The 57,104-nt window shown below is 42.3% G+C and overlaps 1 protein-coding gene across 1 annotated transcript; it reads right to left on the reverse strand.

Moving 5' to 3' along the window:
- Positions 1–9,434: 9,434 nt before the first annotated feature.
- Positions 9,435–55,016, reverse strand: CNGA3 (cyclic nucleotide gated channel subunit alpha 3). The gene is made up of 9 exons (XM_048493942.1): positions 54,544–55,016; positions 38,884–39,007; positions 27,913–28,029; positions 25,437–25,601; positions 21,995–22,048; positions 18,425–18,574; positions 16,143–16,250; positions 12,486–12,592; positions 9,435–12,005 (listed from the first exon to the last, which is right to left on the reverse strand). The coding sequence occupies exons 2-9, from the start codon at positions 38,982–38,984 to the stop codon at positions 10,621–10,623; spliced, it is 2,187 nt and encodes a 728-aa protein (XP_048349899.1). The 5' UTR covers positions 38,985–39,007; positions 54,544–55,016; the 3' UTR covers positions 9,435–10,620.
- Positions 55,017–57,104: the final 2,088 nt, after the last annotated feature.

Genomic DNA, 57,104 nt, shown 5'->3' on the forward strand with positions numbered 1-57,104 from the left:
GGGCAGGTCCTAATAGATTGGCTGTGGGGGGTTTGTTTGTTTTAAACTAAATTCTTCAACACAGGCTTTTCTCAGTATTTTTTTTCTTTCAGAAAAAAAGTTAGTCGAGTTTTTGGACTGGGAGGGGAGAGGGTCCACCAGAGTTCTGCATTAGGTGCCATTTCCCATTCTTTGTGGCTCCATTATAGTTATGCAGACTTCCACAGCTTCCTTGACCTGGTAGATGGTCTAAACCAGTAATATGCATAAGTAGTCTAGGTGAGGTGCAGGGTTTTTGTAACAGCTAGAACAGGGGTCTGCAACTTGTGGCTCTCCAGCTGTTCATGGACTACAATTTCCATCAGCCCCTGCCAATTGGTCATTCTGGCAGGTGCTGATGGGAGTTGTAGTCCATGAACATCTGGAGAGCCACAGGTTGCAGACCCCTGAGTTAGAAGGAACTTGCTCTCCTTTCTTCCCGTATTCAACTGCAAGTGTGACATCCTACTTGCCAGAGGTTATCTTTTTGTGACACTGGCATGTTAGTGGTAACATTGGACACTCTTTGCCTCTCCTAACACCCCCCCCCCCCTGCCGCCGCCGCCGCCAATTCCTTATACCCACCAGCAAGTTTCGTTGCTTGCTATTTCCTGTTGACTCCACCTGCCAGGGATAGGATTACCCACTGTTCTTCTGTAATTCTTTTTCTCCTTTAAGCTTACCATCAGTCATAAATATTGTAAGAGAATACCAGTAAAGATATAAGTGTCCTTCTTGGGAAAAGTGGGGGGGTTTGTTTCTATCATGGTGGGACAATTCCTTGATAAAGTGATTTGTGGGATATAATCTATGAAATTTAGATATCCACTGGTCTAAATCATTCATCTCTACTCATTTTAATGCTTCAGCCAGAATTAAGAGATTTAAAATTTGGTATTCTCATAGTTCCTGAATAGTGCTAAATTTTAGTCGCAACAAATTACTAAAACGTGAAGCCAACATTTAGTAGAAATGTCTTTGCGTAGATTGGCGTAGAACAAACATATTTATTCTAAAAAGAGGGTTCATTATGATATAGTGTGGTACAATTTGAACGTTAACACTTTTTTTAAAAAACCCACTGAATTGTTAAGTCTTAGAATTATCTTGCAGTTGGGTGAGACATCACAATTGCCATGGTAGTGTAGCTTTGTGGCGAATTTCTGTAGAAGAAATTTGAGGAGGAGTATCACAGAGGGAAGTCTGCTACACACTGTGTCCAGAGAGAGACAGCGTGTAACAGAGTGTAACACTGTGTGTAACAGACTTCCCTCTGTGATACTCCTCTGAAGATGCCAGCCACAGATGCAGACAAAAAGTTAGGAACAAGATCCACCAGACCACGGCCACACAGCTCGGAAAACCCACCCCAACCTAAATTCAGTTGCTCTATATGCAAATTGTTGGGTTAAAAACTACATTCCAAGTGCTATGAGTTGCTGCCGAGTTTCAGCTCCTGCTTGCATGAGCAGAACTGAGCTAAGTACACTTTCCAAAGTACATTTCTAATGCTTACAGATTGCTGGAGCCAACCCAGTATTTCCCGAATGTTAGTTTTTAATTACTTGATAAGGGTTATTGTTCGGCCACTTTCTTTCTGTGAGATTCTCTTTAGTAACTATCTCATTGTAATATTCCCATGTCAGGATCTCGAAGGGGCTATCTTTTCTTATGAAATTTCTGTCCAGTTTCTTTATTGTAATGCTTCGGTGGTTGGCTTCTGAACCTACTGGATTCCATTTGCTTTGCTCTTCAGTGTATGATAGACAATCCTGATTTACCTGAAATTTCTTCCCTGACTTTTCCTGGAGTCGCTCGGAATAATAATCTTGCAAGGGACAGCTTTGTTCACGTTGTAGATCTGTAATTTTCTGGAGAAAGAGCTTGACTTTATTATTTAAAAGGCCGTCATTCTTTAGCATTGTGTAATCATTCATACTTGAGTGTCTTCTAAGTAGCGTGTTGTTCAGTCCCAAGAAAAGGTTCCTAGACTTTGGTCTCTGCTTATGGCTTTTTTTGTCTCTGCCATTCATACTATTCGGCTCCAGATCTTTGTCCTCAGGGAGGAACAAATTCACAGGCAGTGCAGCATCAAGTGCTTGATCCTGCAATCGTGATGGTTTTTTCACAAGCCTCTCTCGATATCTGTCATTCATATTGGACCGACTGTATTGTTTTCCGTAATTGGCGGTGTAAGGTCTTCTGTGTTCAAGAAAGAGGGCAGATTTACTAAAGTCAGTTTCTTCCTCACCAGTTAAAGCATTTTTAGCACCTGGGGTGTTCCTCCTTTGCTCCCTTATTTGTGTTCTCTGTTCTTCACCTTGCCCAAAGCATTCCTGTGCATCTTTAATCTCTGCTTCCTTACCTTGCGAGCTTTCACAAATGGACTTCTTGGCAACTGAGACTGAAGCCAGATGGCTTTGGATTCTAGACGGAGCGGAAAGAACTCTGGAGGTTTCTGCGTTCTGTAAAATAACCCTGACAGCTTTCTCGCTGCCATCCGTCACCACAGAATGCAGATCTGGAAACAAACTCTGAGAAAGCCGTTTCACAATGTCTTTATTGCCGAGCAGCCTGGCGTGAGCCAGTTCAGATCTCCTGAGCTTGATGGTGAACCTCTTATACACAATTCTTTGATCAAGGGTGAGCGCATTTTCTGCCTGCTTCCTCAGAGACTCCAGAATTTTAAGCTTCTTGTTCAACAGCATCTCCTCTTTTTCATTGCAAAACAAAGCAACCTGGGATTGCTCTCCATTTCTGAATTTGATTCTTTCACCCATCATTGAAACACCCGATTATAGCTGACACCAAGCAAGTGGTTTGATTTCATCTTGCTTGCGCTGCTGTATTTCCCCAGCGGATCATGTTTAGCATTCAGCAGTTTGCTGCTGGAGCGAGCGAAAGGTCTTTGGATTTGCTCCAGGGGTGGAAAGTCCGTAGAAGCCTTGAAACTGTACACCAGTCATCAAGGGTATGTTGGTGAGATCAAGTTCCTTGTCTGTGTCGTTAGGGAAACAAATCTAAAGCCTTCTGTTCAAAGTTGGGGCTAATGTCAGAGAGTGATAGCTTTATTGGTTTTCCTGCTTAAGCTGAATAAATATATTTTGCAAAAGAATGCCACAGTTTCTATAAACAGAAGAAGTAAATAGATCAAGGAAGGGAAATCAAATGTGCCATGTGGGCATGAACCATTTATTGGCCATCTGATTGATGTTTGCACTGTTAGCACAGGAGGCTCACAATGCACATGGTTGTAAGATGCTATGGTGTCACACACACACACACACACACACCCCGGTTGTTCCCCTTGGTGGCATTCTGTGCATACGACGGTGCTGCTGTCAGAAATGAGGACTGTTGTTAGCATCTCTACAGAGATTGCCAGAAACAGGAGCTGGCATCTTCCCAAGGCGCACAGGCTCCCGCTGTGTGAGGAAGTAATATATGATATGCAGTGTTCCAGCCTTCCAGTTACGGAGTCACAGGAGGTATGAATTAAGCTTCGAGAGAGCAGCTGAATGCTTATGCAACCATTGGGTAACTAACTATATTAAAGAAAGATATAACACTTTGTATGGAAGCAAAAATAATTACCCAACATTTTATAAAGTATGTATCAATCTGCATAATTTGCAACCAAAGCTCCTAATTATGATTATCATCAGGTGCTGCTGTGATGTTTAGTGCAAACAATGTGCAAGTCAGAGGTTGGCTGGGTACAGTGGGACAGGAGCAACTGGCAAGGTAAGAACATGCAGCCTTGGGAAAAGTTTTGTGAAGTTTTGTTTTCTTGGAGGAGTTGAAGAGCCCAGCCACCCATGGCAACCACATAATAGAATCATAATATTTCAAGTAAAAGCACTTTCAAAAAAGAGTGAAGTTGAAGATGTACGTAGCCTTTCCCTTATTTAAATTGCCTCCTGTACAATTGTTTACAACATCCAAAATTCAGTTTTAGAGGTGCACTAACTTGCCTGAAAGAAACTGGATCTTCCTGTTTTCAGTGAGGGGGGGGGGGTGCTATCTCTGTGGTTTCACATATCATGTAGCTAATTCCCAATCAGGCCCTATAATATGGATCCAAAAATCCATGCACGTGAGCCAGAAACAGGCAGGGGGAACTTCTAATCGGAAGGAAGCTCAAGATTTGCAGATGGAAATTTTGCATTTGAGGATTAAAATTCTCCAAAATAATAGCAAAAAAACCCCCCAAGCTGTAGCTCTAAGAAATTTACGCCCATTAAGCGATCATGAGACTATGTTCTGAAATCCCACTGGTCATTTTGAAGGTTGCTAGACAACTACATCAGTGTTCCTTGGACTTCTGACCATTGGTTTCTGTAAATCAAAAATGGGTAGAAGCAAGGGTGAGCTAGGAGGAGACGACAGTACCAGAAAATGCACACACACACCTAATCACAGCCACTGATGGAAGGAGGGTGTGCTAGCAGCAGGAATTGCAGCAACCATTGGGCAACTTGTTATCACGCAGCTTGCCTAACTGCTGGGCCTTTCAGCAGTGATTCGGCCAGATAACTCACTACTTTGCAACTCACCAAGTTTGTCCAGGCCCAGAAATCTGTCACAAGACTGACCCAGTCCAGCTGCAACCAGCAGATGAATTTCCTGTGCAACCTGGTTGGGCTAGGCAAAAGTCATGGTGTGATTCACCTGGGCGACTTGCAACTGTGCAGCTTGTACAACTTGGCCCAGTTTGGAAGCAACTGCTGCACAACGCAGGCTGCCAGGCAGGGCTGGGTCTTTTTCTTTTTGAAGGTGCAAAAAAAGTGCTAAATTATGCCCTTCACATATTGTACGTATATACTCAGCCTCTCTTAAATGATGGAATAAATTATGTTGATCTCTATGAACTGTTAATGAATAATTATGTTTTTACATTATTTCATTTATGATGTTTGAATAGTCCCTTAACCTTTCAGAACACATTTTTAGAAAACCTACCTAAGGATGAAGTTTTTCAATCTAGCCTTTTCCTAGACATTTTGTAAAATACCTCACACATAACTTTGACATGGGAAACACGTCACATTCCTTTACAGCCTGATAAAGTACAGCCCAAGACAAGTTTTCTCTGATAATTATGCTGCTGAAAGCTAAAATGACTGAACGGAAGCTACTGTGTTTCAGTCACTGGGAAAAAGTAACAGAAACGACAATAACACTAGGAAATATTGAAGACAGTAAAAAAAAAATCCACCATGAAATGAATTGGCTCATTATGGAAAGCCACGGCCCTCAGTTTGCACAGCCAGAGTAAGGCTGCTAACAAGAAGACGTTTCAGAGGTCATTGATTCATAAGTCATAAGTGGCTTTATGGCAAATAACTCTTGTGAACAGGCCTTCCATTCTTGTTCCCCTCCTTTTTCCCAAGGTGTAAAATCAGACTCTTTGGGGAAGGCCAAGTCTATCAGATGAGGGGGCTGTGGCCTTAGGCAAAGCCAAGCATAACACAACAGTCAGTTTTAAAACCATGCAGAGGGTGGGGTGGAGGGACTGTTCTCTTTCCCTCTGCTTGCAGTACCTCTGCAGAGCACAACGCAAGGGGGTGGGAAAGAGGGGCACCTCAGGCATTCTAAACTCTATCACCAGCCCCAAAATTCTTCTGCTGTCAGTGCTTAGAATGCACCCCAAACACACACACACACACACACACACACACACCCAAGACTGGTGTGCTCAAAGCCTACCTTGGCCACTGTCAATGTGCTGTTCTTGAAGGTAGGGGGAGCAGGAAGGCAAGGAATTGTGAGATCCTGAATATGGATCAGCAGAGCTGTGGGAAAGGGGAGATTCCTCCCCTCAGCTACGGGAAAGAGGGAGATTAATGAGTCCAAGTAAGGTTACTTGGGAGAGGGAGAGGTCTGTGTCTCCCACTGCATGGAAGTTGACATCTTTGAACATCTGAGAATCCTTTAGCTCCCCCTTACTGTTTGCTCGCCATAGTCTTGCCTGACTAACAGCTGCAGCTTCTGCCTTACCAAGGGCTGCTACTTCCCTCTGGGGCAGGGGTAGGGAACCTGCGGCTCTCCAGATGTTCAGGAACTACAATTCCCATCAGCCTCTGTCAGCATGGCCAATTGGCCATGCTGGTAGGGGCTGATGGGAATTGTAGTTCCTGAACATCTGGAGAGCCGCAGGTTCCCTACCCCTGCTCTGGGGTCTCCCTCTTCCCTGCCCCTGCTCCTAGCAGCAGCCTAATCTAGGGAGGGGGTGCATGCTGCAGAATGAGCCATCTCTGCTGGACAACTGAGCCTCCCCATCTCCTAGCAGCAGCCTAAATGGGCGAAAGAGATGAAGGTGCTGCAGAACAACTCATCTCTGCTGGGCGGTGGAGCCTCCCCCACCTCCTAGCAGCAGCCAAATTAGGGTACAAGGGCATGCACGCTGCAGAATAAGCCATCTCGGCTGCACATTTGAGCCTCCCCACCTGTTAGCAGCAATCAGGTGCTAATCAGGTGAGTGGGATGCTCACGCTGCAAAATGAGCTATCTCTTCCATGTAATTGAGCCTCCCCTACCTCCTTGCAATAGCCATCTCTGCTGTCCAATTAATCCTACACATCCTACCACCTCCCCTTCTGCTTGCCACCTGGACACATATCCCCCTCATGACCCTAGATCCAGCCCTGCTGCCAGAGGGAATGAAAGCTGAAAACTTGCAGTGGGGATATTAAAGTATGTTGGGTGCGAGGTCCATGGCCCTTCAGCATAGCCTTTGGTGGGAACCCCCTCCATCTTTTCTCTCTCTCTCTCTCTCTCTCTCTCTCTCTCTCTCTCTCTCTCTCTCTCTCACACACACACACACACACACACACACACACACACACACACACAAAAAGATGGTTCGGTCCATCCCAATAATTGCTGGTGCTTAGCAGCTCAGGAAAAAATATATCCTGTATTAGCATAGAAGATTGTGGTAAAAATGTTATTTTCTAAGTATCGTCAGAGGCGTTCATGGCCGGAATCACTGGGGTGCTGTGTGGTTTCCAGGCTGTATGACCATGTTCTAGTAGCATTCTCTCCTGATGTTTCACCTGCATCTGTGGCTGGCATCCTCTGAAGATGCCAGCCACAGATGCAGGCGAAACGTCAGGAAAGAATGCTACTAGAACATGGCCATACAGCCTGGAAACCACACAGCACCCCAGTTAATTTCGAAGTTGCATAAGTAGAACAAAAAGCAGGATTTATAGTGCATAGCTGAGCTACCTTGTAGCACAGGTAGCAGAGACTAATAAGGCAGGCATAAAAATGACATCAATCACATCAGCTGGCCTTTATTTGGAATGCTCAAGTTATGCAGAGGAGGCAAATGATAAGAACATGACAAGAGACTTGAAATTTCATGAGGGAGGTTTTAAAAAGCACGTAATCTGTATGTTGTTAAAGTGAATATTAGATTGAGGAGCAGTATATATCTCCACAGGCAGAGAACTAGCATCTGGACAAATGAACAAGAGCATGTTACAATGCTGATTTATTGTGCTAATTCCTAGGAAGTCCAAGAGGGGGTGGTAATTCAGATACACATCATCAGTTTCTGCAGAATGCCGCCATCTTCCCTCCAGCCCCAATGTCTATGCAATGTGGAACGGGATACCTGTGATATGGTCCCCTTTTGCAACATTTCAGAATGCCTCTCGGGCCATTTCCTCACATAAAGATCTCGTTTGGCATTCTTCCTGATACGTAAGTTTGCCTCAAGCAGAGAGATTTTGACATGCACTACATTAAGAGCTTGCACACTTAAATTTACTCTGGATGAGACCACAGGGCAAATTCCATTAGAGGTCTGGCATGAAATGCTAAGAACGTCTTGCTCTTTCTTTAATTTTCCTCTGGCTTGGATCCTAAAGTGCCATTCCATCATCTTTCCAACAAAACAACCTTCTAATTAGAGAGCAGAGGAGAGAGTTTTTTGGTGATTCTTTCCTCTTCAGAAGATTTACAGTCTGCTCCCACATGGTTCCTTTGGGTCCACTGAACCCCTGGAGGGGGGAGGGGAGTTTCTCTATAGCAATTCCGTTTGTGCTCCTTAGGATCCAAGCCTTTGTTTTTATGCAGAATCTTGCCATAGTGACACTGAAACTGAACCAAGATTGAGTTAATAATAGTTATGAATTACAGCTACACTTACTGTTAGCAAAATTCAAGCAGGTCTATAGCTGTAATGTGGGTTCCTTAAATTCACACTGATTTCCCCCTTCCCCCCCCTTTTTTTGCATAATGGGACCTTTTCCTTCCTGAACACTTTTGGCATCCTTCAAGTACCTCTAGCTCAGCTAGCTGAGCCAGCAGCTATTCTGTAATGGAGGCTGCTGTCTTTTGTTTTGACAAATGTGTCTTGGACATCTCCCTTCTTCTCCAACTTGACATAAACTCAGACATAAACTATAACAAGGGTCTTTTTCCTCAACAGTACAAAAAACAGAGGCGTATTGGGGGGAAATGGCACCCGGTATAAGATACAAATAGAAGAGTCCTTTGTCTACCTTTAAGCAGGATTTATCTTATCAGAACACATCATATGGCAGTGATGGTGAACCTTTTAGAGACCAAGTGCCCAAACTGCAACCCAAAACCCACTTATTTATCGTAAAGTGCCAACACAGCAATTTAACCTGAATACTGAGGTTTTATTTAGAAAAAACAACTCATACATTAAACGCTTTTGTCTTAAAAGGTAGGGCAGGGATTGGAGCGCGGCATTAGGGAGGAGGCATGTAGGTGGTGATTTTCTGCCTCCCCAATGACTGAACGGCAGCCACCAGGGACATTTGTTCCGATGTCCCCATGGCAGCTTCACCTTTGGCTGGAGTAATGGGGCGTGTGCCCACAGAGAGGGCTCTGAGTGCCGCCTCCGGCACCCGTGCCATAGGTTCACCACCACTGTCATATGGGCACATATAGTCCAATCCTAAGCATGTATACTCAGAAGTAACAATGATTAGTGATATTCACTCATGTGTAATGTGCTAGTTGTCCTCTGTGTTCTTCTTTCTTTCCAAGGATCTTGCCAGGATATCTTAAAATTAATTCTCTCCAGCAAATATATGCAAACATTGCAAAAATTGTATTTATGGGCTACAAGATGTGGATTCTAAGAGAGAGAGAGTCTTAATTGTCTAGTAAGATGATGTGGGAACAAACAGAGATTGCCAGTGTAGCATAAAGGTGAGAGTGTTGGATCTAAGAGACCAGACCCAGATTCCAGTCCCCACCTAGCCTGGATAGCTTGTTGGGTGACTTTGGGCCAGTTAATCTCCCTCAGCCTAACCATTTCACAGAACTGTGATTATGAGGATAAAATGGAGGAAGGAGGGAATAATGTATGCCACTCAGAGCTTCTTGGAGGAAGGATAGGATACAAATGTACCATATAAATACATTTCTACAAGTTAACACAGTTTACTCTTGTATGTTAAACAGAGAGTACAAACATATGTAGCTGATGATTTTTATTCACTAAAGTGAACCAACCTCTCCCCATCACCATCACTTTCACACTGCAAACAACAGACATACTTGCAAACAATATGAGCAATGATCCCTTCTCCCTCTTTCTCCATGCTTCAAGCATTTCATAGTTTAAGGTATCACACATATATTTGTGCAATTAAAAGTTTGTTCAGTGTTTTACTTTTTTAAAAATAGTCCACAATTCATTTTTTGAAAGTTGAAATCATGTTCCTGAGAGAAAAAGAAGCTGCATTCGTGATGTTATAGGTATTAACCAATCAACACTGTGCATAACCAGATCCTAGCATGGGTAGAACCCCTTTCCCATGAGGTCACTCCTAGAGATGTTTAAGAATGTGCCGACCTTCCCATAGAAGAGGGTCAGTAAAACCTTATTATGGGCTGGATTGTTGCCATGCTCTTTGTGCTATGAAACGAGTCCCTGAGAAAGGACTATACGAAATGTGGTGAGTGCACATCCGCTGCAGCCTGACTGTCAGTTATGCACATATCCTGAGAGTAAATCATCTGGACTTTCCAATGTCCATAGTACATCAAAACCAAAATACATGAACTTGAAATCTGTGGCACAGAAGTACAAGAACAGTTTGATCATAGTGTGAAGGACTACAAATATTATACCGGTCTTCACAAATCTATTATCTTTAAAGTAAACAGAATGAATTACTGTAAAAGCACACATACTGTATTTACTGAGAGGCAACTACGATTCCAAGGTAGAAAAATGTGAAACTAGATTGGTTATGTGCATGGATTTGTCTCATCAGACTATTAATTTACATAACAGTCAGCAGCAAATACAAAAGTGACAATATAATCTACGTAGTCAGACCCACAGAAATCATCTTCAAGGAAGTTTGATTGTGCCTCATGATTTTCCTAGTACAAAAGGAACAAAAACTGAATGTGAAGATCTTTTTTCTAAAAACGCCACAAAATGAATGAATTTCCTATTTACAACTGAATTACTTCTGTTAAAAACTCTAGCAGTACATTCTTGAGCCATATAAAAACAACCATGTTTACATATTTGCACGTGCATTCATCTCGCTCATGGGATGAATGAAGATTAAGGAGCACACAGTTCTTCATCTCCTCCTATGCCTTTTCAGCCTCATCTTCTGACAAGGTACCACTTCCATATTTCTTTACTTTGTTCTCTACTTTTACAAGTCTCTGCTTGACTTTCGTTTGATTAGCAGTGAACTCTCCTAGGAGCCGAGCAAACCTGGTCTGCAGACTGTCTAGAAGTCCTTCGAGTTTATTTATTTTCTCTTCCAAGTCTTTGGGGTCAGCTCCTGCTTTGGCTGCTTCTTCATCAATTAAGTTGTCTTTCATCAAAATTTGCCGTCCTTTCTCTTCCAGTGCCTGTTTAGCATCAGGGTACTCTGTGAGCGCTTCCATCAGGTCAACTTTAGACAAGCAAAACAGATCAGAATAGCCTATGCTCCTGATATTGGCTGTTCTCCTGTTACCAGATTTGCTGCCTTTGATGTTCAAGATGCTGATTTCCCCAAAATAGCTGCCATCACTTAGGACCACAAACTGTGTCACGCCATCATCAGCCACAACAGCTAGTTTCCCTTCTTTGATAATATACATTTCTCTCCCAATGTCCCCTTTCTTACAGATATAGTCTCCAGGACTGAAGACAGTAGGTCTTAGCTTCAACACCAGTTCAACCAGGAGCCCTGCTTCACAATCCTGGAAGATGCGTACTTTTCTTAGTGTATCCAAGTGGACATTTATAGCAATCTCAGCTTTCAGTTTGTCAGGAAGGTACTTAAGAACTTCCTTCTCTTCCACTGTTTTCTTGTTGGTCCACAGGTAATCAAACCATTTAATAACCCTGGCTTCCAAATCTTTACTGACCTTTCGGAAGTGCATGTACTGTTTGATTGCGTCAACTTTGGCCTGAAACTCTGCCCTAGAGGCATTCATGTTAGAAATCATAGAGCCTACATTACCAACAATGGTAGCAAAGATGAGCACACCAACTAGGAAGTCAATGACCACAAACAGAAACTCTTCATCTTTCACTGGAGGGGGAGTTTCCCCGATGGTTGTCAATGTCAGTGTTGACCAATACAAACTGTAAATATACTTTCTAGATAGACGTGCATATTCTGGAACAGATACATTGGGATAGACCCAAGTGTCTGACCCAAAGCCAATTTGCTTTGAGATGGCAAAGTATATACATGCATTCCAGTGGATAATGATTAGAATATACAAGACAAGATTCCCAATACGAAATATATTTGGGTAGTTTGTTCTTGTTTCTGTACGGTCAAAAAACTCAAATAGCCTGGAAAGTCTCAGAAGGCGGTTAAACCTCAGCTCAGGGTAGTTCAATCCAAATTTTAAATAAAATAGGTCTGTTGGTAAAAGGGACAAAATGTCCAATTTGAACTGTCTAGTTGATTGATAATTTTGCCTTAGCTTCTTTTCGTCTCGAACTAGAAGTCCTTGTTCAAGGAAACCTTTAAAAAAGATTAAGCAAAATGTTAACGTCAGAAAATGGATTGTATGCTTGTGAATATAAACATTACAGCCCCTGAAATGTGCATCTTAACCTCAGTGACATAATACTTTCTTCTGGTGACTAGCAAATCCTTCTCAAGTGTTCAAAAATTTCTCCCTCTGAAGGCAGTTTTTGAAGGTTTATACCCCTTGCACAATAACTGTGCAATTATTCATTTTGTTCTATTCCTATTGAAATCTACATAATTAGTAAAGCTTGCTGCCAGCCTTGGTTTTAAGCAGGCAGCAATGCTATGGTCTGAAAGTCTGAGTTGGGTCCATACAACACTTCTCTAGAAATATGTTTGTCTCAGCTAAGGGATTATTTCAATGAACTGAATCAAACTCAGTGATTCTTCTCTTTTGATCACATATGAGGGTTTATGAACAGCAGATTCATCAGCATAATTTGACAGAAGACACTTGTTCAATGAACCCACCTGTTCTAACCCTGACCAGAGTGTCCAAGAAGTAGACAAAATCGGAAGAATAGTCCAAGATTAACCAAAGCTTAATATTGTCCATTTGAAGTTCATCAAAACAGGCTCTGAAGAAGCACAAAAGAAAAGAAATTTGGATTTCACTCAAAATGCTAAAATTCACTCAAAATACACAAAATCCAAATGCGCAGGCGTCTGTAGTCTGGTTCCACAGTTTTTTAACAGTCATATTAACTGCACTACGTATGTCTCAACCAAGCTGATTTCACTGGGCTGTTGTAAGAATGAAGGTGGGACCATGTAAAGTACTCTAAGCTTTTTGGATGAAGGATCAGAAAATGTAGTAAGTGAAAATTTTATTTGAAACAATTGGCAGTGCAAACAAAATGAAATGATACAGATATGGCTGGCTTTGATATTATGACACTCCACATAGAAAGAAACTTAGAAAGTGTGACAGGTAACCAAATATCAGCCTAGTGTCCACAGCATGTTGTGCTGCTGCTTTGATTACTTAGAAGTTACTTTGGCTGTACAAGGGGGATTGGGATACAGGTCAACACATGACAACAAGGATGATCAGAATGTAGAAGCAGAGGCATAGCAAGAAGGGAAACTGCCCGGTGCACTGTGCATCCTCCCCCCACGCCATGCCATGCCCACGCCACGCCCCCACAGGGGTGTACTCCTGGTGCGTTGCACCCCCAACTGTCCCCTTGGAGCTACGCTTCTGTGTAGAGGGGCAGAAAAATCATCTGGAAAAAGGAGAATAGACTTGTTCAGGTAAGTATTAAATAGGAGGATCTTCACAAGGAGCTGCTTAAAGGATGTTCTTTGACTACTTCTGCAAGCAGAGAGCCTGCGTGGTATAGCGGTTATGTCAGTCTCAGATCTGGGAAATTCAGGTTCAAATCCGCATTCATGCCATGGAAGCCTGCTAGGTAATTTTGAGCCAGTCATACACTTTCAACCTAACCTACCTCACAGGGTTGTTGTGAGGATAAAATGAAAGAGAGGGGAATGTTGTAAACCACTTTGAAAGGCAGGATATAAATAATGTAAAACAAATAAATAAAATTAGGGAGTTTCAGAGGAAAAGACACTGGGAGGGTAAAGAAAGAAAGCAGGTTGCAAAAAAAAAAAAGCTTGTGCCTGACAGAGGGAGCAAGAAAGAGTATGGCAAGAAAGGAGAGACACCCATCTTTTTTTTCAACCTGTAAACAAGGTTGCCAACCTACAGGGGAGGCCTGGAGATCTTCCAAAATTACTACTGATCTCTGGATGGCAGAGGTAAATTTCCCTGGGGAAAATAGCTGCTTTGAGGTGTGAACTCTATTAATACTTCTCTGAAGTCCCTCCCTTCCCCAAACCCCACCTTACCTGCCTCCACCTCCAAATCTCCACAAATTTCTCAGTCTGAACTTGGCAACCTTACTGTGTAGGGGACTGCTTCTCTGTGAATCCCATTTCATTAATTCAGTTCTGGCCCCACTGACATGTGCTTAAGATATGTGAAATACTCTGTCCTCCATATCCTCTCTGTGCTGAGTGTTCAGCTTCTGCTTCCTAGAGAGACACGGCTTAACAATATTAAAAACCAAAGGTATCCTTTATTTGATGATATATTCAAGAGAAAAAAATACTTTAGTGATACTAGTGCACAATCTAATCAGTGTTAGGAATTTTGCACTCCAGTGTGAGGTGTTTAACCAGGATATACTCAGTCATTCACAGCCTGTGGGCTGCTGGTTTCTTGACGCCACCAGATGGCACTTACAGGCTGTTGTGTGCATGAAGCTTGTTGCAAATCAGAGCTGGAAATGCAATGCAACTTTCGCACAAATACATGGATTTAAGGGTTACGAGCATAAAGTTACAAGCTTGTGTTTAATTTGGATTGTTTCATTGAGGATGGAAATACTCAAGTTGGAGTCAAGAGAGCTGGCATTCTAAATTTCTGAGAATATATGACATCCAAAAGGGGGAGAAATCACAAATGCTGTTAAAGTAAAATAAAAATATGAGGTTTTGCCAGCCTCAGTGATATACTGCAGGGAAAGTCTGTGGTACTTTGCAAGGATTAGGAGTTCAAGATCTTGGAGACAAGTTATGTGAAAGAAAAGTAGAAGGAGCTAAACAGTAGAAGCTAAACAAAGGCTGATTCCGCATGGGCCAAAAAAAAGCAGTGTGAAAACGGTGTGAAAATGGTGTAAAAGGGTTTAAAACAGTGTAAAAGGGTTTATACTGTTTTCACACTGTTTTCACACCACTTTTTTTTTGCCCATGCGGAATCAGCCAAAGTTTTTAAAGGACACTTACCAGGTGCATGGAGGCCTAGTTCAGATTGGGATCAAAGCATGAAGGGGAAGTTAAGCCTCCACCCCATTTTCCCGATTTAATTGCTGCTAACTACAGTTTCCTAGGAACTACTGTTTGGCCTGTATGAAAAATTTCCATGTATTAAGTTAGGATTAAAACTGGAATTAGTGGCAGGAACATGCTGAAATCTGAAGAAAGACTCTGTTCCTACGTAGAATGGTAAGAACTAGTCTAACTGTGAATGTCAGTTTTAGGGCTAGAGTTGGTGTTAGGATTGATGTTAGTTTAGATATACTGGCAGTTAGTGCTATGGTTACATTTGCTCAGTGACTGGGTTAAGGTTTGGGATACAGTTGGAGGGATTATCTGCTGAGAGTGTTTGGTGATAGGGGTTAGTGATAGAGTTGCGGTTAGGATAAAAGTTAGTTTCAGTGTCTCAGATGATGGGCTTCCCCAACAGAGCCTCCTACAGCAGGACTAACAGCCCAGTCCAAAGGAGGAGTGGTAGAGCGGTAGTTGGGGACGGCTCTATGGTGTCACCTCCAAAAAGCCAGTTGGCATCACAGGCACTTGGGGGAGAAGGAGAAAATTCTTTTTTCTCCTGGGGAAGCCTATATGGCACCCTTTTTGATGGTGTAAGTCTGTGTCATAGAAAGGGGTTTTCCCAGGCTCCACCCCTGGGAACACCCCCTCCATGCTGGTGCAAGCCCCAATGGTGCAGAAGCAATGGTGTGGAGGCAAATCTCTAGACTCAGGCACCATGGAGCTAGGCAGAGCCCCACCACTGAGGTAAGTGCCTCTGCACCAGCATCCAGGCTACTTTGAGCGGCACTAGTGGCAATGGCACCTGTACATGGGTCACATTGCTTCCAACGCAGCTTCAACCTTCCTCCATTTGGACCACACAGTAAGAAAGATCTCTAGCTAAAACTCTGGACAGCAGTTCCAGTTGGGGAAGGGACAATAATGGGCTAGATCAGGGGTCTTCAAACTATGGCCCTCCAGATGTTCATAGACTACAATTCCCATGAGTCCTACCACTTGGCCATACTGGCAGGGCTGATGGGAATTGTAGTCTGTGAACATCTGGAGGGTCATAGCTTGAAGACCCCTGAATTATACAATAGTGAACATCTATCTTTACCTAAAATTTAAAAGACAGTGCAAACAAAAAAAAAATCAAATTATAAACCATAATGAAAAATTACCCCAAGGTGATTTAGAATATTAGAACTATTGCATTTTTGTGCATATCCAATTGTTTTGGGTTAAAGAGATAAAAGTGAGCAACTGAAACCAATAGTTATAGCAAGAGTACAATTAAGAAATAATCCTTACCTACATACTAACAAACACCAGTTATAGAATACTGGTACTGCAATGATGGACAGCCACCTGTAATAGAGGTTACTTGCAGGATCCATCACAAAGATATCTTTTGGCTTCCTGAAAAGGAAAGACATAAAAGTGAATACGCGTGAAAGATCACCGAACATAGAAAATCTCCATCTTCCAAAATGTCTACACTTCCTTCAGCAAATTACAGTGTGTACAGTTAATTAGGGAACACCTTCTGGGAGGTGCAGTGTCTAGTCTGGTCCAACATAGCACTCAGTGGCATATTCTCAAGCTGAAGCTGGCAAGCTGGCGTCCTCATCAGTCAGCAAGGCAACAACTGTTTTAATCATGTGCTGAACTCTAGAGTACTCCACACTGAAACCGGAACTGATCAATGCATCACAATAGATAACACTCTGATCAGGCAATATTGATATTGCAGCCTCTTTTTAACAGATCATCCATCCACACAAAGCCACATTTAGAATGTGCTCTATAAATCTATGCCAGTATTAATTATCACAGGCCTAAGAAAACCAGAGTAAATACGTGGGGCCAAAACAAGAAGGGTTCCACGTGAATAGCATGTTTTCCCCCTAACTACAAAGAACACAACAGTATGCCTTGAGCTGCTTTTTAAAACCCTGCAAGTAAATTCAAGCATATTCAGACATTCTTTTAAACCACATCTATAGTAGTACTATGGCAGAACTACTGTTACTACAAGCGTATTACCAGTTCACAAAGTATATCACTACTTCTATTGCTTAACCCTTGTTTGGCATTCACAGGCCAAAGCACACACTTGGAATGTAATCTTTGCAACAAACTCCTTGGAATCAATGTTCAGTTGCCTTTTGAGTACTTTTGGCATCCTGTTCATGATAGATAGGCACTATAATCTGCGGCCTCCTACAACCCTTCTTCCCTCACCCACACACCCAATGGCTCAGAACAGTGTACATGGTTTTCCCTCTTTCACAGAATCCTCAAAACAATCCTATAAGATAGGTTAGGTTACAGACTGCCTAAGGTCAGAATAAATTTTTATAACTGAATGGAGAAACAACAGCCATCAGCCCTGGCGACTGTTGAAGTTGGCTGGCGCAGAACTGGTGGCGCACTATGCAAATTCTCCAGCCACTGTGGTCAATTAGGTCAGCAAAGGATGGGGCTAGCTTTTCCCCAAACATACACATCAAAATCTTCTCTTCCTAGATTCTGTAACTCTCAGGGGCTTGGGTAGGCCCATTTCCCCCTCTCCATTCTTTGCTTTTTTTAAATTAACTCTTAGGCCCCTTCCACCTATGCAGAATAACACACTTTCAATCCACTTTCACAATTGTTTGCAAGTGGATTTTGCTATTCCGCACAGTAAAATCCAGCTGCAAAGTGTATTGAAAGTAGATTGAAAGTGCATCATTCTGCATGCACGGAAGGGGCCTAAGCTTCTCTCAGCATTCCATGCCTCTGGAGCATGATGAGGCCTCAGTGTGATGTTGTGAGGTTTTTGCTTTTGGATAATTTGCAAAGCGATATGGTACTGCATACATGGAGAATCCCCTGAGCATATAGAAACCCCTGTCTTGCCTACAAATCATCTGTTCTGGTCTGTTTGTGATTGTCATTAAGTAAAAGGTAAAGGTAGTCCCCATGGGTGACGTCACATCACAACATTTACTAGGCAGACTGTGTTTATGGGGTGGTTTGCCAATGCCATCCCCAGTCACCTAATTTTACCCCCAGTAAACTGGGTACTCATTTCACCAACCAACTTGGAAGGATGGGATGCTGAGTCAACCATCAGCCAACTACCTAAAACTGACTTCTGTTGGGATTGAACTCGGGTCTTGAGCAAAACTTTGACTGCAGTACTGCAGTTTACCATTGACTACCACAGGACTCCTAAATGGCATTGAGCCACCCATATGGTAACACGCTTGGAGGCCCATGCAAAATCTTGTGGAAGGCAGATGAACTATTTTGAAATGGTCACACCTTGAACCTATCTGTCTGCCCTCCAAGATCTTATAAGTTCTTACAGGCTTGTGAAGGGGGATTTCCTCACCTTTGATTTAACTAAAACTCAGAAGATCTCAAATTTCAAAAGAAATGAACGTGTTCAGTCTGCAAGAGGCCATTGAAGGTGAGGGCTCTTTATTTCTAACTTACAGAAACTCTGGCTTTGCTGGTGGGTGGGTCCCTTTCTCTGCTTCTGCAATAGGCATTCTGATGAAAAGGAAGTGTGTTGCAAAGATAAAATAATTCCAGTTTATACTTACTCAGGTTCTTTTTTCTTATCATCTTTTTTCTCTTCTTTCTTTTCCTCTTTCTTTTCATCCTTTTTTTCCTCTTTCTTTTCCTCTTTTTTATCCTCTTTCTTTTCTTCCTCCTTTTTTTCCTCTTTAACATCTTTCTTTTCCTCCTTCTTTCTGTGCAATAAACTCAGCATTGTTATTGGCTTGCTGGTGGCTGGGTGTACAACACCAGGCTCAAGTACCGGAAGACTAAAGGAGGCTAGTCATGTGCTAAAGGAGGCTAGTCATGAACACAAAGGACTTTACACTACTGGGCTCAGCAATATCAGGCAGACAGTTCTCACATAGCCAGCAGCAATTCTATGTTAAGTTAGTCCTGGAAAATCCAGGAATTGATTATTGCTTTCCGCCAATGTACTTGAAAAAGAACCCCGAACAATTCAAGAATGGGATGCTTCTGGTTGCGCCCTCCTGGCTAGTTGTGGGGAGACAGCTTTCAAAAGCTGCATCCTTTACATACGTGTTACCTGAATCACTCCTAGCACACATAGAGATAGGGGCAAACAGGGACCACTGCCAAGTGGGAGACATGGGAAAAAAGCCTGAAGCCCATCCTTCAAGAGGTGGGCAAAAAAATATACTGGTATTTTTCAGGTTCCTTGTTAATAGGCACAGAAATTTTCACCCCTGCAAAAAAAAACACCTGCCCCTGAGACCCAAGGAGGCAGCCAGAGTTGAATGCTGAATTCAGGCTTTAACTGCAGGCTCAGCCTGGCTGGGCCCAGCTTTATAGTGCTGGCTCCACCCACGAAGCTCCACCTGACTTTGGGAGAAACAAGGCCCAGTGCCATGTTCAATGCTGGGCTCACCCTTGCCAAGTCCAGCTTTAAACTCCACACTCAAATCCTACAGTTTAAAGCTGGACCCAACCAGGGACTTGCCAACCCAGTGTTGAACTGCATCCCTGCCCAAGCAATTGACAATGGCAGGGAGAAGGGAGGGGAGGATACTTTTAAAAAAAAAGGGCATGAACAGAAGTGGGCTGAAAAATAACAAAACAATTCAGCGTAATTTAGGATCTGCTTATTTGGCACCCTTTTATTGCTGCCTTTTGGGGGGGGGGGGAGAAGAAAACCCTGAATAATATGACAAGGTAAAGTTGTTTACCTTGTTTACCTGTTTATTGCTATATGTTTAAATTTTTTAAGCTCTCCAGAAAGCTGATTACCTGTGGTTGAAAGCAATGAGTAGACACAGTTTCTGGAGGCCATGTCTACCAGTTCTTCTAAACAGTGGCTATGTTACCAGACTGCCCTGGCAGGGCAGGGGGGAGGCGCTTACTCACAAGTAACCCTGCCCACATGCCAGCCTGAAAGGTGATGCTGGCATGGCAGAGATGGGAGCCCATTCTCTGGCAATAGACAGGTGTGCCTATAAGAAGCTTCCAGGAATTGTTTTTCTGTTCTCATGCTCTCAGCATATTTGTCATATCAGCACATTTTCAGCTGCACAGCCAAGGAAGAAAGTGTTCTCAACACGATACAGTAGCCCTGCTGAATGGATACTCATTTCCAGCCACAAGAAGACTCCTGATGTCATTGCCTCCCCTGGTTATCTTAACCCAGAAACTCCCTTTTGTAACTAACTTCTTCTGAACAGTGCACTCTATTGTTTCTCAAACAATCCATCTGGAACACCTCCCAGAGGTTGTCCTAACATCCCCCAAAGGTTGTCCTGACACCGCCAGAGATAGTTCTTCACCCTATAAATATCTTACCCTCTAATGGACCAATTGTGTAGTGCCATTGACACCTTTCCATCTTTGTTACTGTGCCCAACACATTGCACCCCCCTGGAACCAAACACTGGTGGTTTGGCTCTGAACCCTGGATCTTCTTCACATTGTGATCAGGGCGTATTACCCATATATCCCATACCCCTTTCTATTCCAAATCTATTTTCCAACCTATCTATATCTTAGGAATTCTGTGTGTGCATGTTTGCTGCATTGATTAAATGATTGTGAACCCTTCATCCCTGTATTAAAGAGTGTCAGATTTGTGTTATATTCCCCTCTGTGAATTTTCTTCTGAGAGCTGATCTTTGTATACGCTGGTACTAAAGATTCCTTACCCAGCCCCTTGCAACATTAATAAGCAGTCTCCTCTAAGCTAATATTCCCCACTATATTAAAAGACTAGGGCCGTTTCCGCACGAATGCGGAAGCGGCCGGGTCGGCATACTGGACGACGACCCGACGACACTAGGACCATCCGCATGGATAGTCCTAGAAAGAGCCGGGCAGCCGGCACTGCGGGCTGCCGGCCCGGCGCCTACCGGGTCAGTATCCTCTCGGGTTTGTGTGTCAGCTGGAGGCTCGGGGACACGCCCCTGGCTCAGTGGTCCCCAGAGCCTGTCAGCGACGCGTCGGAGGCCTGGGGACAAGGTAAATACAGGGAGCGAGGAGGGGGGGGAAGCGCCGGGAAGCCGCTGCCATTCGCACGGCAGCAGCTTCCAGCCAGCGTTTCCCCAACAAGTGCGCTTCCGAGCACACTGGGGAAACGCTGGCGTGGGCGATGCAGCTGCGCCCCCTGTGCGAACGGCGGCCTGGGGACGGTGTTTTTGCCGTCCCTAAGCTGCCGTTTATGGCCCGTGCAGAAAGGGCCTGTGTCTCTACCTTGGGTAACAGGTAGACCAGCTCTCTAGAAAGATGGTCTGCCCATGGTTGAAGCAATGGGTGGACCTGGCCCCCAGAGAGCTGGCTGCCAAAGAGCTGTTCAGAAGGTTAAGATGACCTGTTGGATTTTGGGAGTATACAGTTACAGTGCTTGCCCTGAGCATCATTTTCTGTTGATATACCCAGTGGCCACCGCTACCTACAGCCCACTCAGCTTCCGTGTCAGAGCAACAGAGCACTTTTGAGGAAAATTTTCCAGCTCATACATGTGACTGTGAGTTTCAATCCATTTTCACAATTGTTTGCAAGTGGATTTTGCTATTTCGCACAGTGAAATCCAACTGCAAAGTGCATTGAAAGTAGATTGAAAGTGCATTATTCTGCATGTGCGGAAGGGGCCGTGGAGCAGTAGTTCATACTCAGAAGAGGCAGAACAAATTGTACCACAATGACAATCCACTGAAGCTAATATGGGAGTCAATGACTGCTGTTTGAAAAGGCAGGTGGTAAATGTATCCTTGAGTGGGTATCTTTGCAAGATATTAAAACATGAGAGATAGTCTGACAGGCTTCAAAATGTATAGGAATTTTATCTGTAAACTTCCATATGCTCCAATTTGGAATAAACTCCACAAATTTAGCCACCTTAGCTATAAAATGGGTTAACAGTAAGCAATTAAGTGCACACAATAGCAGGGAAATTCTAAATCAGCATTACTTGTAGCCTGCTAAGCAGAAAAAGGACCGCTCGTTGTCTATAAGAAAGAGCTTTTGCTTTTGAAAAAGATCATAATGCTGCAAGGAAGTTTCAAAAGACAGAAGCAGGGACAATGACTCAAAGAGATCAGCAGAGTGTTTTGCAAAGAGGAGGTAAAAAGGAGACTAGGCTAGATGTAGGTGGTCAGTGGTATACTTACTCTTCACTGGTGTTGTTGGAGTAGTTGACATTAAATCTGGCCAATGCCCAATGACTAGATAATATGGATTAAATGAAGGAACAAATCAATATAGTGACAACACAAAAACTCTGGACACAAATAAACAAAAAAACTGGGCCTTGCATGTGTAAATCTTGGCTTTCACCCTGCCATAAATTGCGTCATTAGTCCTTTCTATATGCTGAAAAGATTACAGAGGTAATCTTTGGCCACAACACTAAGTCTCTTTTGTAACTATTGAGGGCAGCTGTTGCCCTTTGTTCACGGTGTGGATCATACACGTTTGTAACCAAGCCTAGGCGTCTGCAGCATGCCTGATGCCAGGCACATTAATGCTGGAACGAGGATCTGGCTATTTATAACCATGTAGCCACTTGGCTGCTATACTAGATGTTAATCACAACGTCCCAGTCCATCTTTACAGAAAGACAGCCAAGACTGCTGGAGAATAAACAGATATTGACAGTTGCTGCCAAATGCACTTATTCCCAATGTAGGTAAGAGACATGATGAAAATTCAGCAGATTTTTAATGTTAGCAAAGAGGGAAGTTAGGTATTTGAGGGTCAATTTGGACAGCAGGTATACGCACAAGCACAAGTAACAGCCATTTCTGCTTCTAGTTTAACTCTTGCAGTGAAAACTCACAGGTCCTTATCACCATACCTCCTTCAAATGTATGTTTGTGTAAGAAAACAGAGTTGATGAATGTTCACAAATTACCCTCTCAAATCTATTTATCTGTAGTGGATAGATTACTAGTGCAGTGCACCTTAACCTCTTTTAGTCATATATACGCTCTCAATTCAAAATTGACCAAGACAACTAGAATGAGTAAAATGTTGTCATTAAGACAAATGCAGATCATCTAAATTCAAAGGTAAATTTAGAGGGCTTCCCAATCGCCCGGGCCAAGTGAAGAATTTCTTGCACCCCGCTACAACAATTTAAGGGGAAGAAGAAAAATATAGCTCCCATTGTGACACTCTAGGAATTTTCCCTAGTCTCTATGATTTGGAATTGATGTCACATCCTCTCTAGACTCCATCCTCCCCGATCACTGCCCTACTGATCTCCCAGGATTCGCCAAGGCAGTGTTGGAAACCCTAAGTAAAGTGTAGCTTTTTCCTCTAAAAGAATGGATGGCACAGTAGATCATGGGAAAGTAAAAGGTAAGGACAGACTCAGCTTCCTGCCTCTATTGATACTTTACTTCTTTCTGCATAGCCCAGGGTTTTGGGTTCTGGTCAAGCAACAGTGCAACAGAGCTTTGGCAACTGATTTGTCTACATAAAGATCTCAAGAAGATAATTATATATTTCTGAGAGAATAAACATTGTTTCAACATTCTACAAGGCCAAATAACAAAAGCAGCACAACCTGAGAGTATTCTGCACAAGTCGAAGTCTGATGTATGTGACAATTCAGTAATATGAACTTCTGCTTTTTTAATGTATTACAGACAAAACTTGGAATAAATGGAGCCATGTATTGGAAAAATTCAAGAGACCTGAAAGATCTGGGCAAATTTCTAGAGTAAGCAGATGGGCATTTAGAACCCTGCCCTGTTCTGTCTTCACAAGGTTATCACCTCCTGCCCCTCAATTCTGCCATCCATACAACCTCAACTTCCTTTCCCTAAAATTGCTTCACATATTTGAATATTGAAAGTAGAACAAATTTTGCAAAAAAAAAATAATGGCATGCCTTATATTTCCTTTATTTTTAGTATTATTCTATAGCAGAACACAGTTCTTCTTTGGTGAGATATATGGAAGATTGTCTTTCCCCATTAGAAATTACATAGGTCTCATTGTCTTATATCAGTGATGGCGAGCCTTTTCAAGACCAAGAGCCCAAACTGCAACCCAAAACCCGCTTATTTATCGCAAAGTGCCAACACGGCAATTTAACCTGAATACTGAGGTTTTAGTTTAGAAAGAATTGTTGGCTCCGAAGTGCGCGTTACTCGGGAGTAAGCTTGGTGGTAGTCAGTGACTTTGCTTTGAAGCAACTGTGCAATGCTTCGAATGGGTGAATCACGATCCTAGGAGGGTTTACTCAGAAGCAAGCCCCATTGCCGGCAACTGTGCTTACTCCCAGGTAAAGGATCACGCTTTAGTTCTTCCCATGAAAATCAGTGGGGTTTAACAGCACTTAACAGGGTTACCTACACTGCTTCCCCAAAACTAGATCTTAGGTTTAATACTAATAATCTCCCTAAAACATTTATACTATTATCACACTGGGAGCCTGGTGGGGGAAGGAGGAGGGGTGTGTGTGTGGGGGGGGGGGAAGTAAAACTTTCACTTTCCAAAGCCCAATAAACCCCTCACCACAAAACAGAAGTAAAAAGGCTGTCAAGGAAGGCAATCCTAAGCAAGAATGCTGTGTGAGGGGTGGGATAAGTTCAGGAAAGCTAAATTGGTGGAGCAGCCATCTGATCTGCGGTTTTTCGTTCACATGTCATCACAGCACTTGACTTCCCACAAAAATGCAACAGGAACAGAAAAATAAAAGCAGTTCTAGCAAAGCCCTCGGTGTGCTTTTTAAAAATCCTAAATGCATCTCAGTTCCTCTTCCCTAGGCTTGATCTGCCCAGGCAATTGGCAAAAAATTTGGGTCTGAGAGTTTCCCAGGTGTTTGGAAAGGCACACGTTTTGTTTGTTCAACCCCTCAAGCAGCAGCCAGCCTGCTCCAGCCTCCAGCAGGTCCTGCATGCACCTGCAGCTCTACCCTGGGCTGCTCCAGCACCTCCGCCCCACCCCTCTGCCTCTGCCCCACCCCCTCGAGCAGGGGCCAGCCCGCTCTAGCCTCCAGTAAGTCCCATGCGTGCCACACTGTGCCTCTCTAGCATCTCAGCCTCTTCTGCCTCGCCCCCCCCCCCCCTGGCAGCAGCCACCTGCAGCACATGTGCCAGCACAGGTCCGCCAACCGAGCCCTCCCTGCTCACTGCAGTGCATGCACGTCGTGTCCAGCGACCCAGGCTGGCCTAAATGTGGGGGGGCGATTTCCCACACACACACATATGACGAACTCTGTGCACACGTGCCCACAGAGAGGGCTCTGAGTGCCCCCTCTGGCACGTGTGCCATAGGTTCGCCACCATTGCCTTATATTATAGGTCATCTGGGCTGCCTGCCAGCCCTGGAGTTGGAAAAAGAACCAAGTTCACCACTTGTTCAAGAGCACCAAATAGCTATGACTGAATGGACAAACTCACTGAAGACTATTCACGCGCACTTGAGAACCCAGTACCTCACATCTGCAACTTCATTGAAAGCAACAGACAATTTTTTTAACATTATGTCTCTGAATTGTACAGTATCTGTGCAGCACCCTGCTTGTAAACCATGCTATTCTTCTTCCTTTAGCATGATATCCAGAACAAGTTTTCTGTCAGTGTAGTTGCCTCTTCTTACTTTTTCAGCTGTCCTGGCTCTTCAGAGTTGGCATTGCCGTCTCTACTGAGAACATCTTGGAGCTCTGGTCCTCGGATGCGCTCAAGGAAAGAATCAGGCCTTTCATTTTCATGATGCAAGTGTCTTCTGGCCCAGGAGGTCAGTGACAAGACGAAGCGTGATAATCTGCAAAAAAGATGGCAGGCGGGCTAATTTATCTTTTATCACTTTAACATAATCTAATGAATAGTTTAGCTATCAGCTTTCCTGTTAAAGAATCATGCCTTTGCCAAGACACTCCTTCAATTTTTTCATGCATATTTTGGCAACTCCTAATTGTCCCCTCCCTACTCCACTCTTCTAAAGATGCAAGTAGCCACAAAGAATCTTTGACCGTTCTTATTTATGCTTTCTTTAGAAGATGTCCTGGGCCTCACATGGGCTACTTCCATGTCAAAGTGATTTCCTATGGTAGTATAATTGCTGAGGTAATTGTGCATGAAATAACCATTGCAATAGATTCCAGACAGCCCAGGGTAATCTGTTTTCTCTCCATTTTTAGCAGTGATATTCATTTCATATTGATGTGCATTTAAGCTTCATCTGCTGTGTTATCACATGACCCTCCATTCATCCTGTTTTGTTTTGTTTAAATTTTGAGGAGCATGGGTCACAGAAATAAAGCAGTTATTTTTTAAAAAAAATTAATAAACCCAAAAATATTTGCAGACCCCCTACAATGATTTCCTTTCCCCTCCCTAAAAGGCAAGTTGAGCTTTGGCTAATTCTTTTGTTTAAAAAAAAAAAGCATGAGTAACATTGGATAGGAACAGCACAATACCTTTAACAACCTTTTAAAACTATTTGTATATGCAGAGCCTTCAGTGATCACCCATCTTCTCTATTTAAAAGCAGGTGATTGTCTTCTGTTAATGCCAATTGTTGCCAGGAATAGTCCCTTAGGGTTATCAATCAATGAAACGAATAACTGACTAGTACTTTACTGAAGCCATGCAATTATCCCGTTTCCTCTTCAGACACAAGAAATGGCTCATGTCAATAGCATTGGTCTTCGCAGGTTTAAAATGAAACATGTTTTTGTGGTAAGAACAGACTGTTCACAGTATGGGCACATATAGAGAGTGATATCTGAAAACATGGAGTGGAAGCACCAGTCAGGTGGCTGAAATGTGGCAAAGTTGTGTAAAACAGCCATGGATGAAAGGAAATAATGTTAGACTACATAATCAATAAAATTATTGTGATGGACATTTGGAATGATGTTTCCTTCATCCTGTTTCTGTACGGTCCTAGAAATTCATAATGAAAGGAGGAAATGTACAATTGGCAATCTCCTTATAACTCCTTACAACAGAAAGAACTTTTGACCAGGACAAACTTAACCAACATCAGAATGTGTCCAAAGTTAGCACTGACTATGCCAACAGTTGTGGCAATAGCAGCATCATTGTACAATTATTCACAATTTCAGCAGACTATGTAAATGAACGTACACTTGGTTCTAGACTCACCTCATTCCTCCCATCACTGGACAATCTTTACTATTTTGAAAAAATCTGATAAAGATCTGTGTGTATGTTTAGAGAAGCATATTTGCCACATCCAAGTATTATGTTGCACAAAGGAAGAGAGACAGGACTAGTGAAACAAAATGGTCCCTTTTCTACACTGTGCTAAAGGTGTGAAGAAGCCTTGTATGTTCAAAGGCAATACAAGAAGATTTTAAAATCTCTGCTCTCTACTGCTAATTCAGTGACAAAACCATTTTCTGAGAAAAGTTCTTCATTCCTCTACCAATCATCACCTTTTAAAAGGATGACATCTTTTCTTTGTAAAAGAGAAGTAGTGACTGTTGTTGCTTTCAGCCAAATGATAATACTGTGTTAAAAAAGGGAACCGATACAGTAGTTTTCAGAAGGAATTATTACATGCCAGTGTTTACAAAATAGAATCCTACACAGGATAGATCTCCACAATAAATATAAAATATTGAGGAAAACTGATTATTCAGTGGAGGCTCAGTGGGGATTCACAAGTCTTGTTTTAGATGAAGATGTGGTGAACTCCAAGGAGTCTTTTGATACCTTTCGTGTTCATGGCTTACTACATCTCAGGAAGCTTTTGAAATGTGCGTGGGACTATGCTGACCAGCAAAAATAAAATAGGACCTCATAGAATTCTTGCTAATGAAGTCAGGATTTCATCATCACCTTTTCATTCTCTTGCTGAGCTAAAAGAAATGTGCTTTAATTTCTCAATCAGCTTACCCACCATATCACACTTAGAAACTGGGCAGCGCTAAAGGTTCAGAAGCAAGGTCAACCTGCCCTTTACATGATTTCATTGCTTTATATTAACCAAATTCCTTTCACTGTCAAAATTATTGGCTATTTCATCCCATTCATTTGCTTCCAGAACAAGATCCCAGTAAACTTATCTAAGGTCACTGCCCTGACATATTGTAAACGAAGCTTACCTAGCTATTGCTCCACTGCCTGTGAATGAGCTCCTTCGGGATTCAGACAGGCCGCCTGTCTCCATGGAAATGACTCCCTGCAGTTCGGAAGATGTGTCCTCACCCGGTGAGTCGATCCTTCGAAAGCAAATAATAAAAAAGAGCAACAAATTTAGTCCCTTCCAATATTCATTTGCTATTCCTTGAGTCCTCTCCAATTAGGGAACCGTGGAAGAACATGCATCCCTTCCTCAATCATAAATGCTATTACTGTCAAAGTGACGTTATGAAAAACGCAGTACATTAATCATTTTCTGCCTGTGCACTGCTTCCCTTGAGGTCAATGGGGGTTTTGCTGGGCAGAATGTACTAATAGAGGCATTATCTATGTATTTATGTATTAAATTTTCTGCCATGGTCATTCCAGATGGCAGAGAAAATAGTTGAAAAATCTCAAATATCCACTTGCAATCAGAACCAAATACCTTAGAAACACTGCTGATACTACAACCTGTTCTAGATCTGGGAGAAATTATACATTTTACTTGGCTAATAAATACATTAGTGGGTCAAATATAGGTCTTGACAAAAAACTCTTTAAAGGAGTTTAGCGATTAAAAAACAAGATGTAAGAGTTTATAAAAATATCAAAATAATGATATCATCTAGTCACATTACATCTGGAGGAATAGTAATGTTTTTCAGCAATTTATTTCTTAGGCACTTTAGCAACTAAAACTGACATGTAGATAATGCCTAGATCAGCCAAGAAATCAGGCTTCTGGGCCTCTGTGGAATCCGGTAGCTGACAGTGCAAACCTACGCAGAGTTACTTCAGTCTAGCCTATTGAAATCAATTTGTTTAGACTGGAGTATCTCTGTACATATATATAAGGCAGTAAAAAGATAAATCTACCAAATGATCCATCAGACCACAAATTTAATGTACGAAGGCTTCACATTTTCTTTGCATTGTTTGTTCGCCAAATAAGCTACTGATAATGAGATAAATTTGCAAATATTGCCATTTTACAGGAAGCTGAAAGGATGAAAGAAGTAAACTGCACAGATAAGTCTCAGACAAATTTTTTCTTTTTTATTGCCTTCAACAAAAACATAAAAAAATCAAAGGGAAAAAACTTTATATACACACACAAAGACAAAAGAAGACATATCTACACAGACAAAAATAAAGACAAAAATAAACAGTGGTGGTGGACCTGCATATAAGTTTCTATAAATGTTTCCAATGTCAGCAATTAGACACTTTACAACAACAACATCAACACCTTTTACTGGCATGTAGATAAGTTAAATTAGGCATAAAACTACCCGCATAATCAATGTATGTAGGAAGAAGAAAATAAAAAACTTTATAACTGATTGTCCATATAATTAATCAGAAGTGACTTTGAGATTTCAAAGCTTCACCAGCCATATTTAAAAAGCAGCAACATCTATGGTTATCTGGGAGTTTTTGTCACGGAGTAAGTATTAAACTTTTCCTTTGTCAGAAGTCAGTAGAGCTTCATTCAAATGTGGTTTTATGAACATGTCTCTAAAGCATGCCAGACATTTACAGTGTATGAATACATGTTCAATGGTCTCTACATGTCCCTGCGAACAAGGGCAGATCTGCTCGCTGTACGAGATGTTTGTGAATCTTCCCTTGTAAGAAGCCAGTGGGGGAATATTAAGTCTGGCTTGCATAAAAACATGCTGAGAGCACGGGGAAGTAAGAGTTGAAAAATATGCTGGAAGGAGCCCCAGTCCTGAGGGAATGGAGAACAATGGAGAACTCAGTGCATGAGCAAGTATTAATTGTTTCTCCATATTGACAAGTCTTTGCTTTATTGTTGCAAATATGTATTGTTCATTTGAATTACCTAATAAGTCCAAAGAGATTCCAAGTGTTCTTTTTTTTTATTACTTGCTTATACCATGATGACTGAAAGGAGTCTGACAACATATAGTGTATGAGGCTCCTGGGTTTAGCCCTATGATGGAGACGGAGCCAGAATCTAAAGGTAAACAGTCATGCTTTTGTCTCAATCAGTGTTAGACCAAGTTCATAACAGAGAACAAAATAAGCAACACATTTTGGAATGCCAAGTAGATGACAAATAAAATGGGATTGAATGATTTCAATCGTAGCTCTAAGGTCACAAATCCATAGAGGTGCTCCATAAAGAGGTTTAGGAAGTAATTGGGTCTCTAATAATTTGATGGCAGCTAGAAAGTATTGCCCACCATGAGTATGAAAGAATTTAGCTATTGCCGATGTTTTCTGTTTGGATGATTTAATAATTTGCATTATCTGAGGGCACCATCTGAGGTTGTATTGACAACACACACCTAAGTAATGGAATTCCTTCACTTGTTCTATCTGATTTTTGTCTAGTTTCCATGTATGAAGTTTCCAGTACTTAGAAAATACTAAGGTTTTAGTCTTTTCATAGTTGATGGTGAGAGAATTCTGTTGACAATATTGTGCAAAAGTTTTGAGGAGACATTTGAGGCCATTTTGCATGCAGGATAGTAACACAGCATCATCAGCATAAAGAAGAAGTGGAACCTCAAATAGATCTATTTTAGGAGGATGCCCATCAGTGCGATGAAGTGTAGGTGCTAGATAGTTCAGAAAAAGACTAAAAACAAACATGGGGCTAAAACGCAGCCCTGCTTTACTCCTATGTTTGAGGGAATTTCAGGTGTTAAGTGACCATGCATGTTACAGCGAACTTGACAATGCGTAATATGGGTTATGGTTATGGTTTATGGTTTATTAGATTTGTATACCGCCCTCCCCCGGAAGGCTCAGGGTGGTGAACAACCGCTGCAAAATAACAATATCATAACATAACATAACATAGTTGATAACAACAACATTCCTAGCAATAAAGTATTGTGATGCAGCATCTGTATGAGATAAAAGAGGCAAGGATTTATGTCCATACATAAGAGTTTTTGCCATAATAATTTGCATGAGACAGAGTCAAATGCATTTTTGAGATCCAAGAAAACAGCGAATAACTTGGAACCCTTCTTGCAGGTGTACTTGTCCGTGAGATGGTAGAGTACGGCACAATGATCTAGGGTAGATTGTTCCCTGGTAAAACCGATCTGTTTGGGGCCGATTCAAGATCGCACCCAATCTGTCAATTTTTCTAAGAGATAACTCACATCAAGTTTTCCTGGTCGTGACAGCATACTGATGGGCCTGTTGTTTGTTGGAATGTTAGAATCACCTTTTAAAAAAATTGGAATGATTATCGCTGATTACCACCTTTGGGGAATTCAGCCTCTTGAATTGATGTTGGTAAACAGAGCGCCAAGCATAGGGATCCATCGATCTGAGTATTTTAATAAAGACTTCTGGCAATAAACCATCAGGTCCATGGGCTTTCCCTTTTTAAAGCATGCTATCAAACAAATTATATCATCGAAAGTAACAGTCATCCACTCTGCAGGTTTACTCAGGATGCGATCAACATCGCAGGAGTGGGAGACATTTGGGTCATAAAAGATTTCTTGGAAATGATCAGTCCAAACTTCTGCAGTAATGCTCGAGTTTAAGGAGCCTGACCTATTTGTGGTTCCATGGGAAACTAGTTTCCAGAAAAGTTTGGAATTTTTAGTTTGTAAAGCTTCTGTCAAAAGATCCCATTTCCTCTGGTAGAATTGATTTTTTTAAAAAAAAATGCATCGTCTGAAGTAAATCATTTCTCATTGAAGAATACAGACACTTTACTTAGTCCTTTGCTAAAGAATCACTGCGGTGTCCAATATATCCTGACCACAATTTTTTGCTCAATAAGTCTCTACTTCAGATCCATGGAAGCAGGAGGTATATCCTTTAAGGTCATAACTGATTGCTTTGGCAAAACAGGGAGAACTAGCTCCTTATTCCATTCATTCCTGAAACTCATAGTCAAATTTATTAATCCACATCAAATATGTATAAACAAATATAGTAAGGTTTGTTTTCTGCCTTGATTCAATTAGAATTTCAGGAGCAAATAAGACTCTGAGACACTTAATGTCTCAGGGCTGTATTTAGATACCACCAAATGTTGCAACTAAGTACTGTCATTCTTCATAAGGTGGCAAGTCATATCTAGACTTCAGCTCAGACAATTACAAAAACTAATTACAATTACCTGTTAATTGCTCCAGTGTAAAAATCCCCCTATTAGTCCAAGCCTTCCATAAAAAAAGATTTCTTCCCAATGTTTAGATATGGATTGGCCCATTAATTCTAATTTAGCATGTGAAAATGGATCAAATTGATGTTGTCATGCCATTCTAATCCTTTGTTCTCTGTCTGCAGAAATTGCAAGAGGAATGGGATCCACTCTAGCCTAAATAGAGAGGGGCACCAGTCCCCCCAAAAGAGACTAAGATGGATAGTCTGACTGCAAGGAGCAATCCCAATATATAGTATAAGTAAACAAGTATGTCTGATTATATAAATAAGACCAAGGAAACCAAGTCCTTGTTCATTGAATGGAAGTTGTATCCTCTTTTTAAAAAATTAAAGGCAGTGAGGAACTCCACAAAAATTTCAGAAATTAAGTATTAATGTTATGGATATATCTGTGAGGCATATAGAAAAAAAATCTGTGAAAAACATAAATAATTCTGGGTATAATATTCAATTTGAGTATATTTACTTTGCCCCATGGAGATAAGTTTACGGTTGCCAATTTGTATAAATCCAAAGATCTATCAGCAATTAGTTTGCTAAAATTTCACATAATCATATGCATAATATCTCTAGAAATAAGTATTCCATGCTAAGTAATGGCATCTGGGCATCACCAAAAATGTCCTTAGGCAAATATACTCTGTGGTATATTTTTTCCCAGTGGTATCAACTTAGACTTTGCACAATTAATTGAATATCTGGACAAGTCTCCAGAGGTGTTAATCATATTCATTAATGCAGGAATGGAAGGCCAAAGTTCCACAATAAATAATAAAAGATCATTGCATAAAGAATAATTTTAATTTCCAAAGGATTATGTACAAAACTATGAATATCATTATTTTGTCTAATGGCACAAGCCAGAGGTTCCAAGCATAAATCAAAAGTAAGAGGAGAAAGAGGGCAACCCTATCTAATACCCCTCTCAAGAGGGAATGGTGGGAAAATATGCCATTAATCAGTACCCTGGACCTGGGAGATGAATAAAGAATTCTAATCCACTTCAAAGATTCATGAGGAAAACCAAAATGTAGCAAAGATAAATTTCTAATACATTTTGTCAAAAGCTTTTTCAGCATCAAGTGAGAGAATGGCAACTTGATCAGATCTCCTGCTATTTAAAATGATTAGATCAGAGCATTGCCTATCGCATATTAATCCAACCTTGTCTACCTGTACTATAGTTGTAACAACCATTTGGAGTCTATTAGCAACTATAGTTAATATCTTAATAATATTATCTTAATAATATCTTAGCATTCATATTCATCAAAGAAATAGGCTGAAAACTTGAACGCTGAGTATGGTTTTTACCAGGTCTAGGGATCACAGTAATATAGGTATATTAATTCATTCATCAACCTATTAGTGACATAGTTAAAAGATAAAAAGTAATAAAAATAAAAATAAATGTTTACAAAATTAGGTTCATAAAAAAGAACAGAATTGCATAGCTTGTAATAACATTTTTCTACATCCACTGTTCTTTGGGCTGGCAGTCTTGTAAGAGAAAATGAACTTTCCCACTGTAAGTTAATGAGTAGACATTCTTAAGGTGTGCTTCGAGACACAAATTCCTCAGAAGAGCATATAGTTCACAATGTAGCAGAACATGACTGGTGGTTTCAGTCTGCCTCTGGAAACATGGGCAGAGCCTTTCATGGGGTGGTATGGACATAAAGCAGCCATTTAAGTTTGATATTGAAAGGCTGTTAAACCATGCTTTCATAAACTTCCTTCGCAGTTGCAGTGCGGTAAGTAGGTAAAATTATGAGGGAAGACACCCATACGTAGGGTAAGCCAATAGCCTAGAGGCAAACAAATTATGAAGGTCGAGAAGAATAGAGTCTGTTTCTCAATGTCTTGTAATCTGTTCTTGAGAACTAGAAAGGCATGATGTTCATCAGAATTTTGGAAATACCAGTGGACCGGATCTTATCTACAATTTGTCTGTCCCACTTTGAATGAAAAGTAGTAGAGAGCATTTGCCAGATGAAATTACCAGGGTTGGCTTTGAAATGAAGACACAACCAGTATTTGAAAGTGGATTGCCATATCTTTGTCTCCAAGAGACTAGAGCCTGTTTCCACACACAACGAGTGAAAGGCAACACGATTAGGCACCCCAAGCATGCGTCAAAGAAACAATGATTCGATATACTCAAGGCACTTGGATGCCATGCCCATCCAGATTGGAGCTCCATAAAGGGCTTGTGAAAGTAGTTTGTGTTTGAAAACTTTGATAGTAGAGGGAACATATTGTCCTCCCTTTGAGAAGTAACGATTTAGTGCTGTTATATTACTCTTGGCCATATTTATAGTGTGCTTCAGTTGATAGGACCAACTCAGGTTTTGTTGGAAATAAATTCCCAGATAGCAGAACTGATTCACTTGTTCAATTGGATTTCCTTTAATTTTCTAGGTATAGTGCTTCCAAGATTTTGAGAAAACCATCACTTTGGTTTTCATGAAGTTGATTTTAAGTAGATTTTGTTCACAGTAAGTAACAAATCCTTGGAGGACATGGTTAAGTCCAATATTAGTACGGGTTGTCAGCATAGAGAAGTATTGGAACTGTTTCGAATTTAAGGTTGGGCTATGACTGTTTATAAGTGAAAGGGATGCTGCAAGATCATTTACGTCACTAGTTCTCAACCTTCCTAATGCTTCCTCAACCCCTTTATACAGTTCCTCATGTTGTGGTGGCCCCCAACCCTAACATTTATCCATTTTACAGATGGAGAACACTGACGCAGAGAGTCTTAGGCGACCCCTGTGAAAGGGTCGTTTGACCCCCAAAGGGGTCACAACTCTCAGGTTGAGAACCGCTGATTTAAGTAAAGATTGAAAAGGTAAGGGGCCAATAGACATCCCTGTTTGACTCCCTTATTAGATGGTATTTCCTCCATCAATTTGCCAAATGAATTGTAACGAATCTGACAGGAAGTAGTAGTGTGAAATACATGTAGAAGGAAAAGCAAACAAGGGTCGATTTCCATTTCTGATAACTTGCTCCATAGATGATCTCTGGAAATTGTATCAAAGGCACTGCTGAGATCTCACAAAGCCATATATAATTTGTTTCCCTTCGGCTGGCTGTACTTCTCAGCAAGATGATTTAAAACAGTATAGTGGTCGTATGTCGAAAACCCTTTTATGAAACCTATTTATTCAGGTGCCAAGTATAGCAACACCCATTCTGAGAGCTTTTTAAGTAGATGTGAGGCGTAAAGTTTGCCCATGACAGACAATAAACTGATTGGCCTGTAGTTAGATGGTAAGAGTGGGTCTCCTTTCTTATATATCAGGGCTATTGTTGCTAAGGTCCAGTTTTTAGGTATTTGTCCGCTGCTATCAATTGCTGTGAAGAGAGTAGCTAAAGTAGGAGACTATTTCTCCAGTTGATTTATAAAGACTTCGGAGAATAACCCGTCTGGGCCAAAGTATGTATGTATGTATGTATGTATGTATGTATGTATGTATGTATGTATGTATGTATGTATGTATGTATGTATGTATGTATGTATTTATTTATTTATTTATTTATTTATTTATTTATTGTTGCATTTTTATACCGCCCTCCCCCGGTATAATGATAATGGCAACAAGCCAGACTCAAAAATCTCATTAAACAATTAATAAGGTTTTGAAATTAAGAAATCTGGAAAGAGTTTATACCATCCAATTGATAACCTATCTGATCCTGGAGGTTTGCCATTATTCATATAATTATCATGGCCTTTAGTTTGTCCATGCATAAAATTCTCAGCAAAAATCTATTGCAGAGTAATATCTAAACTTGGAAGATCAAGGTGAAAGAAAAATATTTCCAAGTCTTGTTCTATAAATCATTCATCTTTACCAATTCAGAATAATATTTATAGATTTGTAAATTTATTTCACTAGAAACAGTATATATTATATTCTTCTCATCTTTGATCGAAGGAATGTAGCTCTTATTCATTTGCTGCCTTAAACAATATGCTAAACTTTTACCTGGTCTCTCACCACTTTCCCAAAATGACTGGCATGCCATAAACAAGTTAGAGCATAGTCTGCTGTCACTAATAGTATATTATTGAATTCATGTTTAATCTTTTTGCAGTTCCTGCTAAAAAATCTGGTGTGGGAGACATAACAAACTGGCTTAGAAGAGATTTCAGTCTCTCTTTCAATGTTATTTCTTTCATTTATATGCTATTTTTATGAGAAACATATATGATGATTTTCTCTCTATTAAATGCTTTACGAGTATCCCATTCAATAGTACGAGTACTAGAGTCTATGAGTGAACATATACCTGATCTCCAAATGCCTCAGACTATTCCTTTCTCTAATGATTTATATTTTTAACTTGGCCTTCTGTCCATCCCATTAGTCCATTTATTATCCATTGTCTGAAAAATTTCATTGATTCTATTAATCCTATTTATTACCGGTTCACATTCCTAACAGTCTTATTCAGATTACATGTTAATAAGAAAAGAGGGAACAGAAGGGTTGCAGGCTTTGTAGGGGTGGGGGTGGGAGAGAGGGCAAGGATATTGAACTTTATCATGTTGATGATGTAATATATGTCCTAGGTGAACTTGGAAGTAATGTCACATTGTCAGTGGAACACTGTAGGATTCATGCTACATCATCACATCAACAGGATCGCATGACTTCTAAGTTTGCCCTGGAAATATTGTCACACCATTACGGCATTTTTTGCTTCCCCCCTCCCCCCAAAAAAATCCCAAGGTGACAGCAGGAATTGAAGGCTGCTGCTGGGATGTCCCGTGCTGTAGCAGAAAACCTGGTAGCCCTAGAGGAGGGATGTAAAAGATTTTTCCACACAGTGGAAAAATCCAAACTCTCCAGTTGTAGTAGTCTTAAGACTGGAGTATGGCCAAAGGTGTCCCTTACATACTCAAGTAAATGAGAGAGATTTCATATTATACTAAGGACTCCTGCAACACAGGAAAGGCAATAACTATTTCCCTTTGTAAATCTAGGGTTTGCTTCATTTTACTTGTCAATGTATATGCACTATAATTTGTTTTTCAAAAAGCAGGAAAAGTGGGGAAAACATACTGGCTCAGAATATGTCACGAGGGAAGAAGTTACAAACAATGGGTCAGATCCAACAAGTGCTTTCACACACCTGATTTCTCTCCTTTATGCAGTTCATATTCTGTGCAGATTTTGTCCATAATACACAGTGTAGCCTTTTTTAGTTCTTGATGATAATCAAAGGAAATCTCTTCTTCCATTTTTCAGTAATGGAAAACTTGTTGGATCTAACCCAATCACAAATCATAGTCTCTACAAAGCTTGGTAATATTGGTTGAACCAGAATGTGGTAAAATGAAGTCTAAATAAACAATGGACCTTCATTCTTCATCCATTTTTAACCGTGCACCCCAGGGCACACAGTGGTAAGCTGCAGCATTGCCCTCAAAACTCTGCTCACAAACTGTGTTCAGTCCTGATGGAAATTGGCTTCAGGTAGCCGGCTGAAGGTTGACTCAGCCTTCCATCCTTCTGAAGTCGACAAAATGAGCACCCAGCTTGCTGGAGGTGAAGTGTAGACGACTGGGGAAGGCAATGGCAAACCACCCTGTAAAGCGGTATCATTGCATTTGAACAAAAAAAATGACCCTAAGCCTCAGAGAAGAATTAATCATAGCTGAATCTACACTTGTTTAAGATCTAATTTTAATCCCCTGAATTCTGCAAAAGAAGCCTTAACAGTTAAAGTTGTTCAAGTCAATATAAATTCATTGTGTAGATTAGGTCCTTACGTTTGATCAACAGAGTATATACATAAGGAAGTAAAGATTGCCTGCAGGAACAAAACAGTACTGTGTGAGAACACCAGAAGTATAGTGTGTGTTGAGAAAAGTGCATTAAAAATCAGCAAAGTTTGCTGCTCCCAATGAAGTTATTATTCTACTGATTTCATGACTGCTATTCTAAGGACATGCTTTATGATTAAGAGTTGGAGGAAAGTATCCTTTCCCCATCCCCTTTCCACCCTAACCAAATCTGACTGAATGTTCTGGTATTTTGTTTTTGCTGTACTGTGCTGAAGAATCACAAGTATCACTTCATTTTTAGCTGGCTTCATGCTGCAGTATGTTTGTCAGCCCTGCATCATGAACATGAGTCATTGGGGGGAGGGGCAAGCCCAGAGAAAGGGAGAGCACTGTGGAAACTTTGACATCATTTCCAGGCTATCACCTAAAATAATATTACAGTATTTGTGAAACTCTAGGATTTCCCCCTATCTCTATTTTAAAGACCATAGAGATTAGGGTAAATCCCTAGAATGTCACAAATGCTGTCATATCTGATGTTAACTTTGTATGTTTTAATGGGGTTTCATTCAGCCGTCCTGAGACTATGGTCTAGGGCGTGGTATAAATCTCAAAAATAAATAAATATCATTTACTAGGAAGTGACATTACAGCATCCTGGTTGTCATCCCACTCCCCATTTTTCTCTCACAGTTCAATTGATCAGACATGAACAATTAAGGGTGAAGGTGGAAGTTCACCTGCCACAGGTAGGCACATTGTAAAACTAATCTAGAGTTGTCTAGTGGTTAGAGTGTCAGGCTAGGACTGGGGAGACCCAGGTTCAAATCCTCTCTCTGCCATGAAACTCACTAGGTAAACTTGTGCTGGTCACCACCACCCCCCAAACCTATTTCAAAGGGCTGTTGTGAAGCTGAAATAGAGGAACAGAAATAGAATTACTTCTGAGCCAGGACAAAAAAATGTAATAGGCAGAATCACTTACCTACTGACTCCATTGTCAAGTTTATCTGTCTCATCATCAGTAGTCTTCATGGACAGCCTATGCCCCGCTGAATAGGAGTGGTGAGTATCAACTTTAGCCATTTTATTTTACATCCAAATGATACCTGCAACACAGGGAGAATTTACATTAAACCCTGCATACCGGAAATGAATAGTCAAAAAGAATAATTGTTTAAATTTAAAAAGTAACTCTCTGGGCTCTTTAGTTGCAGATACAGAGATATAAGGGTAAGGGGCAGGGGCAGGCAATTTTTTTGCCATTGAAATGATTACAGGTTTTTTTTATGTAAGCTTGAAATTCAAAGGAATCAGTAGCCCATGGCAAAAAAATTATTATAACTTCAGAATTCTAAACAGTTCAATAGCAGTTGCCATTTTTAAAAAAAACAGAGCCATGGAAGGTCCTCCAGTGTTGCAGGGAAAATGGCAACTGCTAGAGACTGACAGGAGAAAAATGATGCTAGTCCAGGTGGAATCTTTGAAAATGTTCACCTTCCTGAATCTTAACAAAAAATGCCCAAGTTTCACCACCCTCCATTTATGAGTTCTTAGTTTTGAAGTTAAATCATGACGTTAAGGAGACACCCTATGCCATATGGCTAGTGATCTGACTCTGTGTTAAGTCAACTCAGGATAATTAAAAAAATGGAACAAATTGCCTGGGAATGTTTTGGAAGCTTCTTCATTCAGGGACTATAAAACTGCTGATGAACATGGAAGGGAGATTTTACATCAGGAACAGGAAACCCTTCAGACCTCATCCAGTCTAATGATGGTGGCTCTTACTCTCGCATCCCAAAACAGCCAGCTTGCAAGTGGGCTGACTAAATTAGTCAAAGGCATCTGGATTTGGACTGTACCTTAGATTGCAGATTCTTACCCTTATGACTAAATTAAGCTAGCCTTTAAATCCACTTCCATTCACTCTAAGGTGGGCATGTATAAATCAGTAGATGAATCAATTGTACAACATATGTAGTCCTACACATTTTGTTGTCATCTAAAGTATCACCAATCATAGACAATGTGGTAAACTGAACAGAATTCAACAATGGGCCAGTGTTGTGTATTGGTTAGAGTATCTAACGCAGGGGTAGGGAACCTGCGGCTCTCCAGATGTTCAGGAACTACAATTCCCATCAGCCTCTGTCAGCATGGCCAATTGGCCATGCTGGTAGGGGCTGATGGGAATTGTAGTTCCTGAACATCTGGAGAGCCGCAGGTTCCCTACCCCTGATCTAACTAGTATGTGGAAAGACCTGGGCTGGAATCCCCACTCTGCCATGGGAATTTGCTGGGTGATTCTGGGCCCGTCACTCACTCTTCAGCTACCTCCAGGGGCGTAACGAGGCAGCCCTGGGCAAACTGTAGCCCTGGGCAAAACCTGAGTTGGGTGCCCCCCCCCCCATGGGCGGCCACTCCACCATGACCAAAAATGTTTTGCACCAGGACATTGGTTCCTGCAGGGGGTTCATTTTTAGACATATCAGCACCAAATTTCAGCATATCATCAGGAGACTGTCCTTATGCTACTCCCCAAGTTTGGTGAGGTTTGGTTCAAGGAGTCCAAAGTTATGGACTCCCAAAGGGGGTGCCCCATCCCCCATGGTTTCCAATGGGAGCTAATAGGAGATGGGGGCTACAGTTTTGAGGGTCCATAACTTTGGACCCCCTGAACCAAACTGCACCAAACTTGGGGGGTGCCATCATCTCCAGATGATACCCTGAAATTTTGGTGCCGATACATCCAAAAATGCACCGCCTGCAGGAACATCCTAGAAATTTGCCCAAGAATCTTTGTTCTGCAATGAGTTTTCTGTATTGCTGTCAATGGGGGTTGCAGGCTGTGGGGGGGGGGGGGGCACATTTCTGAAGGCACAGTCTCAAAACGTTCAGGGTCTCATCAGGAGACTGCCCTAATGATACCCCCCAAGTTTGGTGCAGTTTGGTTCAGGGGGGGCAAAGTTATGGACCCTCAAAACTGTAGCCCCCATCTCCTATTAGCTCCCATTGGAAACAATGGGGGATAGGGGCACCCCCTCTGGGAGTCCATCACTTTGGACTCCCTGAACCAAACCTCACCAAACTTGGGGGGTAGCATAAGGGCAGTCTCCTCATGATATGCTGAAATTTTGGTGCCACTAGCCTAACAACTGTGCCCCCTGCAGGCCAAAAATTGAAAACCACTAAAATACCCAAAAACGAACCCAGCATTGTGATGCCCCCCACAAGGTGATGCCCTGGGCAGCTGCCCACCTTGCCCAATGGGCATTATGCCAGTGCCTACCTCACAGAGCTGTTGTAAGAATAAAATGGAGACGAGAATTGTGTAAGCCACTCTGGGTCCCTACGGGGGAGAAGGCCAGATATAAATGAAGTAAATAAATAATATTTGATAGAATATATTTTAAATACATAACATTTAAATAAATACATAGAATTTAATTCTTGTGAGTTCTTTGCCCCTCCCCCAGTCCTGCAGAGTACAAAAATTAAAAGTATGTGGAGATCTATGTGTGCTCTAAGGTACATATGGTACACCAGCACAGGGGCCTCTCCTTCCTTTCAAATGTACAGCAGTCAAATGTACAGCAGCAAGCTTCTTTGGAATTAACTGACTAGCTGCTGTTGGTTGGGAAGTGTCATAACTTCACTGAAACTCGCACTTAGCTTAAATGTTTAGAATTGCACTGGAAATTCTTGATACAGACTAATCTTACAAGCCTATTAGTAATACCAAGTTTTGTGAGGTACATCAGAGAGAGAAAATGCTTTTTAGAGTCATGCTGTACTTCTGGGTTTTGATTCTGGAGAAAATCAAATGCAGAATAGAGATCTTCTGACTTAGAAAACGCAAAAACTGAAGACTGAGAACAGTATGAGTGCATAAGGATAATTCAGTGAGCTCAGTGATCCTGCTGTTTCCTTGAAAGGAATCGAATTGTGCAGAAACAGTACTGGGCAGATTGTGAGCATATACTTGAATAAAAGTAGTCTTAACAAAAATTAGTAGCCATGATTTCTTTAGTAGTTGGTCTTTAAAGTTATTAGACTCCACAAGTTAAGGGCAGCTTTCCAAATTCATGTAAAAAATACACTGTCATGTCAAACAATGGGTTGCATCCTGGCTAAGATTTCTGCCTATGCAGAGGAAGCAATTTCCACTTTCCCTCTCATGGCAGACTTCCAATACACCCAAACTATTCCCAGGGACAGCATTTTGGGTAGTGAGTAGTTTTAAATCCTGCAGGAGGAAGGAGGCAAGGAAGTCATACTTCCATGGACAGAAATCCTTCAGCATGTGGAAACTGAAGGCAGGATACAAGCCAATCCCTATGAAATAGCATCACAACAAATGCATGCAACAGAAGCCCCGCAGAAGTTCTTACTAAATTAACAGGTCAAACTGAAAAGAGACCCTCACTGAACTAAAGTTTTGAAGGTGTTTTCAAAGAGAACTATTCCAGAGAAGAGCAGGCATTGACAAGGACCTTTCCCACACACTTGACTTCTGATTTTCTTGGCAGTTGATGAACAAGAATTGCAATTGATTTTGATGTGGTTGTTCCACAAGTCTGCCCTCCCTGTGTATTTTCATAGTTATGAAGTCAGTTTATTTTTTTCTTCATGTGCCTTTGATCGTAAGGATTTTCAACAGATGGTGCTGTCGTCATTAGTATTGTCATTGGTGGCATCATAACACCCCTCATTTTTTAAAAAAGAACAGCCCAAAATTGATATATCAGTGCTGACTTGTAATAATGATTTAAGCAGGTTCTCTGCATTCTGTGCTTAATTTTTTTTTCAAGAAGTAAGTCTCTAGCTTCTTCCTTCAAATATTTTCCCATATATATCAGCAACCACAGGTACTAGAGACTGGCTTTTTTAAAAAAAAATGAAAGCTTGAAATTCAGAGAACCTGCTTAAACTATCATTACAACACTATATTGATATAATGATATGTTGGGGCCTTAAAAAAGAAGAACTAAGGCTACTTGACTTCAGGGCAGTGGGAAGGAGATGGAGTGATTTGGCAATGACAATAGTCCAATAATTGAAAAGTGGACTTGGAGGTGAGTGGAACAAAGAAAGTTAACAGAAACATTATGCACAAGGAAAAAAGCTGACTCAAATTCAGCTTCCAGGAAAAGATCAAAGTAGTTTTTCAAAAGAAACAGAAAAAAAACTGGGGGATAACAACAACAACATGAAAACCAAAGATACAAAAATGTGTGCAGAAATCAGGGGATAAACCAAAGTAGTATGGGGCCAGAGCCAATGTAAAAAACATGTGGAAAGGTCCATGGCCTAGGAACCTGTATGGGAGCAGACACAATGAGGGAATTCTGCTAGTTCAAACTAAGATGTTTTCTATTGTCAAGTTATACAAGAGCCAATTGGCTAAGAGTCATTTTCAAGTGGATGAAACAGTTAAAATTATCTAACCAGAATAACACAATCCTGAGTAAGCATGAAGTCAAATGCAGGAAAGCAATTCAATGAAAGCCAACTAAGGTGCAAGGACTAAGTAGAGCCAGTGCCTATGGGCAGCCATTTTATGAAAACTTAATTTGGGCTGCTGGGAAACAAGAGCCAAATCCTCTTCCCAGAGGACTGGTTCTACTGGAAGGGATGCAAGTGAATGCTGAAACCTATTATATGTGGTCAGTAAGGCTAAGAAACATGACTATTGAGACAATTGAACTCAGACATCATACTTCCACATTTATATGGTGATCTGCTACACACAAAAATGTGTTATGTGACTCCTGGGTCAAATCTAAGTTGTAATAGACCAACCAGTTGTTTTGTTAGGTACAGCCCATCACAACCAAGCTATGGCTTCTGTTGTAGTGCTTACTATGTGGCTAGGAATCCAACTATTCAGACACCCACTAGCTATTTGATGTATATGCTGCCATTATGAAGGCATTTACCATTAAAATGCAGATATTTTTCAAATTCAAATTCAGTCTCTGAAATGGGAATTGTCTGAATATCAGACCATCGTATTAATTTCTCACATGAGTAAAATGATGCTCAAAATCTTACTATATATGGAACAAGAAATGCCAGATGTTCAAGCTGGACTGAGAAAAGAAAGAGGCAGTAGATATGATATTGCGAATTTAAGTCTGTTACTGGAACATGCAACAGAATTTCAGAAGAACAGCTTGTGTTTCATAGGCTGTTTCCTCATGGGCAGAAAACAGCGCCCTAGGGATGATAAAAACACCGTCCCTGGGGCGCTGTTTGCACAGCTGGTGCTGCTGTACTGCAGCAGTGCCGTGCTTGCCCCCCCAAGCAGCGCGAAGATGCCGCTTTTAAACCTCGCTCCCTGAATGAGGTTTTTCAAAAACAGCATCTTCCTACCAGTGCAGTGCAAAGTGCACCAGCATGAGGGCACCACTTTTGGCCCCTCCAGTTTCCCATTTATTTACCTCTCCTCCCTGCACAACTCTGGACAGCTGGAGGGACACACCCACATAGCTCTCTGACCCCAAGGGGTCGGAGGGCAGTGTGGGCATGTCCCTCCAGCTGTCCAGAGCTGTGCAGGGAGGAGAGGTAAGTAAACGGGATGACCTGCGCGTCACAGTAGCTTCGGGGCTGCCTGCACGTTACCATGCAAGAGGTCCCGAAGCTCCACCAGCATGAATTATGCCGGCAGAGAGCCATTTCCTGCCGCTGGGCAGAAATGGCCATAGATTAGAGCAAAGCTTTTGACTGTGTGGATTTAAAAGAAATGGGTGTTCCACAACATCTGATTGTTTTGATGTGGAGGGACAAAAGGCTACTGATAGGACAAAATACGGAGAAACAGAATGGTTTCCAATTGGTAAAGGTGTCAGACAAAGATGTACTAATCTGTATGCAGAACATGTCATGGGAAAAACTGGATTAGATTTAGATGATGATGGAGTAAAAATTAATGTGGAAAAGTAATGTGGAAAAAGTAATGTGGAAGGCACATTACCAATTTGACATATGCATATGACACCACATTACTGGCAGAAAATAGTAAAGACTTGAAATTATTACTGCTGAAGGTTAAAGCAGACAGTGCTAGAGTAAGAAAAATGAAAACAAGAAAATCAAGAAAATCAAGAAAACAAAAATAATGACTAATAAGAAGGTACACAAGTTTAAAGTTTACATTGAAAAAATTGAAATTGTTCAAGATTTTCTATTCTTTAGGTAAAACATCAACCAAAAGGAAGATTGTGATTGAGAAATTGAGACTAGGAAGGGCAGCTATGAAGGAGCTAGAAAAGATCCTTAAGCATAAGGATGTGTCACTGGGGACCAAGATCAAGATAACTCATAGATTCCATATTATAATGTATGGGTGTGAAAGCTGGACCATGAAGACAGTTGACAGGAAGAAGGTTAGTTTATTAGAAGTTTAGTGTTGGAGGAGAGTTAAAACAAATACAATGGACTGCCAAAAAGACAAATAAGAGGGTTCTATATAAAATTAAGCCTGAACTCTGCCTAGAAGCTAAAATGACTAAACCCAGGCTAACATACTTTAGATCCACTATGGAAAGACTCACTGGAAAAGATATAATGCCAGGAAAAGATGAAGCAGCAGAAAAAGGGAAAGAGCCAATATGAGATGGATTGACAGTCAAGGAAGCCACAACTCTCAGTTCCCAACACCTGAGCAAGATTGCTAACAAAAGATGTTGTGGAACTCATTAATTCATAGGGCCACCGTAAGCTGGAAGCAACTTGACAGCTCATAACACACTCAAGCAGCTTCTGGACCCCCGGAATTTAGCTTGGCTCTTTTGCAATTCTTCTGTCATGAACTTGAAGAAGTCAGAGGATGAGTTCAATGGGACAGGGAGGGAGGGAAATCATATGTTTGTACTAATGACTGCGGCAAAGCCTAGAGCAGTGATGGCGAACCTTTTCGAGACCGAGTGCCCAAACTGCAACCCAAAACTCACTTATTTATCACGAAGTGCCAACACGACAATTTAACCTGAATACTGAGCTTTTAGTTTAGAAAAAACTGTTGGCTCCAAGGTGCGCGTTACTCGGGAGTAAGCTTAGTGGTAGTCGGTGACTTTGCTTTTAAGCAACCGTGCAACGCTTAGAATGGGTGAATCACGACCCTAGGAGGATTTACTCAGGAGCAAGCCCTATTGCCAGCAACCAAGCTTACTACCAAGTAAAGGGTCATGCTTTAGTTCTTCCCATGAAAATCAGTGGGGTTTAACAGCGCTTAACAGGGTTATCTACACTGCTTCCCCAAAACTAGGTCTTGGGTTTAATGCTAATAATCTCCCTGAAATAATTACACTATTATCACACTGGGGGCTTGGTGGGGGAAGGGGGAGGGGTGTGGGGGTAGAGGGAAGTAAAACTTTCACTTTCCAAAACCCAATAACCCCCACACACACACTACAAAATAGAAGTAAAAAGGCAGTCAAGGAAGGCAATCCTAAGCAAGAATGCTGTGCGAGGGGTGGGATAACTTCAGGAGAGCTAAATTGGCAGAGCTACCATCTGATCTGTGGTTTTCCCTTCACATGTCATCACAGCACTTGACTTTCCCCCAAAAATGCAACAGGAACAGAAAAAATAAAAGCATGGAGAATGTTTTGAAATGGACCTCTCTGTGCCACATTTGCCTCTGTCAGAATGGCCCCAGTTCTGACAAGAGGGGGGATGGATGCTCAGGGTGGTAAGGGTTGCTCCTCTCCCTTTCCTGCCAGTTGGTCGAGGCCTGGTTTAGCTTGGTGTGAAATGCACAAGATCTCTCCTCCCCACACTAGGCTCCCAGGCACTAAAAGCCCCATCACTGTCTCTTCCAGGGGAGGGGGGCCCTTAACAAACAGTTCACCCCAATCAGGGCAAGCACCTGAATCCCACCACTGCGCCTGCTCTGCTCTTGGCAGACACACTCCTCCCAATGGAAGCCCCTCACCCGGACTGCCACTTTTTAACCCTACCCCCAAAGTTTTAGTTTGGTCCCAAAAGTTACATGCCAAGAAAAGCATGCCAGCCTCCAGTCTCCCAAGCCTTCTGGGGGAGAGGAGGTACTTGTGGGGCGTAGATGGTACTTACAGCAAATCAGGTTGACTCAAGAAGACCTCCCTGAAGTTCAGCCCTAGCCGGCAGAGCACCAGCCTGTGTAGCGTGACTCCCAATGTGTCTACTGACAGCCGCCTCTGGCTGGGCGAGGGGGAGGGGGAGATGGCAGCATGTGTGCCCACGGAGAGGGCTCTGAGTGCCACCTTGGGCACCCGTGCCATAGGTTTGCCATCACAGGCCTAGAGCTAAAATAACCTTCCTTCCCAGTGCCCAACAGACAGTCCCTATTTTGAAAAAGGAGAAGAGTTTGGATGTATACCCCTCCTTTCTCTCCTGTAAGGAGACTCAAAGGGGCTTTGAGTAGGTGGGGCTGGGGGGGTTCTGAAGAACTGTGACTACTCCAAGGTCACTCAGCAGGAACATGTAGGAGTGGGGAAACAAATCCAGTTCACCAGATAAGACCCTGCCACTCATGTGGAAGAATGGGGAATCAAACCTGGTGCTCCAGATTAGAGTCCACCTGCTCTTAACCATGCTGGCTCCTTCTCATGTGTGACTTTGTTCTTCTCATTTCAAAAATTATCTAATTTCATCCCAGTCCCAATTACTCTGGAGTTTGTAGAAAATATTCTATTTAACAACCTTGCAGTAATCTTCCACTGAATATATTGCACTGTTTGTAAACATTAAACACTATTGGGAAAAGGAGACATGAAACAGCTCTGTTCACACTGCCAGAAAAATGCTTGACATGCTCTCCTGCTGTGGCAGAAATGAAAGCAGATTGTAAACAGTGTACCTACAATGCAATCGTCAGCAGGATGATACCATTCTAAGTTCATTGAGATCAACCGCATTTAGAATTGCTAGACATTGGTGGGAACAACATCAGTCAGAACTGCCCTGAACTCTGGCTACCTTGATTTGAAATCAATGAGTTTAGCCTTGTGAAAGGATGGAGAAGAGTGACCTGATCCCTTTGCATAACAACATTATTATTCAGATCTGATTTCCATAAACCAAGATGTCCCTGACATCGTGCTGTATTGATGTTCTGCTTTTGCGTATGAAGCACGGATCACCCTTACATTGGGAACTGATGATAATAGTGATATGTGCTCTATTGTATGGTAACTATAAAAGAGCCAAATTTGTGAAAGTATGCTGAAGACAGATGAATTCAAGACCCTGAAACTCTTGCATGTGTGATGAAGATCACTCCAGCAGCTTAGTCTTCACGAATAACCATGTTATGATCAATTCAGCCCTCAGCAGAGTGGCTAAAAGGGGTCTGGCAGAGTTCCCATCCCCATATCAACTACACTATGAATCAGTGCTTGAACCACAAAGAATGAAAGGAAGAATTATACGAATAGCAAGATTAACTAGCTAGTTCATTTCTTATAGTTGTGTCTAAGGAGTAAAAGACATTGTGCAGGATACAGCGTGACCCTTACTAAATGTGTGTGTGTGTGTGTGTGTGTGTGTGTGTGTGTGTGTGTGTGTGTTGATCTCCTTGTTTAACTTCCGAGATCCGACAAAATTGGTCTATGCCATACCACCTTTCCCTCCCAAATGTAACTTACAAAAGATCAATAACATTATTTTCATAACATGACAGGGCCCAAGGGACAGTCAGTGCAGAACCACACTCAATGTGGAAACTGTTGAATTTACCTGCTGATACCACCAGTTGAAGCGGCCATGTCATGAAGCAGCCAACTGGGCATGAGAAACACTTGGACAGGTGGCTTTTCCTGAGACTTGGCATGGCAGGTTTAAGGGGCTCCAGGCTGGGACTTCCCTTCCCTCTTCTAGCCATCACTAGGTTCCCCACAAGCCCTCCTTCCCTTCCCAACACCCACCTGCCTTCCACCTGCCTGTGCATTCTTCTGATAGCTTCTGAACGCTTTCACTACCCACGCTCACCACTGCTTGCAGCCCTTTTCCCAGGGGCATTGGGCTGTGAGTGTAGCTGAGAGCATGGTGAAGTGATAGCAAATAAGTGACTGGGTTGCCCCATCTCAGGGAAGGCTGACTCCGGCCTTTTTGCAAGGGTTCAAAAACACCAATCACAGCAATATGGTGAAAGCTCTTCTACACAGAGGATAAAATGTACAGTAGAGAATGATATAATTGCTTTGGTCCCCTGTCAGGGAGACAGCCAAGCTGAAGATCAAGCAAATAAATAAACAAATGTTTTGCACACACATTCATACAAGCCCCTCTGCTCTGAGTGATAGCAGGCCCCATAGCAGTACCTATTCTGGATCTGGCTGCCAGATCAGTTATGTCTTTCAAATACTTTTACACTACTTTCAGCAGTAGACCGGGGTGAATGTTGTCACTTCCAGAAAAAACCTAGATGTAGATTTGCACCTCTCTAGGAATCCCTGGGAACTTTGTGGTAAAACCAGGAAGTGATGTCACATTGTTGGAGATGATTTTTTTTTCAATTATTTTTCTCCTACAAGCTGCAACTTCAGAGATAGGAAACAGGAGCCAGGAAAGGGAATTTCCAATCCTCAGAAGCTTCAGTTCAATACAGACTCTGCAGAAGATAGCATTCAGAAGGACTCTGCAGACTGAACTAGGTAGAACAAGAGGCACAAGATTTCCAGACAAACTGAAGGGCAGCTGGATATGATATAATATAATATAATAAGTTTCTGCTCTGGATATCATTCTAGCCTGGATGGTCCATGTTAAGCAACTTCCTTACCAGTTTGGGATCAGCCATTTTGTGTTAGAGCCTTCATGAACCTCCTAGTATACCATAACAGAAACAGAAACACATCCTACAACAGATTTTCCAGGTACAATAATTCTTTGGTCAAGAAGGACAAATCCTAGTCAAAAGAATTATGATGCAGGAGTGAGGTGCACAGTTTCATTTGTGATATGGGAAGATGTCTTAGCACTCAAATATAGATTAGGGAAGTGAGATCATCTTGCCCCATATCATCAGGAGGGAATGTCCATTTACTTAAGACTGGTGTCAGCACACTCTGAAGTTCGAGTTGCCAGTGCTAATTGCTAGGTGTGGCATGGAGATCTTCTAGAATTACTACTGATCCCCAGACTATAGAAATCACTTCCCTTGGAGCTTTGGAAGGTAGACTCTGTGACATTATATAATGCTGAGACTATTCCTTTCTCCAACCCATCCTTCCCAGGAACACTCCTCCCAAATTGCCAGGAATTTCCCAAACCAGTGGTGGCAACCCTATCTGAGATGGCACAGCTGCCACAACCCAGGGATTTTGGCCCCACTGTTGCTCACTGCCTACCTGTGCACCTCACCTATGACCGCTCCACATGCTTTTCCCTCAGTCCAATGTATAATACACAGAGAAAGTACATAAAATGTGTTAAATAGATGTGGCAGAAAGTTTGAGCACCAATAGTTGAAAGAGGAGGAGGAGGAGGACGACGATGACGACAACAATGACAACGACGACGTCAACAAGTTGTTTGGATTTATACTCCACCTTTCTCTCTTGGAAGGAGATTCAGCATGGTTTACAAGCACCTTTCCTTTCCTCTTTCCACAACGGACACCTTGTGAGGTAGGTGGGGCTGAGAAAGTTCTGAAGAACTATGTTCTGAAGCCCAAGGTCACCCAACAGGATGTAGGAGTGTGGAAACACATCTGGTTCACCAGATAAGCCTCTGCCACTCAGGTAGAGGAGTGGGGAATCAAACCCGATTCTCCAGATTAGAATCCACCTGCTCTTAAGCACTACACCACACTGGTAAATTTCGGGTTCAGGTACTTTTGACTTATAAAGGCAAATAGAGCCAATATCAGTCGGCTCTATTTGACTCTTACTGAAAACATTCAGGTGAAAAAAACCCCAAACCCGAAATTGTCTCAGTTCTCTCTCCTGCCCCCTTTCCCAATGCCTAGGGAGCTTGGGAAAAGACACAGGGGAGAGCACCGCCACGCTGGTGCTTGCCAAGCCCCAGAAGACTTGAAAAGCAGGGGGTGGGGGTGCTGCCTAGTAGATAAAGAAACAAGATATTCAAAGAAACCCTAGAAACATTTTTCTCAACAGTTTCTCATCGTCACACAGTGTATTTGCAAGCCTTGCTGAAGTGGTAGCAAAGCCATCCTAAGCAGAGTTATACCATTCTAAACCCATTGAAGTCAGTGGCCTCGGGAAGCTATAACTGCTCAGGATGGCACTATAAATTAGCTGCTTAAGCCGATCACAGACTGTTAACAGCAGCATGTGATGGCATCACTGTTGCTTGTGGCAAACACACTCATGGTACTAGCATTGCCCTTGGTCACATTACAGGAACAAATTTTGGCACACAGAGAAATATGGGAGTGTTCTGTTCTATTCAGAGTGATGCACTTTTTGTACATTCCCAGTGACTAGAGACAATGGAGAAAAATAGGCAGACACAGACTGACCATCTTGGGGTACCTCTAATTTACCTTTCAAGGATTCAAATGCATCTTCTAAATCTAACCTGCATCTGATGTAAGTAGGTATTTGAAGTACTCCTCAATGAAGTACTTCATTGATGCACATCAGTGCTGACCAAGACCATATGTGAACAAGGAAGCCAAAGGCACTCATACCCTCCTGGGTGCTCTACCATATTGCAGAAGCAGTTTGCTTAGTCAGCCTACCACCTCCAGGTCAAGCATCAGAGAGGGAAGAGAAGAGCAAAAGTCTGCCCAAGCAGTTCCAAGCAGAAGTTCACCTTCTAGCCTCAGCTTCTGCTCCAAAACAGATTAGGCTGTAGAGGGAGGCAGAAGGAACAGTAGGATATGCAGTTTGCAGCTGCCCACAGTATCTTTAAAGAAAGACTGCAAAAGGGTGAGGTGGGGCAGTGAATGTCACTGTGTTGCTTAGCCTTATACATGCACGCACATACAGATGCTCTTAGCCTTATACACACACGCACGCACATACAGGTACTCTTAGCAAGACATGGCAGCAATTTTAATGGGTCTTATGTGGCAGGGAGGTATAGGAAGAGTTTTTCCTGAATTTCCTGCATTGTGCAGAGGGTGGGACTAGATGACCCTTGAGGTGCCTTCCAGCTCTATGTTTCTATGTACCTATTAGTAATTAGGGCAAGAATTTTTCCATGGAGTCCAGAGTTGCTCCCTCCCCCCCCCCTTCTCTTCATCCAAGGCTAAGATGTGAGGAAGAAAGAAATATGGGGCAGGGTCATTTGCTCAGCTCTGCCAATAGCCCAGATGCATTGGGTATTTTACAGAAATAAGTAGGCAGACAGAAGCAAAACAGTTGTCATTTTGATAGGTAGCAGAGTTGATGAAAGGGCCTTACTGGGAGCAGTGGGGTTGGGCTCTATCCCCATCCTGCAACTAAATTGAACAAAATTTGAAACTTTCCTCCAAACTAAGGAGCCTTCCACTGGAAGAGGAGCCACATAAATTTGAGGAAAGGCTGATTCCGCATGGGCCAAAAACAGCGGTGTGAAAACAGTGTGAAAACAGTATAAAGCCTTTTAGGCCATTTGAAACCCTTTTACACCATTTTCACACCATTTTCACACTGCTGTTTTTGGCCCATGTGGAATCAGCCAAAGTTTCTTAGAAGGGTAGTTGGATCCAGCCACTGCCAGAAGGAGGCGAGAATATACCTTGCTTCCTTTCAATTGCAACCCAAACTGTAGTTTGTTTATGTTTCCCCACAGAATACAATGGGGACACAGAGAACTGAGAGGCACACCTACGGGCATAGTCTATCTATTCATGTACATATTTTCTGCTTGGGCTCAATGCCTTGGTTACACCAGAGTATACCAAACAGAAGGACCCTGGAGCTTCTGATTGGCATACAGAGGTTCCTGGGTTCAATCATCTTCAGTTAACAGGATTAGATAGGGGGTAGTGAAAGACCTTTGCCTGAGATCCTGAAGAGCTACTGTCAGCTTGATATAGTGGCGAAGAGCAATGGACCCTAATCTGGAGAACCAAGTTTGATTCCCTCCTCCACATGAGCTCTAATCTGGTGAACTAGGTTTGTTTCCCCACTCCTACATGTGAAGCCTGCTGGGTGTCCTTGGGCTAGTCACAGTTCTCCCGAAACCATATCAGGCACACCTACCTCCCAATGCATCTGTTGTGGGGAGAGGAAGGGAAGGAGTTTGTAAGCTTCTTTGAGCCTCTTACAGCTGAGAAAAGAAATCTAAACTCTTCTTCAGTCAGAGCAGAGAACATTCATAGTACAATGGGGAGACCTGGTCCTGAGTTTCAGTCTGCAGTGAAATTCACCCGGTGACCTTGAATCAGTTATGCTCTGCCAACCCGACCAATCACACAGGGTTCTTGTGAGGATAAATTGGGAGAAGGGGGTATGTCACCTTGAAGGACTTTTAAAAAATCAAATTACTATTGGAACTGGCCCTGAGTTCATGATGTGTTTGTCAGAGTTTGATGCAAGTGCATCCAAACTTGTCCAACAAGAGAGTGCCATTTTAAAAAGCAACATGGGGAAAGTGCAGATCTGTTGCATATGGACAATTATAGCAAAAGGAACGGTCGTCTGAATTGTTCGCTGAAGTTGGTTGCAGGCTGCAGGTGGTTCGTTTCAGGTTAAGACCGGAGGGAAGAGAAGGACCTTAACGGCACCAGCCCTCCCGGGCGCAGCATATGAGCCAGTGGGCACTCTGAGCCCGGTATTGTCAAAGGCTTTCACGGCCTGATTCAACTGGTTCTGGTGGGTTTTCCAGGCTGGATGGCCATGATCTGGTGGATCTTGTTCCTAATGTTTCGCCTGCATCTGTGGCTGGCATCTTCAGAGGTGTATCACAGAGGGAAGTCTGTTACACACTGTGTCCCACCAACTCCACCAGACCACGGCCACACAGCCCGGAAAACCCACCACAACCAGCTCTGAGCTCTGTTTGACAGCCCCCAGCGTCTGCTGTATTAAGATTACAGAGAAAGGCTAACAGTAAAACCAGCTAAAAGGAGAAGCAGCTTTAGGGTTTTACTATCCTGTTAACGTCTTTACAGGGATCAACACATCAAGCAATTGATTTTTCTCTGCGCACATTTCTGGCCACACCAAAGGAGTGGACTTAGGTGCTCTGTTTGGCTTAGAAAGCTCGCTTGCTGTCAAAAATGAAAGATAGCGAGGTTTAGAGCAGACTGGGGAGTCATGCCCTCTAGTCAGAAAGTTCTTCCGCCCTGATCCTAAGGATGTGGGTATTTGTTTGTTCAGTGTTGATAAAAACACGCACTCTGAGAACATTCTCAAAGGCATTTTCTGCTCTGTCATGTTTCCTTACGTCTCAGATCTGATCCCGAAACACGGAAAGCATGTTTCACAGCTATTTTACTGTCCTTCTGTGCTGATGCAATAAAAGTTAGATGTAAACCTCAAAATCCTTTGTGATCCCCTTTGAGACCAGAAATGCAACATACCCACACGCTTCGCCTACTTTCACCCCGCAGCCCAAATAAAGCCGCACCTTCAACCGACTGCCCAGCGCTTGTCATTTCTTGCAAATCTGCGAGAAAGCCCAAACTCAGCGGCTGGGACGCACATTCGCGCTTTCAACAAGGGAAGATAGTTTGCAGGGGAGTCTGCGGCAAGTTTCCTACCTGCTTTCCTTCAGCGTAAACAGACTCGGGGGCAGTGTGACCATGGCCTCTCGGAACCGGACGGGAAAGCAGAGGCCAAAGCGGAGCGCAAACAGCAGCCCCGGGTGCTATAGTCCAAGGACAGTCCTCAGTTTCGCCCCGAGAGAGCGCCTCCCGCCGGCTTCATACCGAAGATCGGCTTGCTGGAGCTTCACAATCCCCGCCGACGCGCGGGTCCCATGGAGGCAGCTCCGCGTCCCCTTCCGCACGGGGCCCTTTCAACGGGAGCGCTCCGGTTCGCTTCGGGAAAAACTCGCAGCAGCCACGCCGGGCAGAAGCGCCGCTCCGTCGGGCTTCTTTCTCCCTCCGCGCTTCGAAGAGCGTTTGGGTCGGCGGGACGTCCCTGTTCAGCACCAGCAGCCCTGGACAGCTCCCAGCACCAGCGGCGGGCGCGCAGCCTCCTCTGCCCGGAGTCTTCAAAGCCTCTAGTTTCCCCCTTCGCTGACCTCTTAATCTGCCACAAGAGGCCACCGAGCCGGCCAAGGAGGCAGCACAGAGAGGCGATGTTACTAGAGGGCAGCGATTTCTTCCACTCCAGAAAGCCAAAAGCTGTCCTCTTCGCTTCCCCGCCCCCGCCCCCCACCTCGACAGTGCTGGGGGACCAGTCTAGAGAAGTCTCCAGGGGGAGGCGGTTGGACAATCGGTTTGTTCAGCTTGGCTTCTGGATTTTGCCAGATCAAAGATACTCTGGCTGCTGATCATTTGCTCTATGGCTAATTCACACATGGGTCAGAAACAATCGCTGGTTTGTCCTCAATGGGAAAATGCAGCCAAGCGTTATTCTCTGATGAGGGGACCTGTATGGCAGTCCGATTTGCCAATATGGGCTTACTTTGTTAGGTACACACTTGAATATAACAGGTGTAGGTTTAAATAGTATAAAGTATGAAATAACTTTGTATAGCTTCATGTGAGCTGCCTGTTTTGCAAACATTGAGTTCAGGAGGCATTACTGAAGGGGTTCAGCAACAGTTATTGGAGCTATGTATTGGAGAACTCAGTGTTCCAGTGGTGGCTCAGAGTCTGTTGCTTCCTGGATCCCATCTGAAAACTCAGTTTCAAAATATCTAAGTTATTGAGGAGGGTAGCTGGGTAAAGCTTACCATTTTCACTGGGCATTCCAGAGCTCCTTGGAATAAAGATTTTCATTTCCTCTTACTAATGAGCCAATAAAGAATCTTACTACACTGACTTCAGCATTTTCTTTTGGGAGCTGGCATGGCAGGGTTAGTCGCAGTATTTTCTTGCAGACCCATGTGTCACATGACTGCAAGCTGGCCCAAAGTGTGGAAAGTCCCCCTCCTCCCATACGGTTGCAACACTGACATGAATGCAGCATTTCTCTGCTCTGCAGCAAACAGCGCAACTGACTCTCATTTTTGTGGGTTGCAAGCATCCATAAATATATAACAGGCTGCGTGAACAGATGATATGCAGAAGCTTTCTGTTTGAAAGGACTGACACTTTTGTGTATTTTTTTCAGGATTTTACTTTTTGTTTGAAGACACATTTACTTTTCTTCCCCATGTCATGCTTATTCTATTTCCTTTGAAATTATTCTGCTTTTGTTTTATCTAATGACTCACTATGAATACTAGTTTCTCCTTCACATCCTATGTTGACAGTGGAGCGCTCTTCTCACTCTCATATTTCCATGCAATTAGGCAGTTCACACACACCCTCCTTAGAAACACGTTAGTGACAAAGACTCTAGCAGACTGAAAGGAGTTCAGTGGTGCCTTTAAGACCAACAAAGTTTTATTTTTGGTAGTTTTTGTGTGCATGCACACTTCTTCAGCTGTAGCAACCTGTTTTGCACCAGGAAGAGAATAGAATTTCCTATTCTCTGGGTGATGCCTTCTTCTGAAGCCTTAAGAACTACTGCTGGATCTTTCAGAGGTATTTAATTTGACATAACAGTGAGCTACAGCAAAGGAGTTGAAACCTGAGAATAGCCCTGATCACAGTTACTCTGTAAAAAAAATCTCTTTTTTATTAATAATAGTTTCCTTTTTCTCTCCCCTTGAAAGTGGTTTCTGAAGTAACTCATAAAAATTGGACTCACACACAAATCTTCATCAAAATATGTTGAAATCTCTGTCTGGGCACAATGGAAAGATATCTGGCTTCTTCTTCACCTTCTGGATCAATTGGTGGCAATTCTTAACTTTTGAAGTTTAACAATCTTCCCATCTTCCCAAATAAAAACATTTCCTCATGCAGCTCAGGTGAGAGAGCAGTGAGCAGGGCAGGTGAGCAGTAGTGGTGTAGTGGTTAAGAGCAGATGCATTCTAATCTGAAGGAACCAGGTTTGATTCCCTGCTCTGACACTTGAGCTGTGGAGGCTTATCTGGGGAATTCAGATTAGCCTGTGCTTTCCAACAAATGCAAGCTGCGTGACCTTGGCCTAGTGACAGTTCTTCTGAGCTCTCTCAGCCCTTCCCCCACACCTCACAGGGTGTTTGTTGTGACGGGGGAAAGGAAAGAAGATTGTAAGCCCCTTTGAGTTTCCTACAGGAGAG

The sequence above is a fragment of the Sphaerodactylus townsendi genome, linkage group LG04 (assembly GCF_021028975.2).
Source record: "Sphaerodactylus townsendi isolate TG3544 linkage group LG04, MPM_Stown_v2.3, whole genome shotgun sequence".
NCBI classification, from domain to species: Eukaryota; Metazoa; Chordata; class Lepidosauria; order Squamata; family Sphaerodactylidae; genus Sphaerodactylus; species Sphaerodactylus townsendi.

Coding starts and splice junctions, on each gene's coding strand:
- CNGA3 (XM_048493942.1), bottom strand. CDS start 38,984: ATGGCTAAAGTTGATACTCACCACTCCTATTCAGCGGGGCATAGGCTG. Junction 18,575..21,994: donor TCCAACAACACCAGTGAAGA/GTAAGTATACCA, acceptor TTTATTGCACAG/AAAGAAGGAGGAAAAGAAAG. Junction 12,593..16,142: donor TGGTGTTTGTTAGTATGTAG/GTAAGGATTATT, acceptor GTGCTTCTTCAG/AGCCTGTTTTGATGAACTTC.